The 68,628-nt window shown below is 43.7% G+C and overlaps 9 protein-coding genes across 16 annotated transcripts in view; 3 read left to right on the forward strand and 6 right to left on the reverse strand.

The window, feature by feature from the left end:
* LOC307083367 (mitogen-activated protein kinase kinase kinase 12-like) overlaps positions 1-5,974 on the forward strand; it is a gene marked incomplete at both ends in the record, with an annotated part of 17,106 nt that extends 11,132 nt beyond the window's left edge. The window contains 7 exons of the mRNA XM_079747228.1: positions 914-1,023; positions 1,887-2,003; positions 2,446-2,586; positions 2,923-3,745; positions 4,204-4,271; positions 4,929-5,223; positions 5,885-5,974. Of these exons, the coding sequence (XP_079603354.1) occupies positions 914-1,023; positions 1,887-2,003; positions 2,446-2,586; positions 2,923-3,745; positions 4,204-4,271; positions 4,929-5,223; positions 5,885-5,974 (1,644 nt within the window). The remainder of the gene's footprint in view (positions 1-913; positions 1,024-1,886; positions 2,004-2,445; positions 2,587-2,922; positions 3,746-4,203; positions 4,272-4,928; positions 5,224-5,884) is intronic.
* Positions 5,975-8,317: 2,343 nt separating this feature from the next.
* On the reverse strand, positions 8,318-17,041 carry LOC307084346 (poly(rC)-binding protein 2-like). 4 transcript variants are annotated; one of them, XM_079748693.1, is made up of 13 exons: positions 16,900-17,041; positions 16,187-16,326; positions 15,788-15,811; positions 15,643-15,675; positions 15,396-15,512; positions 15,069-15,200; positions 14,460-14,588; positions 14,188-14,262; positions 13,853-13,894; positions 12,464-12,536; positions 12,017-12,069; positions 11,520-11,689; positions 8,318-9,657 (listed from the first exon to the last, which is right to left on the reverse strand). In XM_079748693.1, the coding sequence occupies exons 2-13, from the start codon at positions 16,196-16,198 to the stop codon at positions 9,621-9,623; spliced, it is 897 nt and encodes a 298-aa protein (XP_079604819.1). In that variant the 5' UTR covers positions 16,199-16,326; positions 16,900-17,041; the 3' UTR covers positions 8,318-9,620. The 4 variants fall into 4 exon arrangements, with proteins under 4 accessions (XP_079604819.1, XP_079604818.1, XP_079604816.1 ...); XM_079748692.1 differs by having other exon boundaries at positions 14,188-14,265; XM_079748690.1 differs by having other exon boundaries at positions 12,464-12,563; positions 14,188-14,265.
* Positions 17,042-23,359: 6,318 nt separating this feature from the next.
* On the reverse strand, positions 23,360-25,578 carry prr13 (proline rich 13). Its single transcript, XM_079747469.1, has 4 exons — positions 25,446-25,578; positions 25,020-25,067; positions 24,374-24,855; positions 23,360-23,882 (listed from the first exon to the last, which is right to left on the reverse strand). The coding sequence occupies exons 2-4, from the start codon at positions 25,033-25,035 to the stop codon at positions 23,829-23,831; spliced, it is 552 nt and encodes a 183-aa protein (XP_079603595.1). The 5' UTR covers positions 25,036-25,067; positions 25,446-25,578; the 3' UTR covers positions 23,360-23,828.
* Positions 25,579-26,084: 506 nt separating this feature from the next.
* On the reverse strand, positions 26,085-29,799 carry LOC307083550 (anti-Muellerian hormone type-2 receptor-like). Its single transcript, XM_079747468.1, has 9 exons — positions 29,792-29,799; positions 29,294-29,392; positions 28,489-28,592; positions 28,123-28,344; positions 27,661-27,775; positions 27,278-27,432; positions 26,873-27,035; positions 26,334-26,470; positions 26,085-26,223 (listed from the first exon to the last, which is right to left on the reverse strand). Exons 2-9 carry the CDS (start codon positions 29,334-29,336, stop codon positions 26,107-26,109), a joined length of 1,056 nt encoding a protein of 351 aa, XP_079603594.1. The 5' UTR covers positions 29,337-29,392; positions 29,792-29,799; the 3' UTR covers positions 26,085-26,106.
* Positions 29,800-31,987: 2,188 nt separating this feature from the next.
* Positions 31,988-35,045, forward strand: LOC307083681 (cell division cycle-associated protein 7-like; the record flags this gene model as incomplete). Its single annotated transcript, XM_079747633.1, has 9 exons — positions 31,988-31,999; positions 32,120-32,212; positions 32,392-32,760; positions 33,022-33,120; positions 33,351-33,503; positions 33,776-33,916; positions 34,213-34,362; positions 34,557-34,693; positions 34,987-35,045. 9 exons carry the CDS (start codon positions 31,988-31,990, stop codon positions 35,030-35,032), a joined length of 1,200 nt encoding a protein of 399 aa, XP_079603759.1. The 3' UTR covers positions 35,033-35,045.
* Positions 35,046-35,157: 112 nt separating this feature from the next.
* Positions 35,158-42,467, reverse strand: sp1 (sp1 transcription factor). Of its 3 annotated transcripts, none has more exons than XM_079747340.1 (6): positions 41,940-42,116; positions 41,759-41,832; positions 39,531-40,809; positions 38,680-38,818; positions 37,129-37,322; positions 35,158-36,979 (listed from the first exon to the last, which is right to left on the reverse strand). In XM_079747340.1, the coding sequence occupies exons 2-6, from the start codon at positions 41,813-41,815 to the stop codon at positions 36,675-36,677; spliced, it is 1,974 nt and encodes a 657-aa protein (XP_079603466.1). In that variant the 5' UTR covers positions 41,816-41,832; positions 41,940-42,116; the 3' UTR covers positions 35,158-36,674. The 3 variants fall into 3 exon arrangements, with proteins under 3 accessions (XP_079603466.1, XP_079603464.1, XP_079603465.1); XM_079747338.1 differs by lacking the exon at positions 41,940-42,116 and adding an exon at positions 42,385-42,467 and having other exon boundaries at positions 35,159-36,979; XM_079747339.1 differs by lacking the exon at positions 41,940-42,116 and adding an exon at positions 42,268-42,390 and having other exon boundaries at positions 35,159-36,979.
* Positions 42,468-43,643: 1,176 nt separating this feature from the next.
* tespa1 (thymocyte expressed, positive selection associated 1) lies at positions 43,644-50,230 on the forward strand. Its single transcript, XM_079748094.1, has 12 exons — positions 43,644-43,911; positions 44,077-44,282; positions 44,693-44,735; positions 45,016-45,056; positions 45,194-45,244; positions 46,074-46,113; positions 46,463-46,516; positions 46,781-46,870; positions 47,091-47,299; positions 48,261-49,513; positions 49,617-49,692; positions 50,092-50,230. Exons 2-12 carry the CDS (start codon positions 44,120-44,122, stop codon positions 50,184-50,186), a joined length of 2,115 nt encoding a protein of 704 aa, XP_079604220.1. The 5' UTR covers positions 43,644-43,911; positions 44,077-44,119; the 3' UTR covers positions 50,187-50,230.
* A 1,639-nt stretch (positions 50,231-51,869) lies between these two features.
* On the reverse strand, positions 51,870-54,917 carry tarbp2 (TAR (HIV) RNA binding protein 2). 2 transcript variants are annotated; one of them, XM_079748096.1, is made up of 7 exons: positions 54,743-54,917; positions 54,022-54,336; positions 53,749-53,818; positions 53,447-53,564; positions 52,977-53,104; positions 52,474-52,669; positions 51,870-52,042 (listed from the first exon to the last, which is right to left on the reverse strand). In XM_079748096.1, exons 1-7 carry the CDS (start codon positions 54,793-54,795, stop codon positions 51,885-51,887), a joined length of 1,038 nt encoding a protein of 345 aa, XP_079604222.1. In that variant the 5' UTR covers positions 54,796-54,917; the 3' UTR covers positions 51,870-51,884. The 2 variants fall into 2 exon arrangements, with proteins under 2 accessions (XP_079604222.1, XP_079604221.1); XM_079748095.1 differs by having other exon boundaries at positions 52,977-53,122.
* An 8,721-nt stretch (positions 54,918-63,638) lies between these two features.
* sp7 (Sp7 transcription factor) lies at positions 63,639-66,320 on the reverse strand (the record flags this gene model as incomplete). 2 transcript variants are annotated; one of them, XM_079747479.1, is made up of 2 exons in its annotated part: positions 63,639-65,009; positions 66,300-66,320. In XM_079747479.1, 2 exons carry the CDS (start codon positions 66,318-66,320, stop codon positions 63,639-63,641), a joined length of 1,392 nt encoding a protein of 463 aa, XP_079603605.1. The 2 variants fall into 2 exon arrangements, with proteins under 2 accessions (XP_079603605.1, XP_079603604.1); XM_079747478.1 differs by having other exon boundaries at positions 66,285-66,320.
* Between the last annotated feature and the right edge of the window lie 2,308 nt (positions 66,321-68,628).

Here is a 68,628-nt window from a genome sequence, read left to right on the forward strand (position 1 = left end):
TCACACTCGCCAATAGAGCCGACTTTCAAGATTGTCTGTTTGGGTTTATGTTCGTCCGTAGTTGCTGTATCCTTAGTGCTCAAATCCAGATTTATTGCTCAGATCCGATTTCTTTGTTTGGCTGTAGGATCATTTTTAAAATGTGGCAGATATCAGATAACAGTGTGAATTTGTCACAGTCTGAATAGACCTGCAGGCTCAAAAGAACAATAATAAAAAATGCCACACACCGCACACTGCCGTAGGGAAGGCCACATGGAGGTGTGTGTGGGTTCATTGATAAGTGGATGGCCAGCGGGAGCCATGGGAGAGGATAACTCTGCTCCCACTTTTCTGCAGAGCAATGTCAGCACCTTCCGTATGGGAGTGTGTGTGGCTGCGGAGTCAGAGCCAGGAGTGGTGGGGTCGGTAGGGGAATGGCTTCATCCAAAATGGCAGGATGTCAAAGGCTACTTTATGCTGCATCACTACTGTTAACCACTATTCACACTGTCCCTCCAATGAACACCTCCATCGCAGCTGGAGAGTGCCTCCAGCTGCGATGTACTCAGAGAGCCTCCCGCCAGTGCAGAATGGTGATGAATATGAGGGTCACATGGCACAGAATGAGACCTGTGTCTGATTCAGGACAACGTATGATAGTGGCCCAAAGCAGAATTGAAAATATGTGATTCCACTTGATTTGTGCTATTCACACTGTCATGATGAAGCCTGATTTGAGGCACATATGAGCCACCTTTGCTTGCACTGTGAAAGAGGCCTATAAAAAACACACAGACACACACGTGCACTAAGATTACCAAAGTTGTGCATTTTGTATAAACATTTGCGTGCACAAAAACCACGCAGAGGACTCCCAAGGTTTCAGTTCGTGAGTAACGGCTCTGACGGGGTGTGTGGTTCGTGCGTCCAGGCAGAGTGGCGGGAGGAGGTGAGACAACACTTTGAGAAGATCAAGTCAGAGGGGACGTGTCTCCACCGGCTGGACGAGGAGCTGATCATCCGGCGCAGGGAGGAGCTGAGGTGAGGCCCGCCCCCCCTCCTACAGACACTACACGTACGGACTCAATATTAAGTCACATACATCGTAAGCTCATTCATGTTCCAATAGCGGGAAAGCCCAGAGAGCTTATCCCCCCTGTACCACTCTTACCATTAATGATTAGATGTAAGTTACTTTCCTCTGTGATATTATTCGGTTTTATTTATGGAATTAGCTTACATGGTCATATTCTTCAGCGGTGCTGGTAAATAGTTTGTTATTGTAAATGAATGCACATACTAACGTTTTGGACCAATCAGAATCAAGTACCCAACCATGCTTTGGTGAAAATATATACTATATACTGTACAATTCATCATGATATTCATATTCAAACATGGATGAGTGGATAAGGGGATGAGGAGCTGACGGTACAGACGGTACAGATGTGCATAGTCAACCCTGTGTCCACTGCCGCAGTGCTCATATGGACCTCATTCATTGCATAGCAATGATGTCACGCATCCCACACTATACCACTAACACAATGCACATGGACACTCTGGTCCTGTGTGTGATGGTGCTGCGTGGCTCCGTCGTTAGAGGCACGAGCACGGCCCATGAATAGTAACACTGATAGTGGGAGGGCTCGGTTCCAACCGGGGCACCACCATGCAAAGAAATGCTTGCACTCACAATAACATAAAACGCTTCTGCTAACAGCATTCACCAAATGGCCTATATCATTTATATAGCGTAATCCCCATTGATGTTCCAGCCTCAACCCCACACTAGGCACTGATACACAGAGTGCACAGAGCGGGTCCATGGACTCCCAGCGTTAGCGTACGAGCTACACTGTCCCTTATGTGTCTCCCCCTCGGTGCTCTCTGGGGTGCTGCAGGCATGCGCTGGACATCCGGGAGCACTACGAGAGGAAGCTGGAGAGAGCCAACAACCTGTACATGGAGCTCAACGCCGTCATGCTGCAGCTGGAGCTCAAGGAGAAAGAGCTGCTCAAGTAGGGACGCTTGACGTTGATACACAGTGTGCTCAGAGTGGGCCCAGTACCAGCTAGATGAGAAGAGAATCAGTGTATGCAGATAGGCTGGTTGTATTGCTGATGGTTGCGCCAAGCGTCACGATGATGCGTCACACATGGCAGTTTAAGAAATAATATTAGTGATGTTTTTTTTTTTTCAATGGGATTGCAGGATTGCAAATAGTTCTTAAAAAAATCCTAGATACTCATTATTCAATTCATTAAGAATGTAATAATCCCATTTTCGTGGAGGGAAGTTGATTTATGTGCCCTGCTAATTACCAGATTGGGACTGCAATAAGTTGAATAGGGTTAATAGGGGTCAGTAAAATGTCTCGATGAGCTACATCTACTTAACTCGTTGGCCTTTGGGGCCCTAATGACTATTATGTGTGTGTGTGTGTTTGTGTGTGACCTGCAGGAGGGAGCAGTCTCTGGACAAGAAGTACCCTGGCGTCTTCCAGAAGCACCACAGCTCCAGGCAGAGCGGCTCGTCCAACTCCATGGAGAAGCTGATGAAGAAGCGCAACGTCCCCCAGAAACTGCCCATACACAGCAAGAGGTGTGTGTTGATTTAATTCAATTCAATTCAAAAGATCTTTTTGGGCATGGGGAATAAACATGAGAAATTCTTCAGCAGTTTCAAAAAGGAAACAATGGAAAAAATGTCAAAGCCTATGAAGTGGTTTAAAATATATATTTCAGGGATGAGTATTATTCTGTATGATAATAGCAACAATAATAATATAATATAACAATAAAATAACATTATATCATAAAAAGAAAGCAAGAATAAAGCAGATATATCTTTTAGTCTTTCTCTTTCTGGTGCTTCCTCCATGTCGCATAACATCAAAATGATATGATATTCACCGATGTGTCTGCCCCCGTCCTGCAGGCCGGACCTGCTCAAGTCTGAGGTGATCCTGCCCAAGCTGGACTCCTCCATGACCCAGGTCACCATCCCCACCAAGGGCTCCACCTCACCCGGCCGCTCGCGCCGCGCCAAGCCCCGCTACCGCAAGGCGGGCAAGGGCAGCAGCGGCGACCTGGCCCAGCTCAAGGCCACGCTGTCCTCCTCCCTGGGGCTGGTCTCCGCCGCCACCACCACCACCTCCACCTCCACCTCCACCTCGGTGCCCAGCAGCAAGCAGCATCTGGACCCCAGCGCCGCCCTGCGCGGCCTGCAGCACGACCTGCTGCTCAAGAAGATGTCCTCCTCCAGCCCCGACCTCATCTCCTCCACGCTGGAGGTCGAAGGGCGCGGCGGAGGCGGAGGCGGGAAAACGGGAGCGGGCCTGGAGAGAGGGGGGAGCCAGAGCGCCTCTGCCGGCCTGGGAGGGGGAGGGGACGGAGGAGGAGGGGACGGAGGGGAAGACGGGAGGAGGGCGCACCCGGGGGGCCGCCAGGGCGACGTGGGCAGAAGAGGAGGAGCTGAGGAGCAGGCGGAGACGCCCCCCCGCAGCAACACGCCCAGCGAGGACGCGGCGTCCGTCCCCTTCTCCAGCAGCCCCGACTCCCCCTGCGGGAGGGGGGCGGCGGCCGGGCCGGTGACCACGGCCAGCCGGGGGTCCTCGGCCATGGGGAACCCCCGTCTGCCCCAGCACCACCACGACGGGGAGGAGAAGGAGGAGGTGACGGCGGGGATCATGCGCTCGCCCCGGAGTCAGAGGCTCACGCCGTCGGCGCTGCTGTACCGGGCGGCCGTCACCCGCAGTCAGGTGGGCTTAAAACAGAACTATACCCTCACAGAGCTTCAATATATAGAGTTCAAATAGAACTGCATCCTCATAGAGCTTCATTATAAATAGACCTATATTATTTATGGTTTATTATGTTCACAATTCTGCGTTGCACTTTGGACTCCAGGTAATAGAGATTATATTTAAAGGGTTTGGTTCTTAGATCATTTTGTGAATAGTCCCATTCTCCTCGATGAACCAAAACAATGTACTTGTTTTGTTCAGAATCTGAATCACAAATAGATGGAAGGATGTTTTTTGACTGAGAGCCAATTAAATACACCAGACACTTCTAATTGTCCGACGTGTCTGATGGACTTAAAGTGTCATCAGCATCGCATTGTGCCACAGAAGGTCGAGTGGCTGGTCAAGCAGGATGTTTATGCTGAATGATTGAAAAAGCTTTCCACTTCAACATGTCTGATCTAAATTCACAGAGACGTGGATTGTCCTCAGAAGAGGAGGAGGGAGAAGTGGACAGCGAAGTGGAGTTGCCACGGAGACGGTGAGGGTTTGCTAAATGCTTCAACATACACTGGAACTAACTATTGTCTGTACCAAGCTCTATGTCTGCCAATGTACTCTCTCCATTTAGTGGAGAAAAACACCATTACCTTGCCTTGAACATTTACCAACCCCCAAATAAAAGCAGCACTTTCAAGAGAAGCAAGTTACAATGAGATATAAATGCATTACTCATGACTACCTGATGGTTCTTATATTGTGATTTATTCATATTTTAAGATTAAAACAATTATATTCATGCTAAGAAACCTAATTTCTTTCATGTATTTTCCTATGACCTATTGTTCCTATGATAGGAAACAAGTTCAGCAGTTGTGATGACATGTAGAAAGATGTTTTATGCCTACCAGATACAATACCGTGATTCAACCTGAAGCCTAAAGCACACAGAGCACAAATTTCACTTCAAATTTTTCGCACAACCCAAAAAACCAAAAGAATTGTGTTGTTTTAATGCAGCACCGCACAGGGAGCCACTGACATAGCGATGCCTTAGCAATGCCGTATTCCTGCGCTCGCTTCTGTTTCATACACCAAAAAAGCACCCCAAACATAATGTCACGGCACACGGTCAAACCATCAGGATATTGGTGGGGAAAGAAGCCCCCGGTTCACCGTGCTCTCCTCGCTCCCCCAGGCGTCCGGTGAGCATGACCAAGTGCCAGTCGCTGTCCACCTTCAGCTCGGAGAACCTGTCGGTGTCGGACGGCGAGGAGGAGGGCAACACCACGGACCACTCCCACAGCGGCACGCCCGACGTGGTCAGCACCAACACGGACGAGCGGCTGGACGACAAGAGCGATGACCTGCTCTCCCAGGGCTCCGAGATCCCCGCCGACCCCCAGCAGCTGGCCTCCGACGGGCTGTCTGAGAAGGAGGCGGCCCTGCAGCAGGTGAAGACCCAGCTCACCACCGACCACAACAGCTACCAGGTAGGGGGCACGGAGGGAGAGCCCAGGAGGGGGACGCTTATGGATGGATGGATGGATGGCTGGATGGATAGATAGATAGATAGATAAGGATGGATAAGTTAAAAGTTTGATGGGCGGATGAATAGATAAGGCTGGATGAGTTAATAGATGGATGGGTGGATGAATAGATAAGGATGGATGAGTTAATAGATGGATGGGTAGATGAATAGATAAGGATGGATGAGTTAATAAATGGATGGATGGATAGGTGGATGACTAGATAAGGATGAATGAGTTAATAAATGGATGGATGGATGGGTGGATGAATAGATAAGGATGGATGAGTTAATAAATGGATGGATGGATGGGTGGATGAATAGATAAGGATGGATGAGTTAATAGATGGATGGGTGGATGAATAGGTAAGGATGGATGAGTAAATAAATAGATGGACGGATGATTAGATAAGGATGGATAGATAGAAAGATGGATAGATACAGAGAGAAAGATGCAAATTCGATCTCACACTGCCAATAAGGATTGTGTGCAAACAGGACTGTAGTTAAAAAGGTATTCAGTATGACCAAACCATGTGAACCTGCATACACAATGTGAAAGCGACAATGCGCTCCTCTGTCTCCCGGCATGCTAACGAAATGGTCACTGTGATGTGATTGTGCAGCAGGTTCTCTACGACGACTCAGACTGTGACAGCACAGAGCTGGACCACTCAGGCAGCGCAGAGCCCAGCTGCCCCCCCGCTCAATGGTGAACAGACCCCTACCCCCCACCACCGTCCGTCAAAACACCACCAACCCCATCCCAGCGGAGCCCGTCCAAACCTCGGGCTACCTGGCCACAGAACCGATGACGAGGACCCTCTACCACGTTGAAAATACACAGGGTTTACTTGAGGTCCCAGAGGGACGGTTCTCCACAGCCAACAACAAGGTACCAAACTGGACTCCTGAGGCGAGGTACGGGTCGTGGTACTGGACAAGCAGAACAAAAATCCAATGCAAAAGGACAAATGACTAAATAGGACTGCATCCATCACTGTAGACCCCCTGCAGAGAGGAGATAACATTTTGTCGTAGGTAGCAGCAGGCCCCCTCTCGCACACACACAAACACACACACACACACACACACACACACGCACACTCTGTCTCCCTCTCTCTCAACATGGCAGAAATGCAACTCTGAAATCCCCTTTCTGGTAAGGGCCTCCCAGAGTCAACCCGGTTTCCATATTCAGCAATTGGCTAATTTGTTAACGCCGAAAACATTGTCACGTAATTTCACACAATGTTGTATTTTTTTGACATATTTATCGTTGTTTACAATTCCGATTGGGCAGGTAACTGTGTGTTTATGGCCCTCACATTGCTGCTTGCAGTTCAGTTAATTTATTACTGTTTTTGTAGAGACACAGTGTCATATAGCATTTTTACCAAGAACATTATGCACTGAGTTATCAGTTATCTGAGTTGTCATTAGTTTACAATTTATTTATTCCATACTCACTAAATATTTCAATGTTTACATTTGTTGTTGGACGTTATACTTTATTTATATTTGCATATCAGGGATTATTTTGTCATTTTCTACAGTCTGTGTTTTAATATCAGTGTAAATATTTTACATTGTAAAATGAACAAATTTTTTTAAATATAAGAATAATTTAACGGTGCTGATGTTTTTAATTAGAAGGCGCTACTGTACATGAAGGTAAGAGTGTGTGATTCTAGAGCCGAGCTTCTGTTCGTGTGTGGACGTCCACTGGATCAACTAGACTGGAAACGCTTTTTACAGATGAGCAATATGTATTCTCTGTGCTATTTCCTTTAAAAGGTCGAAGCAATGTGATATCAGACTGACTTGTGTAGGTATTGCAGTGTGACTGTATAAAAAAAAAAGGCAATACCTCTTTCCAAACCTCACCTTGTACATCTAGACATGTACATATGACAAAAGCATGCTTGTAGACTAAGAATATGGGTTGCATATCATGTATTTATGACTTCACCTATTGTAATTTATCTTTTTAACTCTTGCGAAAATAACGTTGACCAAACAAAACCGAACAAATTATAGTTCATTAAAAGTGAACTTTTCAACTACATATGAAAAGATTTGTGAAAGCTAACAAATGAGGTCTGGAGCCAATATTATCTTAAGCGTCAACTTCTACACAACTTCTCTTAAAATGGACAGCTATGGGATTGAAAGCTGATCATTTGAATTGGGATTCCTAGAATGTTAATACTATATATGCATCTTGCTTCTTGTAAATCCAATATAAACATCATGGTTTTGAAAAATCCAATCGATCTTTCACAAAAATTGGCAACCATAGGTTTGTTTTATAGACTCTGCAAATATGTAAAACACTGACTTTGAATGTTCAATTGTATTGTTTTATCCTCCTGAACGATGTTAACACAGGTTGATGTGCCCAATGAGGCTCTATACAAAATCACAAATTTCCTTTAGTTTTTTGTAAATTCATATTAAAAATGACCTATAATCCTTTAAATGAACATAGACTTTGACTCAATCTTAATTTTCAAATAATATTGGTGAAATACAACTCAAATTGAAGACTCAAATGTGATGAAGTCCCCTCCCCATACTCACACCAGCATATTATTCGGAAATGGTTTGCAATTGACAATCTGCAAGGGCTCATTCAGACAAAACGTGAACTCGGATGTCTCCCATGTCCTTCAATGAGCAGACTTGTGGCCAACTACTCAATCCGACTTCAGAGCACTGAGCAGGCGAATGACCTGGCAGTATCCCTGAATAAGCTAAATAATGGCAGCTTCTATACTGTATATTAGTACTTTCATTTTGAACTTCTGGTTCTGTCCCTCAACCAAAACCAATTCTCGAACAAAATACAATATTGCCAAAAAGCAAAAATACTGCCCTCTAGTGTCTTTATGTTAGAGGTACTTGTATGTTCCGTTTATGCCGATTTGAACCAAGTTGTAATATTTTTTTTAGTACTGCATTGTGTATTGTAATTGTGTACAAAAAATATATTTAAGAGAACAGTTTAAAATAAAAGTTCACTCAAAACGCAGACTGTGTGAACGTTTTGAATTTATTTCATCAGCAACTAACAAAAAAAAAATCTCACAGCATTTCCATTTTTTTTTTCTGCCATCTTCTTTTTTTAAACATCGTTGGGGCACCCAGGTCTACAGTCTCAAAAACGTGCACAGAAGGTGTTTCTTTCCTGCAAATAATGAAAATAAAAATCTTGACTTGAGCAAAGCAAAGAGCAGGAACCCAGCGTCAAACCGCCCCCGCAACGCCCGTCTACTGCCAGAGCTCAGTGACCCGCTTCAGAGCAGCCTTGCATTCGTAGAGCAACCGCTGCTTCAGGAGTTATTAATCCACTTTGGTAGTTAAAAAAAATATTTCCTCCATTTTTAAAACAAATATTCCAACTTTTTTTTTTGTCGTATATATATATTTATATATCAGTCTCTACAAAAAGAAGCAAAGACCACTCTCTGCTTTTCTCGTCCACCGTAGACAAACCCTGGCCCACACCAACCCCACCCCGTCCCGGCAACGAATGAACACAGGGGCCACTGGGCCGACGACACAAGGTGGGACAAACGGGAATGACAGAACGAGGAAAATAAAAATAAATGATAGAAGCGACATGCACAGTACGACATGAATGAAAATCTGCAGGATTGCAATCCCAAAGTGTTGCGATCAATACTTCTAACCCAATGTTTGTCTGTGACCGTGCAAGCTACATACTCCTCTAGGGTGACAAATGTGACATGGTGGTGGTTTGGGGACTGTAAAATGTCTCTTAATCCATGTGTGTGTTAAGACATTTCAGAAACAGTTCCAAAAAGGTTAGGCCATTGTAAAAGACTGAGGTAAAAAATTAAAATAAATAAAGGGATAAAGAAATATTAAAAGCCACTATTCTTATTTTTGATACTTTTTTATTTTTCCATTTTTTGGTCATTTCCTTTTATAAGGGAAAAAAAACAAAAAGAACAATTCTGGCTGTACAGCACTTAACTTGTATGCCTATTCAGAGTTGCCCAACTCTACTCTTATGGTGGCAAAGACAGAAAGGAGGGAGGGAAACAGAAGAAAATAAGGGGGAAGAAAACAAAAATAAACTAAATCCTTAAAACCTCCAAAATGGACTCCAAAATGCGAATTTAAAAACCAAATATTTTCTTTAGACTAAAAAAAAAACAAAAATAAATAAACACACCAGATCAAATGAATGGCAGATGACGTGTTTCAAACCAAGGGAGAGGCAGGGTAATACATAAGTTTATAAGTTGGATATTTGCATTGACTGGTAGCCATCGGTGTATGTGTGCGTGTATACGTTTCTATACACGTGGAGCTAGTGCAGATGCAGTGTCTTCAATTGGCTGCCAGTCCTGTGGCCTCGGAGGAGAGCCTAGGGAACACCAGAAAGAGCACCAGAGAGAGAGGGAGAGAGAGAGAGAGAGTGAACAGGACATAACAAACACATAGCAAGAAAGCAGGAGTGGGGGTGAGAATTAGGCATGCAAAACCACTCTAGGTACTATTTACATCATCATGTCTTGCACTCCAGAAACATCATTTTGATTCAACTAAATTTAGAGTGGGACACTACATAAATCACGTTGCACTAAAGTGTGCATATTCACCATTATAACCAATTCACCAAAACAATGGTTCCTAGAAGGGGTACAAAACTCCTTTGTAAAACCCTCTGGAGATTTTGCCTATAAACTATTCGAAAGGGGGACATGGAAATCGATTCCTGAGGGTGGATTATCTTGATAATAACAACCTGTATTTAAACAGTGGTTGTACACAGGTACTGGGGAACATGACATCCAAAACCTACCGGCTGTTAAAATCAGTCAAAAACCAAAAGGGAGGGGACATCTTAAGAGCGGTTCTTCCTGAGCAAAGCGTACAACAAATAAGGTCCGTGGAAACACACATTTAGGGGAACCCATCGTTCATGCTGATGTTCAAACTCCCTTCAAGACCTTACTGAGCAATCTTAATAAAATAAAGAGGGCACAAGACACAGCAGACTATTTACAACTAGAAACATGGCTGTTGCCATATTTTGGTGGCTTTAGTAAATGTATTGTTTGCGCGTGCACGTGATGCTTTCATGTGAGTGCGACAAGGCAGTCGGCTTCAAAAGCGATCAAAGCTTTGCAGATAACTTTTAGTAGTAGTAGTAGTAGTAGTAGTAGTAGTAGTAGAAGTAGCATTAGTAGTAGTAGCTGTAGTGCACGCATGTAGTTTCCACCGTTAGTACGGGGACAGCCTTCGCCTCTTGGACTTGGAGCCCAGCTCTGGAGCAATTTTAGGCTCGGGCGGGGCGCCACTCGTGGCCCCGCCCCCCACGTGGAGGGCCAGGAGGGGGAGGGGCTTGAGACTGAGCAAGCTGGACACACGCGCAGGAGAGCTAGGGGGCAGGGAGTCGGTGGAGGAGGAGGAAGAGGAGGAGGTGGGAAGAGGGAGGGACGGTGGCCCGTGGGCCGACGAGGACGGAGGAATGGAGGCTGAGGGGGGCACCACACAGGAGGAGGAGGAAGAGGAGGAAGCAGCAGAGGAGGAGGAGGAGGAGGAGGTGGTGGTGGTATTGGTGGTGGAGGAGGAAGGACACAGGCTGGTCGGTTCGGGGTTCAGGGAGGAGGAGGAGGAAGAGGAGGAGGAGGAAGGAGGAGGTTTAGAGGACTCTACACTGTAGAGAGAAGAGACAAGCAGAAAAAGAGAGGGACACACAGTCGGGATGGGTTACAGGGTAGGCTGGTGCATGTTGGGGCTGAGGATGGGGGGGGCGGGTGTATGGTGAGCGGATCCTCCAAAGGTAAAAATGGGGAGAAAAAAAAAGCGGGAATTGGGGAATTACTTTCATGAGAAGAAAAAGGATGTGGAGGTAATTTAACGTTGGTTCAGAAGGCGGGCAAAACAATTAAGTAACCGATAGTCAAATGTGCCACGTGACCAAATTTGGCATCTGTAGGAAATACCACATTTGTGGGAGCAATTCAAATGATCCGAAGCATATTAGATATTAGTGCATGCTTATAAGTAAGCAGGTTGGCCTGTATGTTGGATGCATGGAAACACTTTCCTTCCCAATTTCTCCGCACAGCAACAGCCTGTAATCTGAAGGTCCTGATAAATACTATTGACCCCGGAAGAGCAAAGAAGTGCAGAATGCCCCCTCTCCATTCTTAACCCCCTGAACTCCAAAGGCGAGCCACGGGCTAGCCGTGTCAGAGAGCGCCTGCTATCTGTGTTTACCTGGCGTTGATGAGGTACTCGGCCAGGCTGATGCTGGCGGGAGAGCCCGTGATGGTCACCTGGCGGTCGGACGAGCCGTCAACCGGGTTGGCAATCTTGATCTGAGCGCCCGACATCTGCCGGATCTCATTGATCTTGGAGCCCTGGCGGCCAATGATGCATCCGATCAGCTGTGGCGAGCGGGAGGGGGAGGGGAGAGAGTCAAGAACAGAGTGTGCTTTCGACATGCAAGTGGAGGGGTCTTTGTACAGCGCTAAAGCCGATGCTATCCCATCGGGTTTCTGATAGGGCACCAGAGAAAACTCTTAATCAACGAGACGCTAAAAAGCAGCTCCAAAGCCGAAACGCAAGTCCCCTTTACTTGTATAAAACTTGCGTAATACTAAACACAGTGCCTGCCAAGTTTACGGTCGAGGTGACTTGAATACCCTCGAGGTGATTGACTCATCCAGGCTCTAAATAAAAGCACTCATAAGTCACTCATCCAATGCCCTTACATCATTTGGAATGGTCATCTCGTGGGAACTTGTTTGGGCAGAAGCATCCATGCCTGAAAAAGAATATGACAACACAAATAGTACCCAAGGACAATACATTTCCCAGAACAAACTACATCATCTCACGGTTTCAATGGTATGTTCAAAGCATCAACAAATGTACTATTCAGGAATATAATCCAAAAGCAAATTCATATGCACTTCAAAATGTTTTATAAGGGCAGTATTATGTAATTGGAAAAATAAGTTTTCATACTGTTTAATAATTTATGCATTCAAATATAGAAGACCTCGATTTAGTTTAAACGTGAACTTATAGCTGGGGAATATCAGCTTGAAGAGCAAAGCTTGAGAGGCTTTGAAACCCCCACACTTCACAGGTGTACCACTGCCACAATAATGGGGGGGGGGGAATGTGAAAGTCAACCGAGATTTTCCAGAACCTACCGGTGAATCCCTGGTTGCTGGGGGCGATGGGGAAGGGGCTCTGCTGCATGGCCAGCTGGTGTAACTTGGTGAGCTGTGGGGATATAGCAGCAGAGGAAGACTGTGAGAGGATAGAGCAGGGACACAGAGAGACACAGAGAGGGGGGAGAACAAAGAAAGGGAGAATCAGACAACAAGAGTCCAGTCAGTATAAGAGGGCCGAGAAGACAGATAATCGCAGGAAACGAGATCCCACGGACATTCTGGCGCTTTAGTGCCTGAATCAGAAAACGCCGCATACATGGCTGTCAATTTGTCTTGCGTTTGCACTCGTCTCAAGGGTAACCGATAGTTATTCTGGGACTCTGTGGCTTGCTCCCATTTGTTTAACTCTTTGCAATGGGCCACAACTCCCAAGGCAGGGTCCAAAAACTACAAGTCCCACTGAACACCTCAGCATGTGGATCCTACCAGGCTGTGAAGTGACCGGGCATCACATAACTATTTTAGCAGATTACGGTCGGGGAGAAGTCCGACTTTCACTGTTAACCAGCCCAAACTACGGGATCAGGTTCCATTTCCATGTTCACAACTGGAATGGGGGCAGACTCTGACTGGCTACAAGGCTTGATTGGGAGGCACATGTTTGAATCCCTAAGCAAGGCACACTACAAGATAACACGTTATCACTGCCAGGCAGAGTGACCTGCTGAATTCATCTCAGACCAATGCTGAGATCTAGAATATCATATATCAGTATTCAGGGACAAATTGGGATTGAACGTTGGGACACTGGCTCTAGATGGAGCAGTACGGTAGCTTACATCTAGCAGACGAGGGAGATTTAAAGAGGTAGGTCAATGCCAGCTTCTAGACAAGTTAGCCAAAAAGTAGGAATAGAAATCTAGAGAAACAGGAAAACCAAGTGGAAGAATGCTTGAAAAATAGAAACAGAACGCAATACATGACAGATAAGGAACAAGAACAAAAGAGGGAGGATTGTTACATGTGAATGAGTGGAAAGCTTCAACTAACAAGAATAAACCAAACTTCAACTTTAAAAGCCATTGACACATGCAAGGATTCGCGTAAGGAAACAAGGCTGCAGTCATACCAGTATTGACTGGCCACTGCATATTGCACCAGTTTTGAAAGGTTTACAATTACATTCCTAATTAGATAGGTTTGTTGAGAAATTATCAACTGGCCTACATCTATGCATATTTACCCAAAATCCTGCATAGATGAACAACATTTGAATTCCAGTTACCATTTCTGGTGTGACTACAGCGTCAATGGTTGCACACACACACAGACAGGGCAGGTGCTTTTTTAAGTGCAGATTAATTGGAGATGATTATTTTATTATTAATAAGGGTTTAGGGTCATGCAGAAGTCTATGACACTTACATCTGGCTGTGGAATCGCATGCTGTCCTTGTACAGCATACGCCTGAAACAAACAAGAACAAACGTTCATGCCTCACGACTTGTTAGGTCCACTTTTTTACAAGCCTCTTGAACACACCAATACAAGAGTTATTAAGTGGTGTTAAGGTTGCTGCTCATTGAAAAGGTGCATTGTGCAAAGTGTCGACAAAATTGTTAAAGTTTAAGGCCATCAGGTAAGTCGGTGAACAGCTGTTCCGCTAAATTACTTTTCCTTCCCATTGCTTGTTAACATTACTTGAAGGACCCAAAGGGCCATATTTTTGGTGGCCAATATTAGTGGAAAAGGTAGCGTACCTGTCCACCGGAGAAGATGACAGGGGATCCTGAAGGCTTGGGTCTGTACGGGATGGTGACTCCCTTAGGGGGAGACTGCTCAACACACAAAAAACAAAACAAACGTAAACACATGGGTATAATTCTCAGGGTGTAAACACAACCTTGACGACTATTGATATAGATACTTGAGAACGACCCAAGTAGTAAATTATAATTTAAACGATCATTTTACAATTATCTGCATTAGACTTACAAATGGAAAATATTTTTTGTTGCGGAGCGCAACTTACCTCAAGCATAATGACGCAGATCTGCTTCACACACTCTATAATGGACTGTGTGGTGCCGGCGATAGTGATGGCACGCTCCGTAGAGTTAGGAAGCATGTCTCCTGCCACTTGTACCTGAGCTCCTGTTGACTAAATGAATAAACAAACATCCTGTAAAACTGGATGTTCCCTTCTGCCACTGGGACGTAGCTAACCAAATAGAATACAGGCACGCAGCACAGCGATTGATTTCATAAATGGATCAACTATATTAATAAGAACACAAACCATGATTTCACTATACTTTGCTGAGCTGGGAGTTTTTTCACACTATAACCTTAAAGAAAAAAGGTGCTGTAGATAAGAGTTAAGAGCTATAATTGGTTGTAATTTGTTAATTTGTGACGATTTAAGACCGCAGCAGGCTTACTACAGACCAATAAGGCATCACTCCCTGAATGCAACACATCTCAATTGTGGAGAAAAGTAGGGAGGGAGCAGGGAGTGGAGAGACCTTTATTTGGAGTGCCTATTTTCAATCTTATCTCTTCAGCTCATTCTTTACAACTATCAAACCTTAACTAGAATAACTTTAATGTATAATGGACATCCAACGAAAGAGGCACGTACCTCTCGAATTTCCTTGATCTTGCAGCCACCTTTTCCGATGAGGGAGCCGCACTGACTAGCAGGCACCACAATGCGCAGAGTCACTGGTGGCTTACTGGTTGCTGTGCTGTTGGTCATGGAACTGCTTATATCCTGAAGAGAAATTCCAGAATTGACAGTGATGCTTCAGGTTCTGTGTGCAACAGATAATGTGACCTGCATAACCAATCAAGGTTGTGTAGGACGACCCTCCAAATGCAATCTCTATTAAAAAAAATGTTAAGACACTAACAGATATTTAAAGCATTTAAAGAAGGCAGGACCCATCAAGTCATCTCAGGAGCTTACCTCTTCCAGCTTTTCGATGATCATGGAGAATGCTTTGAAGATGGCGGTGGTTGGACCGGCCAAAGTGATGATCCTCTCCGGACAGTTGCCCTCAGAGATGTTGATGCGAGCCCCACTCTACAGACACACGAGTGCAGGACAGTCGGTGTTACAGCAATGTAACAAATAATAACCTGACTGCTACGGGGGGTTCAATAATCATGAGCTTTCTAGCATGCTGAAAAGGGACGAGGGAGAAGAAACTCACCTCTTCTCTCATCTTCTTCACAGATTCACCTTTCTACAAACAGAGGGCATGGTGTGTTAAATGCCATTGTCGTTCAAATACAGAAAATATAATCCTAAATGTAATAAACAGTGAATACAAACAAAAAAATGTACGCCGTTATTACCTTGCCGATGATGCTTCCAACTTCCTAAATTATGGAGAAGAAGAGGGGGAATGTTGACATTATGTTTAAGGCGCATTCATGCACTTTCTAAGATTACATGAAACGACCACGTCTCCTATGGCTCCAAGGAACTTTGCAGAAACTTGGAGCCTCAGGTAAATGTATATATTGATCTCTTGAGCACAACTCAATTACATTAAACTATGGTTATTCCATTAGGACCTTGGAAAGCAAATACAAGTATAATCTTTACATACAATTTCCTTACAATGGTTCAATTACAATTACAGAGTGAACGTTTAACACCAAGATAATGCCCATGACCGGTCACTAGAGCCATAAGGCTTAAGACTTGAGGGCATTACGGAGGATAGACAGGTAGACCATTGATTTCTTTACCTTGCCATGCATGAGCAGCCGGATTGTAAGAGTGACATTAAGTCCTCCTTCAATCACACCGGAGTCCAAGTCAGCCAGCTTGCCGGTCTTTGTTGCTCCTTTTATAGTAGAATCGGGGTTCTTTGGACACGGAGATGGATCTTGGGGAAGGGACGGATTTTAAAAAGGCTTCGTTAAGTGGGGTAAAGCCGAATCTCGCATGAAACGGAAGTTTATCTTATTGTATGATTAAGGTTATCACTTGTATCGTATACATCGTATACAATTTGATAAGCCTAAACGGCATCGAATGTGATCAGTACGTCAATAATAGAGGAGGTAATAGTTGATGGTCATAACTAGGCTAACCGGCTACAGTTTAGCACCCAGTGATGGGAGAAGGAAATGAATGGAGCATGTGTGCGCTGGTTAGCGCGCTAACTGGTTAGCCTAAATATGTACGGTGTCATTCTGAAACAACTTAATCTCCAACCGTATATCGGAAATAAAGACAAACCTCTAAACCTGTAAAGCAGGTTACATTTTAAATCAAATGGTGTCCTCATTTTTATATTATAACGTTTGGAGCAGTGTACATTTGCTGTAGGCATGCTCTTCTAGCGGCCTAGCTCCCTCACGTGAAGCCTGTTAGCAAAGCGGCTAAACTCGTTAGCTGCGGCGCGAAAATTCTTTCGGCAAATTTTGATCACAAAAATAACAATTAACCACCTTACCTGATGCCTGCGCTTCGACGTGATCGGGGGGAGGGTGGGGTTATAAGGGTAGAAGGGGAGAGGTTCGGGAGGGTAGGAACCCGGGGGAGAGTTTAGAAAGGATTCGGGGAAGAGGGAAGAGTGATGTGAGATCGAGCTCCACTCCTTTACACAAAGACAACACAATTATAACCTCTGAACTTTCCACTTTGCACTATCCCGCCCCCTCTCCCCAGGCAGCTCTCGCTCTCAGTGGGATTTGTAGCTTCGTCAACTAATGTAACATGAATAGAACAGAAAATACTGAATAGTCTACCTTTTGAAGGCAAAAGGTCGGTTTTAATCTTTGCTTGCATGTTAGGCGGTCTGCGACCAAAAATGGGGTACATTAAAAGCACAATACATTCAGACAGGACACATTATTCAATTATTAAATGGAATTTACATAACACATGAAAGGTACATATATATATATATATATATATATATATATATATATATATATATATATATAAAAATGATTTGTGCTCGGGTACCAGGTGGCTCTTACCATTGAGATTTTTAATGGCTAAGGTGATAAACACATTTTTATAGATGTTTTTCATTTCGCATGGGACTCTGTGCCCTCTCTCTGAGGGCAGTAGCTGAAAGTGGTGGTTTAAGGCATGGTTGCGGTTGTGTATGATCATTCCCATGGTGAAAGGACACATGTAACATTGTTATTTAAAGTCTGTAATGTGCTGCCAAGTTGAACTAGTCTGGAAAGCTAACCAGGACTCATGGTTTAAATTGAGTATACTTTCAATTAGATATTGATAAACTATATTTAAACTGCATTACTGACCTCAATATTCCTTAAGTTTATGCAGCAGGAATAATCGTTGTGCTTTAAAATAAAATGTATGCTGCCTACATGTTCTGTTAACCCATTTGTACCGGCTGCTGCACGGCGCAACATTGTATCTAGTAGATACAATGTTGCGCCGTGCAGCAGCCGGTACAAATGGGATAAGGTAAAAGATTGGTCCAACATAGTCTCCAGTTACTCTAAGGAGCTCACTTGCTCCACCTCCTGGCTCTTAACCGTAATTAGACGAGTGCTGCATGTAGCGCTCAACTATTGTTCTTCATAAGTTTTATTCTAAATTTCTTTCTTTCCTCTTCATTATTCTCTACAAACTTTGGAACCTATCTCCTTCCACAATTTTTCACCTAGAGACTCCATTTTCACTCCATTCAAGCTTTAAAATGTTCAAAATAGCTTGTAATTGTGCGCTTCTTTTCATATTTTTTAAATATTTGATACTTTTTAAGATATTCTACTTTTAAAATACTGTGGCAACCCCTACGCGGTCACGCGAGGGATCCGGGGAATCAGTGTTGTCTGTTTGAGCTAAGGGGCTTTGTCGTCCTTTAGGTAATTGTTAGGTTAAGTGGGGTTAACGGGTTTGGGGTCTTTATTGGTTGCGTGTAGTTGTGTGTTGTTTAATGTTAACGTGTGTGTGTGTGTGTGTGTGTGTGTGTGTGTGTGTGTGTGTGTGTGTGTGTGTGTGTGTGTGTGTGTGTGTGTCGTAGCCGCCACCGTCACCGAAAATGACATGTTTGTTTGTTGGGTGTGCTGGTGTTTTCCCTATACGAGTTTTGGTGATAAATAAAGGCAGTCCGTAGTCGTGCGGTGTATGGGGCGCTGACTGCCTGATTGGTTGAACCTGGGCATCCTTCCCGTGCTGCTCGCCAAAATACTATCTTTTTTTTTAACATGGGAGTAAATGGGAGGACCCCCACTCATCGCATTTTCTACAGGAAATGCATTTTCTAGTTTGTTTATAAAGGGGGGCTGACAGGTTTTTCTTGTTACCAAGTAGAGCCGGGGTAGGCAACAGTTACACAGGGCCAGGGCCCCGTTTCCCGATAACGATGGATCCACGCTCGTACGATCATTCTCACGATGGATCTTGTGATCCATCGTACAATTCTTTGGAGCGTTTCCTGAAACTCCTCTTAACGTGAACGCGCGTTCACTGCGCTCATGACGTTCGTCTGACTGTAACTGTCTACTGACATGGTGCTGAAATGGGCTCCGTAGGAGGGGGAGACGCAGGAATGTCGCAGGAAAATGGGGTTAAAAAGCGTTAAAATATCTCCCCATTAAGGCCAACAGCAGAGTAGCCTACGAAAAAGAATAGACTGCAATAATATGAATGCTAAAGATATTTAAACACAACTGATTAGGCCTAGGCCGACATATGCAATATCAGAAATCCTGAACGCGCGTGCGTACATTTTCCCCACTGAAATAATTCCCTATTACAAAAATCAAAAATAGCTTGAGTAACAACTACATTTATTTTAATGTGCCGATTTCTGAAACATGCTTTGCACAACAAAGAGAGCCGACTTTATCTGATTCCGCATAAGGTGCTAAAGATATTTAAACACAACTGATTAGGCCTAGGCCGACATATGCAATATCAGTAATCCTGAAGGCGCGTGCGTACATTTTCCCCACTGAAATAATTCCCTATTACAAAAATCAAAAATAGCTTGAGTAACAACTACATTTATTTTAATGTGCCGACTTCTGTAACATGCTTTGCACAACAAAGAGAGCCGACTTTATCTGATTCCGCATAAGGTTTCATTGATTGGCGCGCACTTGGTTTAGATCCTGCCCATACTGTTGGGCAGGATTATGTATAGGCCTTTTTACACTGCCAAGCCGGTTCGGTCGCATTGGCACGCCCGGCGATTTCACCGTCTTAACTCAAATTTCCTGTGTAAAACCGAGGGGGTCAAATCCCCCGTTCGTCACGGCGCGGGCTTTTCTTGGTTCACTGGAGAAGGCGGGGCTGCGCACGGAGTCTAGACCTCTTTAGAATAATTTGCATACTGCTGAATGTTTTTATTTTTTTATGAATGAAGGCCCCCAGCATGCAAGAATGACTTCACGTCTGATTGTAGGCTACAAACGATTAACTATTAACAAGTGCAAAAAGGCCAACATATTCTTTATTTTGCTGAGCACTTGTTTTTTATCCCGACAAAAGCCTCGTAAGGAAAGTTCATCTGCGTCTCTCTCGTAGATCGCACCATCTTTCAAGGTCTCTTTTTAATGCGACTGCATAACCTTCTCTCACATGATCAGCAGCTCACGGATTTCACTTTCTCTCCAGTTAGAACTGCTCATGATGATATCGCTGCGTTGTCTCTGTAGAGACAGAGCAGCAACACCTCTATCCAAGCACCTCCCTGGAACCGCGGAGCCGTCGCATTTACATCAGATTCAAAATGAAACCCAATAAACCGCAAATGTGTGTAGGGTCCGGAGGGTAAATCGGGGTGCTAGCCCAAGCAGGCAATTTACCTCGGGCAGTGTAAACGCGCGGACCGTGCCGCGAAAAAGGCGTGCATACGATGACATATTTGCCAGTGTAAAAACGCCTTATGATGGTGCTGTAAGCGTGCGGCGTTCAGGCAAGCATTGCAGCACATTTTCCCGCAGCAGTCTACGTTCACTGCAGAAACCACCCTCTCACCTTGGCGATTGTGCACTGTCAGAGATGTTTCTAACTGTCTAGACACGGTCCAATAAATAATGAACTTCATCGCAGCCTCACCAAAGCAACTACAGTGCTTTATGGCAAACAATCGCAACAAAAAACGCCTGCAGAAATTCTCCGACACCCGCTGGTCTCAGCATGATTCGTGTACAATATGTCTTCTGTCATTGATCAATATGTGGACATTTTAACCACAATGGTTGAATTAAAATAAGAAGGGAGACAGCAAGTGCAGCTCGAAAGCGACCTCCCACACAAGAGCAATGGAATCATTTGAGTTTATTAAATGCCTTGTGAGAGGGTTGCCTTGTGAGCTGGCGTTTGATCGTACATTTCGGCTGCGCATGTATTTTTGGAATTTTAAATTGCTGCAATAAATTATGTTGTTGTTGACTTCTAACATGTCTCTGTCTTTTCTGTTTCAATCTAACAGTAGTTTATGAGTACTATATATGGGCGGTAACCACTGTTTTGGGGGTATTGCGAAATTGCGCCAGCTGGACATGACGTGGTTTTGGATGTGTTTTATAAAACGCAGCCAATACACGGAATGTCCGCTGGTGACGCCACTGAGGCTATAGTAGGCTAACGATGCTCTTAGCGAGAACCCCTGGAGTCCTCGTTATCTACGAGCGTTAGCTTTCACGACGTTCGTTACCAACGATGCTTTTGGGAAACGAAGGGCTACACTGTGGACGATTGCAATTAAAAGTTACACGATTAAATGGTACAAATTAATTCAATGCAAATTATGTATTAGGCTACTTTACAGTTTATTTGTACTTATTCTCCCCCCCGCAGACAAAATCACGGCATAATTAGCATGTTTTGTATTGAGTGAATAATTTATTCCAGACTCAAAGTTCCATATAAAAGACAATACAAATCAAGGTCAACATAGATAAAAATACAAGGTCAACAATGATTAAATACATGCATAGATTCCAGTGTTTCCACAGCCCAGAGGAGTAACTTGCATCACTCTTGCATCACAAGTGTCAGTGAGTGCAATTATTCATTAGGGGTCCTTCGAAATCCGTATGAACCCTATTGTTATCGTCATAATAATATTAATAATTATTATTATTATTATTATTATTATGTATTAATAATCTCCAAAACCATGTCTCAAATACTACACGGTCAAAAGTTCAAAAGGCTTGTAGAACTCGAGTTAGGGATTAAAAGGATGGGCCAGAATTAACTACAGGTGGCGCTATAACCAGCCTTTGAAGTGCAACATACTCAACAGGCTGCCATTTCCACGAGGCAAGTGCAATATGGATGAAACTTGTAATACATGCTCATAGCAATGAGATCGAAGACGGCAGAGATATACATTTTAAAGTGTAATACATGCATACCTCCGATGTTTAAACAGCTCTAACATTGCGTAAGACAGCTTGGTTGTTAAATACCGATACAATGGTTAGATTCCATAGTATACCCATGCCAAATTTCAAGTCGAAAAATTGGAAGAATTTGTTTGAAGTTGTCTTTCTGAACCGCGGCCTCTCTACAATGCAGGCTGGGCCTTAAAGCGGTACACACGTAATTTCGCAAACATCCGTTTGACAGTGGATTTTGACACAGTATGCTTTAGAAACATGGTTGGTGTTTGTTTTGACATGTTAACTTCCGGTATACCAGTTTTTAAGGCATACCAATGCCATGTTACCATACCGACCAAGCTCACCATACCTTCACGTACAGAAGACTTCTAGGTCGTTCATACAGTCATATTGTCGGTCATATGGTCAAACTGTCCGTCATACGCTCAGACAGTAGGACCCCGCCATGGTTGCTTGCAAATATATTTTATTTTTTATATTTTTTATATATTTCATTGCATAAAATTGCATAAATATGCCGCATATTTCATCGCATTGTTTAAGAAAACATGCCGCATAATCAAGGATTTTTGGACGCAACAATCACAAAAAACGTTTTTCTGGAGGGACTGATTATATATATCACGAGCAAAAGCTGAGTGCTCTTCCGGATGATATTATGAATCTTAATGACTGCGTCGGGATCTCCGACGTCTCTGGTTCTTCCACTCCCACATCAATCTGAAGCACAGATTAAACTGCGACATGGAGGAGAAAGGGATTGTTGCCGTTTGAGGACTCTCCGAGGTTCCACCGGAGCTCCTCCGCCGGGAGTCCGGGAGCTCAGCTCCGGGGGCCAGCGGCAGCTCCTCGGGTGTCCGGAGGTCCCCACCGGCAACAATCTCTTTCTCCTCCATGTCGCGGTTCATTCTGGACTTCAGGGAGACAAAGCCAAAGTTCCTTTTAATATCAGAATTGCTGGTCGGATGCTGGTAAGGCTTGACACTAAAATACCAGTATTAACATAATTTAATTCGGAGAAGATTACATCATAACATAAATAACATCTGCGTCCTGGCTTTTGACTTATCCAGATGTTCAGTACCTGCTTGTATTGGTGTCAGGCTGGCATGGTCCTTTTTACGCCCTGTTACGCCCCACCTCTAGTTGGCTCTACTGGGGCTAACAACAAACCACCCTTGACCCCAAATATCAGAGGACACCTTTTACAAAAACCCAACCAGTGGGATTTATTTACATAAACATATGAAAAGGACATGACATTAAGATATGCAACAAAGTCCAAAACATAAAGACAAGACAAATCCCAGAGAGGCGGCACGACCAGCCAGCAGTCTCAAGACCAAACGCATCCCATTATGCAGAGGATTAAAAAAACCTCTGCATAATATCTAACAAGGAGGTTATTCCTCTTAAAAGGTAATACATTCATAATGTTACTTTTATTAAAATAATGATTCCTTTATATTTCATTGATTAAAAGTTGTAATTGTTGTCACATGATTTATCTACAGTGTAGTAAAACAACTTACATCTAGTTTGGTAATAAACAGGCAGGTGAATACAAAATCTTTATTATCTGTTTATTATGAAATTAATGTGTATTATCAATAAAAAACTTTAGCATCATTAATCATTATTAATAGTATGGTCCCACAATTTAGCCCCTCACACAATTACCCTTTAACTTAATATATATAAATTCAACATATTTTTTTAACAAATAAAATATCCTTTCTGCTGTCTAATTAAATTAAGGTTATATTCACAGCAGATGGTTACTTGCAAGTAATGCTCAAACACTTATTTCTGCACATAAATCTTATGCTTTAATATAATTGGTATTGAATTAACATATTTATGATTATCCTTGCGTTATAAATAGCATGATATTCTTATATAACATAATACATGATTGTTGGCTCAAACAGACCCTTAACAATATTAACTACCATAGCTGGGTACTGCTACCGGTCACTGCCATTTGGTAATAACAAAGTCCATCACTTTGGAAGGAATCTTTCAGGAGACAGCTCCCTCAGTCGCTGCTGCTGCTGCTGCTGCTGCTGCTGCTGCTGCTGCTGCTGCCGGACTGTAGAGAGGATTACAATTGAATAATCATATCTTTAATAAGCAAGGAAAATCTTCCAAAGGTTGTTTTCAATAGTTCAAAGGAGAACTGTGCAAGTTATGCCAAATGTGTAACATATTATATCTTGACTACACCAAGGAAAGTCCTAGCAGATAATAACTTAGAAAACGGGCTTGGCTTCTTTGAGAGAAAATAATGATTCATTGATGTGTTGAACGGCCAAAAGGTTACGTGAGTACACTCCTTACACAGAAGTAGGAAGTCATTATACATACATACATACATACATACATACATACATACATACATACATACATACATACATACATACATACATACATACATACAGACAGACAGACAGACAGACAGACAGACAGACAGACAGACAGAGAGACAGACAGACAGACAGACAGACAGACATACATGGAACAGCTTAGTGAAAGGAAGGCCATCATCAGTAGAAACCTCTTAACACACTGGCTGAAACTCACCTTCCCGCCATGTTTATGGGACTTATGACCCTTAGCCTTCTTCATCTTCTTCTTCATCTTTTTGCCCATTTTGTGTCCAGCCATGCCCATACCCATGCCCATGCCCATACCGCCTACACCTCCACTGGGGTATTGACCCTTGTGACCGCTCTTGTGGCCGCTCTTATGGTCACCCTTATGATGGCCTGCTTTGGGAGATTTGGGGTAGGGTCCTGGGTGAGCACCACCCGAAGGGTATCCTGGAAAAGCACCAGGGGCCCCGGGATAGGGGTGCTGTCCTGGGACTCCAAAGGGCGTGGCCCCCGGGTACATGGGTGGGGGAATGACGCCCCCCGGGTGCAAGGGTGGGTGGACCCCCGCAGGATATGCAGGAAACTGGCCAGGTGGGAAGGCTGGATTTGGGGCCTGAGGGAATGCCCCATGGGGGGGTGCAGCAGGGAAGGCAGGGTTGTAGCCCGGGGGGAAGGCTGGATTAGGAGGTCCTACAGGAGGAGCAGGACCCACAATTTAAATACAAACTGTTTACGCACACGCACGCACGCACACACACACACACACACACACACACACACACACACACACACACACACACACACACACACACACACAGTTATATAATTTGTTGATGTTACAAAAGATAACATACCTTGGTTTGGCCACATAGTTATTCTGAAGAGTAGAAAGGTAACAGATGCTGCAGTTGGGAGTAGTGTGGAAAGTAGAAACATTATATACCTTTTTTTTGCCTAATCAGAAACCTTTTATTTGTCATTTGTTGTTCTTTGAATGGTTATATTGCTCGGATGCTTGTTATGTCAGGCATACACATACTAACCACTTGGTGTCAATATGTGTCGCTGACTGAGCTGAACTTCTGTTAATACTTAAGGCCAACTAATACATTAATAATAGCGTTTTAGCAACTCCAAAACATTTAGGACTTTGAATTTGGTTTTCTGCTTTAGATGCTTAGAGTCAAAAAATATTGCTAAAACAAATAGCAAAACAAATACACGGTATAAAGATATTATGTTATTCTATTCGACGAAACATGATCAACATTTATGCTTACCTTATCTGCTTCTCCTCGATCTGGGAGTGGATCGAGAACTGCGTTGGAGTGAAACGTCTTCCGCATTGTGGTGTAAAAGTAAACAGGCCCCGCCCGTGATTAATAGTTATGCGTACAATACATTGATTAGCCTACAAGACTATATATATAATATATAACTTAATAACTTATTTATTTAAGCGAAACACCACGACACAACAGAGTATTAATCGATTAATTCAAAATTAAAATACATAATAAGGGGTGAGGTAGGAATGTTTTACAACGTGACGAACACACCTGAGGGACGAACGGAACATTTATTGTTTCACGTACAGCATGGGTGGGTCATTGCTCACATAAAACATAATTAGTAGCCTTCATAATCTTCAGGTAATTGAATGATTCAATCAGTGCAGTGACATTGTATCAACAAAATGTATACTAGTATAATACCTATGTGATATAAAAAAGAGTAGCCTAGTTATATGTATAATCCATCCAATGGAGCAGACCGAAAAGTTGTGAAGAAAATGTAGGACTTTAAATGTCGAATCAACAAAAAAAGTGTACAGTTTGAAATAATTCATATTATAACAAGTCAAAACAGATACATCGTTAAAGGTGTTTTTGGATTACAAAAAGAATAATTTCAAAATCAAAAAGAATACGCCATTACAAATCACACCGAGCGAATAGTTTGAAGGGCGTGTAATCTGCCGACAACACACTGAGCTGTTAGCCGAGCATCCGGGTCATGGTCCCAGCAGTCCGTCACCAGTTCCTGGAGTAACGCTCCCTGCAACGGATATGCACTAAATAAAAACCTGTTCTACATTGACAGCACACGTATATATTACATTTCTAATCTTCAATGGAGGTGAACGATACTTGGATGGTATCGCCTACCTGAGTTCCCCGTTCCCATCGTTCGGGTATGAAAGGCCTCATGCTCATCTGAGACACATAGAACAGGAGTCTTTCCAGAGTCACGCTGGATCCCAGCTCGGTTTCATACGGCAGGGTGTGCTTATGCACCATGCCATCTGCAGAGGGAGACATTTTCACAATAAAATAACAATACAAATCTCCCAATAGAAAGACCTAAATAAATTCACAAAAATGATATGTTAAACATTGCCATGTGGCTAATGAAGTTATATATATATATAAATATATATATATATATATATAATAGCGATACCCCCCCAAAAATTAGTTTTTTTAAACGTGTGATCATGTTGCCAAGATTTGACTTTCAAGAGAATGCGTCCCCATAAACCAATGAAGAATCTACACCTCTAGACAAGTACCCCTGTAGCACAGCATTGACCTAACCCAGAATAACTAACTCCTCTACTCATCACTGCCATTATCACAGGCATGTATACACATCACGGAGTGACGACCTCACCCGATAACCTGATCAGATCCCGGGTCTCCGTTACCTTCAAAGAGCGCCGAGCAGCGCATCCAGATCTCCCAGAGCAGCAGTCCCAGGGAGTAGACGTCGGCTTGCACCAGAGACCGGCCGTGATCCACGCAGCCCTCCAGGATCTCAGGGGACATGTAGCGCAGGGAGCCAACCTTCCCGGGATCCTGCCCGGGATCCTGCCAAGGACGTAATATTTACTGATGTGTATTGCATCCATATATGGGGCAGGGTAGTCGGGAACGGGAGTTTCACACCACAATTGAAAGGGTTTTGGGTTTCAAACCCCAATGTCCACAGTTCTACATTTCTAGGCATTCTTGAGGAAGATTCATAACCCACCTTCAGCACAGCAATTGGGAAAAACAATTTTCTTAAACTTTGAATTAAATGATTAAAGTAATCACACAAAAGTCTTCACCTCCATGATCTGAAGACACTCCCAGCCGGGACGTCCCGAACAGGAACACAGGATGGTGGAGCATCCGAAGTCGCTCAGGGCACACGTCCCATCTGCTCTTACAAGCACGTTGCCACTGCTGAGGTCTCCGTGGGCCACTACAGGTTTGTGCATACCTTTTGGACAGTGTGCATAAAGAGGTGCACACACACACACACACACACACACACACACACACACACACACACACACACACACACACACACACACACACACACACACACACACACACACATTATGTTTACATTGACAGCTTCAAAATTCACATAAAAGAACACTCAAACATACACGCATCCCATATGATAAAGTTAGACAGTGCAGGACAGTGCAGTGCACAGACTCACCATGTCTGTGAAGGTCAGAGTGGAGGTATGCCAGCCCCTGTGATAGAGACTGAGACAGCTTCATGGATGCCATCCAGCTGCCACTCTTATCACACAATAAGTGTTGGAGGGAACCCTAAAATACAATGTTGCCACAGTCATTGTTTTATTTTAGTACATTTTTAAAGAGATATAAAAAATAAACAATCCTGAGCTGAAGGGCTGGACAATTTGGGATAATTTATTATTAGAATAACCATAATATTTTAGAACTTATATGGGACATTATCATGGCTTATTTTCAATCTTATATCGTACAATACCACCCTACGCTTGGAGCTGATATAGTCTATGTGCCTATATTTAATGCCATGCATGTATACACTTAAAGGGTATATTAGCTCTCTGATGTTCCTCTCTGTATTCTGCATATATTCAAAATAAAATATTATAGGTTTCCTTTGTAAAACGCTGGCCACTCACACATGTCGCTAGTTCCAGAACTAAGAGCCAACTGCCACCGTCTAGGCTCTTCCCGGCGCCAAAGAAGCGGGCGATCCCTGAGTGTTCCATCAGTGGCAGTTCATAGATGTCTCTCTCTGAGGAGAACTCGTGCTTGCAGCCTTCAGGAAACACTTTGACTGCCACCACAGAGCCCTGGTATTTCCCTTGCCATACTGTTGCAAAGTGACCCCGGCCAATAGCCTAGGGGGGTGTCAAATGCACAATTTCAACGTCAGAAAGCGAACTCAACTGCCCTCATAGTTTGATGTTTCTGATTGAAATTATATGTTATAATTATCCAATTTTTTGCCTTGCAATGTAAGTGTTATGGTTTGATAATTGTACTTGTTGTATTTCCACGTCAGCACTGTTAATAGGGCGCGGTGTAGCTGTTCGGCAGGAACACAATGGTAAGACTGCATCGCCATGGACAGAGGACAGAGTCTCTTCTGAGATAAATGGGGAACATAAGATAGCAAAGTGGTCACAATTGAATGGCTGGCCACTGCATCTATGCTTTTTGGCCTAGCTATGGCGTGAATGGATTCTTCCACCGTTGTGGGTTGTTTTAGTTCTGGATGTGTGAATAAAGAGGAACCTGGAAATGTGTTTGACCGGAACAAAGAAGGGAGGAAATAAAAAAGGGAGTATCGAGAACACAAATAAAGCCAAGGCCAGCCCCATAAGCAGAAAAAAGGGTAAACAGCTACTACCAAGGTCAAACAGCAATTGTCTTTGAATTTAAAAGAAAGCTGCAAATGTTTATTCAATAGAATTATTTCCCACAAATTCCTGTGTCCCTTTTCCCCTGCGGTATTTATCAGAGAAATCAATGTTGGTTTATTAAATAACTTTATTTTGTAATATAACTCAATCTGTTGAAATGCAAATGCAATTGAGAATGGAGAGGATCTGTCCGTGGATTGAAGACGTTTTTCTCTTTCCAAAAGTTTATAGTATAATCGCAATTAAAAGTATTAAGATCTTCGTTCTCTGTATGTCATATCAAAGCCCTACTAACTCACACTTGTGACCTTGTATAAGATATTGTTATTATGGACAATGATATCACAACATAATTGAATCCTTTGAAGTAGCAGCGTGTAAAAAAAAAAAAAGAGAGCAAAGATGTAATAAACAATAACCTCACCATGCTCCTTGAACAGGTGTCGGTGTCCAACAGCAATGAGCATGATAAACACGAACAGGACAGTTCCAGCAATGAAAATGGTAGGTAAGATAACTTTATCTGCAGGAAAAATACATAGTTAACATGTTTTCCTCAATATTATATATATATATATATATTTTTTTTATTTTATTTTATTGTATTTTTTTTATGCCAATGTCCTCAGATATTTTTTGCCATTACTAAACTTAGTGCTTAAGGGCTAAGACAGTGGTTTAGGATGTCCCATGAAAAAGAGTGTGAGCAAGATTCCAGAGGGACTCACAGGATGAACAATGAATAGTATTTTGTGAGATCCATATCTCAAGTCATAACTTGTTACTATATATGTTAGATCGCGTTGCTTCGTTCGTACCTACAATATGAAAGGTGGTTTGCAGGTGACTTGATCAATTCATAGTTCTTACCTACAGTAGAAGAGATGGGTTGCTTATGACTTGATAAATGCTAAGTTCCTACCTACAGTATGAGCGGAGGGTTGCATCTGGGTTGGCTGTGGCCCCGACGTAGGGCTGGGTGATATTGAAAAATGTATTATCACAAAGATCATGGTGAATATACACTATATTGATGAAAATCACAATATGCTTATACATTCAAAATAACATTGTTAACAGTGTAACTGACCTGACATTGATGTATATGGACATTTTAAGTGGTATCAGTCTGAAACTAGTTTTCCAAAGCAGTTTAAGGGCATATCTTCCTATAATGAATTAAGACTATAAAACGTTTATCACAATAAGTCAATATCTTGATTAATTGACGATACAATACCATTCAAAGACAATAAATGATAATATTGAATTATTGTCCTACCTCCAGGTGTTCGTGTTGCACATGTCCTCATCACACACACACTTGATGATGTTGTTGTTGTTGTTGTTGTTGTAAGGCTTACAGAAGAATGTGGGACAAATTTCAATCACAGCACAAGCTGCAAATGAATTCACACTGGACTGGTTTCATTTTTAAAGCAATATTATATTAACGTTGATAGTATATCCAATATCCAAAGGGTATAATAACATAGTTTTTCTTTCAACTATATAATAATGTTTACAGGTGTTTAACATGAAATGATTGCAGGCTATCAAGGTTATAGAGGGACTGTTCAGACATGCTATGATTTTTTTGTTTTGACGGTTACTCACCCTGCAGAATCACCTTTGTCTGGTTGCCGACGAGCCGAAAATAACCCACACAACATTTCGCGGATGAGCAGAGTTGCACTGAATCAGTCACATTGCCAGCATGCATATATTCTATATTTGATTCGATATTGTTTGTTTCGTTTCTCAAATGGTAAATACATTGCCTCTGTTGAGTGACCAACTGCCCAGATATACACAGGAATAGGCATTCTAAAGTAGAAAGAAAGACGCATATCATAGATTTAGAAATAATAGGGAAACCACACAATGTAAAAAGAAACAGGAGCCCCGAAATTCTAACTCAGATTTTACTCTAAATGAATATACTTCACAACAACACAGTACAACACAGAAAAATCCAATCAAATCATCCAATCAAATTACACCTAACAAAGAGATTAGCAATACATAATAATAAAAAAGCCTTTTGACTTACCCACAACTGCAATAAGCAGCCACTGTGGCTGCCTCATGGTCACCTATACACCAAGCTGTCCGAACAGGCACATTCATTTATCAGTCATGGGAACGAGAAGGGAGTTCCTTTAGATTCCCACCGTTACTCCCACTATCACACAGCTGCACATGGCTCTATCTGTAGCCACATACCTGGCAACTAATGATCATACAGTTGGAATAGCTTGTCCCAGTCCAAAACCAAAACCAAAACACACACACACACACACACACACACACACACACACACACACACACACACACACACACACACACACACACACACACACACACACACACACACACACACACACACACACACACACTCAGGGCCGCTGCTGGCCGTTTCGGTGCCCTACGCGAGCAAAAAACATATAATTGCCGAAATTGAGTGATAGGTTATGCAATTAAGAAAAAACAACGGTGGGCCTCTTCATAACTAATTTATATATTTTTTTAATTCAATAATGCAATAATTATTTTTATTTTTTTTACAAACCATAATTTTTGGTGCCCCCCCAGGTACTTGGTGCCCTACGCACTCTGCGTATTCTGCGTATAGGGAGCGGCGGGCCTGCACACACCCACACCCACCCACACACACACACACACACACACACACACACACACACACACACACACACACACACACACACACACACACACACACACACACACACACACACACACACACACATAATTTACAATGTTTGTTTGATTCTTCAAAATCAACAATTTAACATTGATTCTTAACACGAAATTGTTCATTTTAAATGTTCCAACATTTTGTAGAAATTACAAACAATGAAAAGATCAGCAAAGTCTGCTCGTTTATGTGGCCTAGCTTGTCTACGCAGGGGTGAACCAGGCGGGCGGGGTTGTTTATTAACAATGAAAGTCACGTCCGCCTGTGCGTAGTCAGTAAACAAAACATGCACACCCAATTCTGATTTTTGCTAATTGTAACAGCTACCTGTAGAAAGACAGTACTTTTAAATCAGGAGTTCGGCACTCCTGCGGATATAACACGGAATTGAAAATTGCGATGGCCAAAACGGTAATGTTTGCCAAATCTACCCGTCTCTAAATAAATCCGGCTGGAGCAAATGCAATTAAATGATAGAACTAAACGTGGAATTCAATGGGCTGCTCGTATAACGTATTTCACTAATTTTAGGAAGGTCTTTCGACAATACCCTCCCTCCCAAAAGAGCTCACAGATATATTTGCAGAGGAGTCTGAAAATGAACCAGGCTACCGGTACAAACAGGTAAACCACGTGGGTGACGCCTACTTCGATATATTTAACATATGTCTTCATATTCTATTCAGTTTAATCAATTCCAACACTTACTCAAACAAAACACATTTCTAGGAAAGAAGCAATGGCCTTAGGTTAACGTGAGTTGCATCAAAATGTTTTGTAAAACCTACCTCTGTGGCCACCAGAATGCAGGCTTTGATGATGGGCTGGAGGCCATTCCTCATCAATCCCTCAACAAGAACAACATTACCTCTAAACGGTTTGGTGGTGCTCAGCCATTCGCTGTGAGGGTGTCCCTCTGCCTGCGTTCCCACACATCTCATTCGAATCAAGAGGATGGCAAGGTGAGCAGGGATGAAGAAACAGGGGTTAAAGAAGAACTAGTTGTTAAGAAGAAAATGGCTAATCCAAAGAAGAAGAGGCGTGTGAAGAATGAAGAGGAAGAGCAGGCCATGGCCCCTTTACCTGTTAAATGTGGTTCCGATTCAGAGGGTGACGAAAAGGAAACCTTCCTATCCAAGAGAGCCCGGACCATCAAGGAAAACAAAGCGATGGTGAATGCATCCATATAGACCCCCCCACCCCCTCCACACACACACACACACACACACACACACACACACACACACACACACACACACACACACTGTAGAAAAAAACATTTGCATAAAGCATTTTGTTTTGCATAATGCATTTTAGGAAAACAGACGTGAAAAGACTTTCAGAACTGAAGACATCCCTGAATTTTGTGTTGTGTTCATGGTTACTCTAAATCATTCTCTATGCTGAGCTTGCCATGTTTTCTTCTTTTACAGTTGGCTCAGCTGATGGCAGGCCTGAAGGAGATACCCGGAGGCGCAGGGATTCTGACAACACACACACCAAACGCCAAAAAAGCCAAAGAGAAAGGAGCTGTGCGTACAAACACATTAAGAACCAACACAGACCTACAACGTTCCCCAATTTATGATTAAGTGAACACAAATATTCTGCCCCAAACAACAACACTTTCAGCAGTATGATACACCCCAGAACCCCTCCCTTCCTCTCACGAATGTCATTGTACTTTCCTCCACAAGTGTGTGACTCTGTTCCTCGCTCGATAGACCAGGTCGATGCTGATCTTGTTACTTTTTTCTTACAGAAGACACCTCGGTCCGGTAATGCCGTCGGGGAGTCGAGGAGGAACCCAGAGCGAGCCACCCGGAGGCACACCCGCTCCATGGGGGTCTGTGAGGACCCCTCGGGCCCCCGGGACCCCAAGCTGGAGCCCAGCCTGGAGGACGAGCTGCTGGAAGTCAGCAACACTTATCTCAACTTTACCTTTTTTATAGTACACTTGGCTCTCAAAGTTAGGGTTCGGGTTAGGGTTGATAATAATAGTTAGTACTACTACTAATAATAATAATATCAGAAAACAATACAAATATATTATATTCACTACTCTGTGGGATGGGTAAGTGCAGCCACTACTGATGTCTTGTTTTTCGCATCCACATAAATTTTATTCTGCCATTGCACTATTCAGCTCTTCATAAACAGGGTTTGTTTTGTTGTGCCCGTCCATAGGTACGCCACGCCCCGCGCCGCCGCATGCTGCGGCCCAGCCAGGCCAGACCCCACGTGGTGCGGCCGGTGGAGGACATCACTGAGGGGGAACTCCAGCTGGTGGCGGACCAAATGAAGGAGAAGGTCTACGACAGTGTCAATGTAAAAATGTTAAAAAAAAAAACGAATTTCATGAAATGAACTCAACAACTAGAGCTAAATAAGGGTCACTTCATGAGGATTAAGAAACCTAATCCCATGTAGTCACTTGCGTATAGCTCTAGTTGTGGAGTAGAATTTGATGTTGACTTTGAGATCATGTCCCATACCTCTGGGATTCAACTATATAATTCACTAAAGGAAATGTTATGTCTTCCAGATCCTATCTGTACTCTGTCTGTCTTATTTTGTCACATGATCATAGAGCACTTGAACTGACAATAAAGGTGCTTTTCCAGGGCACTACCTGTCACCAGTGTCGGCAGAAGACCATTGACACAAAGACATGTTGCCGCAATGAGGCGTGTCGCGGGATTCACGGGCAGTTCTGTGGGCCATGTCTGAAAAACCGATATGGAGAAGAAGTCAAAAAGGCTCTGCTTGATCCGGTGATATGCAAACATTATGATTGCACTTGTTTTTACACTTTTCTCCATACTTTTCTTTTGACGATAATGGATGTCATTTTAGTTGTATGTGTGCTGTAAAAAAATGTGGGATGCAGCCACAATGTAGACTTAAGCAATTAACAGTCATGTTGTGAGTTGACCTTGAACAACGTCCTGATGTCCGTATCCTGTAGGAGTGGCATTGTCCAATGTGTCGGGGTATCTGCAACTGCAGCTTCTGCCGACAGAGGGAGGGCCGGTGTCCCACAGGCATCCTCCTCCCCCTGGCGAAGTACCAAGGCTTCTCAGATGTCCACACCTACCTCAGCAGGTGGGTGTTTTGCCTTACAGACCCTGTTCATCGACGCACCGGTTGGTAGTTATACATGACCTTACTTGTGTTGTAATTTATCTAAATTCAATACTATTTTATTCAGATTCCACATAGGACTGTCTTCTTGATGATGTTAGGTGTCCAGAGTTGAAGCCTTTGATAAACCTCAGGGGCTTGGGGTTAGGAAGGGATCATGTATGCAACACGTGTGTGCTTAACGTTAAGCTAGTGTAGGAAATAAAACCATTTGCTCAAAGATCTTTTTTTATTAAACTTTTCCTCCTACCTAGCCTCACTGACAAACTGAAGAATGGGGAGGAAGATGACGATTTGTGATTTGGTGTTAATTACAAAAGAATAACTAGCCTTTTAATATTGTTCTCGTTTGAATTGAATGTGATTGTTTAATTTGTAATAAACTTGTTTTAATTAAACTTCTTGGTCTTTTTTTCTAATGTGGTGAATTTGACAGGTGACAATGTGACTTAAGTCATAATTTTAATCCAGCTCTTGGCATTTGTAGAAGTATACACAATATAAAAACCCTCCCCCATTAAAACAAAACATGATGCATAAGGGCACTTTTCCATCAACTTAGTAAAAAGAGTTTGAGGTTACAAATTATAATTACATTTGACAAAGTACTCATTCTTAACATAGACAATTCATTTAAACATTGTGAGTAAAGTCACCCTAGACCCCTGAATTAAATTTGACAAGAAAATGTGCATCCGCCTAATGCTGAGCTTTCCAGTTCTGAGTCTGCATTTATAAGAGCCAACATTGTTTCAAACCCTCACAAACCAAGGACAACATAAATCATTCCGCTCATGGACAAGTAAGATGAACCTTTGGTTTGAGCTTACAGTTACACCATCTGGACCACATGGACACAGAAATCCTCAAATTGAGATTAAACTAAACAATGAACTTTTCAGGGGAGGGAGGGGGGTGGGGTATGACTTGTCATATCTTCAGCCTAATCAAGAACCAAGGTGATAACGACGCTTCAGAACAAACTGAATGTACTTGGAAGATATATACTTTATAGAATAAAGAACATGGTCGTATAATAGAAGGCCTAGGAGTTCCAAAACAAAATCTAGAATTGTAATGCAACAGTAACATAAGATTGTATGGTAGCCTCATAAAGAATCTCTTGCAACTAAATATAATCCTCTCCAAGTCAAGAGGCCTTTATATTATTTGAAAATACAATACACAAAAAATGGTTGCAATTGCTATGGACATATCAAAGAATGATGGCTTTAAGTGTACCACAGGGTCTCACAAGGATTTCAGTATTCTTAAATGCTCACACAAATCCTCAAGTCATTGATCATCATCCAATGTGTTGTACAGGTTGTAATTTTTAAGCATGACTCTAGGCAATTGGCGAACCCTGACAACCAAATATTGCTTCAATTATGGCTCCAACAAGTCATTCCCTAGGAAGATTATTTTACACAAGCTGTGGGTCGGTCACCGACTAGAAAACACCTGAGATCAATGGGTTGCTGAAAAGGCCTCAAAGTCTAAACATGTTAAGCCTGACATAGAACCATAGTGTTACCTTTTCGCAAACAAGGCTGTAAAGGCTGGTCGCATGATACCTTCTGAATACATCAAATGTGTATGTTTTATTGCAATCTCTAAAGAAGTGAATTTGGCTGTTGCGTGGGCTTTGTAGTGCCATTTCCCTTTATGACAACGATAGTTTGACTTTAAAAGAGAACAATGTCATTAAAGCCACAACATTGACGAACCCCTCCACTCTACTCACCCAGACCTGATAAATGCCATAGATACTTAAAATAGTGACCGTCCGCTCTTCCCGCCTTAGCGCCAAGAGAAACGGGGTCCATTTTGCGGTGTGGATTCACAACCCCGTCCTCTTTCGCCCTGAAGCCCCTCTGATGCGGGCCTCAAGTCAGATCCTCTCTGGAGCCCCAACCAACGTCTCCTTTTCCCGCTCCTCTCAGAAGCTGGTGCCGTTCATCTGGTGAAGGTCCACCTGCAGCACGCTGACGCCGCTGCTGGCCAAACGCGCTATGCTCTCGGCCGACAGGGTTTCCATGGTGACGAGGGTGTGCTGCTCGTTGGCCGACACCGAGTCGGCACCGGCATCTGAGCCGGCTGCTGGCGAACCGCCGTCGACCGAGACCGCGGTGCCAGTGGCCGCCGACGCCGCTTTCTTGTTGATGTGGGTCTTGATGTGCTTGGAGAGGTGATCACTGCGCATAAAGCGCTTCGGACACTCGGTGCAAAGGAACTTCTTCTCACCTGCATGGCAAAACAAACGCACTTGTTAGCACCGCGATAGTCCAAGGCGTTAGAAGTAGAAACTCCATTGCTACCTTTTGACCCAAGACAAATACAAGCCAGGACTTAAAAGGTTTCCCCTACAATGCCGTCGTGGTGTAAAAGCTGACCTGTGTGCGTTCTCTTGTGGCGCTGGAGCTCGTCGGAGCGCGTGAAGCGCTTGCCACAGAAGGACCAGCTGCAGATGAACGGCCGCTCCCCCGTGTGCCAGCGCAGGTGGGCTCTGAGGTGGGACGTCTTGCCGTAGATCTTGTTGCAGCCCGGGATGTGGCAGATGTGCTGTTTCTTCTTGGAGGGGTCGTTGCTGTGGAGAGGACAAGAAAGGGCGTCACTCGGTGACCGCACCACATTGGGAGGAGGAACGACTAGGCAACCTGTAGTACTTTAATGCAAGAGCTGACTAAGAGCCAGGTATATCAGGAACTTGTCTTGTGGTTCTCTGAACTGTACTCAATTATATTGACAGTGTAGGAAGAATCAAGTTTGTGGATAATTGGAAGTACCCTCATTATTTCAATGCCTTAGGGTCACTGCAAGCTTTTACGCCAAAGCTCTTTTGTAAACAAACTCAAATCAAAACTTGAGTTTGACGCTGCTTTGTACATCAAGTAATTACTCGGGGCTGCCGCTCTGTTGTTGAAGTTTTTTACAAGTAAAAGACCAAAAAAAAAAAAAGATTTTGATTAACGGCGCAACGTTGTTGATCAGTCCGACAAATTCTGGAAGCAATTGGAAAACGACTAATTCAGTTTACCCCCTGCTAGACTGGTCCCGCAAGTGTCACATAACCTTCCCGCACAATCAATGAGAGCTGCTACACTGACATGTAGCAAAATGCTCAAATAGGCTTGAGGTAATCCATTTCCATACACGTTGACATGTCGTTCTATGAATAAACTGTCTTCGAAGGAAGAACACGTTTGTGTGTCAATTAATTAAATAATGCATCGATTACTACTTGTAGTTGCATATTGCAGCGGGAAACATGCTCTTTTAAAATCTGTTCATAAATATCTTCACCCGTCGTCATATTTTGCACTCTTGCAACCTGCAAATAATGGCATGCTAGTCCGCCTTCACTGCATCATGATTTCACCATAGGGATCAAATGGCGCCCATATACCAAATACAATGAAATAAGTAGTTATATAGGCCCCTCTTATAACTTCTACCCTGTGTCCCTCCACAGACTATGAACCTCTTGTTTACTTTGCATCTTCTCGTAAGTTTCAATTTGCAATCATGGATAAGGTAGAGAAACACAGCGAGTTGTACGACCCCAAACATTGTTTATACAAGGACAATTTAAAGTAATGAAACATATGGAGGACAATTGGTGCGGTCATTGGAGCTTCAGGTGAGTTTGGTTGGAAGTTTAAATGACTAATGATGTACTGTATGCACGATCCACTTGCGATTGTTCGACACAACAAGGACAAACCCTATAAGGCTGAGCACTCCTAGTTATTTATTCTATATTGGCCTATATGCTCCTGACTCGACGCTGCGACGCTCCGGTGGAGCGGGTCCTAAGTAAACGCCATGCAACACTTTCATGCTCAGCATAGCTCCTGGGTTAGATCGAACCATTGTATCATCTTTCATAAAAGAGGCCAGTGCTGGTGTCAAATTAAGATGAACAGGTAAGGCTGGTGACGTACCGGCCCTCCCCGTCTTTGCAGAAAGGACAGGTGCACGCCTCCCTGCGGTTGCGTCTTCCTTGAGGAGGTGGGCTGACGTCTTCCTCGTCCATGGCGGTGCTGTCATCAAGACTCTCTCCCCCCGTCTGCGCATTATCGCCTGTATCCATGGAGACATAACCAGAAAAATTCAATGGGGGAAAAACAGTCTTCAGAACATTACTGTTTAAACTTTTTTTTATTGATTTCATGTATTTTCAATAGTTGCATTGGACATTTGCACATAGTGAAAGTAAAAAACTTTGTGGCCAAGGTTAGCCACAAGATTTCATGATGAGGACAAAAGAAAAAAGGATGCATAGAACTAGTCATGGTGAAGTCATATGATAACAGCTGAATACTATTAATGTTCAATCAGATGAGGCATATATGGTTCATTAGAAATGAACTGGAGTAAGAAGTTGGCAGACAGCGGGCAAATGGGCAGGGCCAGATTTATAAACCAATTACTGGAGATGGCTTCGGACCTGATAAGAACTACTGTACGATGGGCGTGAACCAGTTACACCCCTTAGAGCACAGATAGCTGTAGCTAAAACGTACTGTAATTGAAAATAATACCTACTCTATAACCTGCTCTCTTAGTCCAACTGTCACGTTCAGATCAAACTGTCAAATGTGGATACCAGCACAGGAGGCCTAACTGGTTAAACCAGTCATGCCACTGACATACAATGAAGATATCAAATGTGGCCAATCAGCATTATTGGCCAAGATGGACTGGACTAAAGCAGTACAATTTCATTTTAGTTTGTTTTGCCATCTAGGAAAACTAGCCATGGCTCAAGACCCAGCCCAGTGGACACACTGACCTGACGGGTTGGCGATGGTGATGGGAAGTCCCTGCAGCTGGTGCATCTGCAGCCCCGAGCTGCCGAGCGTGTTGAGGTTGATGGTCTGCAGGCCGGGGATCTGCACGGTGTTGACCGTGGCTCCCTGGGCCTGGCCCAGCTGAGGCAGGGACTGCACCGGGGCCAGCGTGATCTGCCCCCCCATCGGGCTCTGCAGCTGGATGGTCTGCCAGCTCACCTGGCCGTTGGCGCCCACGGTGCGCAGGAAGATGGGGCCCGTGTTGGGCATGATCTGCACATTCTGAAGACCGTCCTGAGTGGCGAACACCTGTCCCCCGACGGTGCTGGCTTGGATGGTCTGGAGCGAATTCCCGCCCTGGATGAGAATCTGCTGAGGCTGTTGCTGTCCGTCCCTGTTGTCCGGCTGGACACCCATCGACGCCACATTGTGCTGAAACGACGACACCACTCCGTTGCTGTTCTGTACCTGGGCCATGCCATAGGAATTGGCGGTCTGCGTGGTCACGGTGGTTGTGCCCGAGAGGTATCCTGTGCCGCTGTTGGTGGACACGGGTTGGTGTTGCTGCAGCAGCTGATTAATGCCTGCATCCCCGCCGCCATCCGCACCACCTGCTCCGGTGCTGACGGGCAGCAGAGTGATATTTCCATTGAGGGACATGGGCATGTTAGCCAACTGAAACTGAGGCTGGTTTTGCAATAGGCCCCCACCTAAGCCTAGGTTTTGGATGGGGATGGCGCCCTGTAGGAGACCGGGCATGGTGAGGATATTGCCTCCTCCGCCGGCTCTGTTGGTGGTTGTTATGATCTGCTGGCCATTAGCAGTCGACACAAGCTGGAACTGCTGCCCTCCGCCCAAATTGGGATCTTGCTGGGCCTGGGCAAACTGCAACTGCTGTCCATCCACAGTCTGGAACTGGGGGATGACCTGGTACTGGATGTTGGGCATGACACTGGACAGAGTGGTGAGCACCTGCTGGCCCTGCATCGTCGGCGCCTGGGCCACCACATACTGCTGCTGTCCCTGGACCCCCACCGTGGACGTCGAGATCACCTGCCTGTTCTTTAGTGAGTTGGCCGAGGAGTCGGTGGAAACGGTGGAGCCGCTGGAGGAAGCCTGGAGGCTGACGGGGATGACCTGCCAGCCGTTGGACGTCATGACCCCGTGGCTCAAGTCCAGCTGCTGGTTGGACTGTTGGTCTGAGGGAGAATCGCCCTCCCCAGGGGTGTCCATCCTACTGCAGGTGGCAGCCAACAGAGCAAGAGAAGATGGCTGGGAGTCCTTGGAAAGAAACCATGAGAAAATAGGAAACAATTATTGCAGACAACTCTTTTACAATTTACAATAAAATACAAAAAAAATATCTCAATAAGAATGGCTTATGACCAGGGTAAATCTTGTCAGCTGTTCCTGTAAATTGTTACGGGATCCATTTAAAATACAAAAATGTACGGGGAATTGCCATGTTAATGGACTAATAAATTGTACTACAATAATACCTAAACCTGCATTCAATAATGTCACTAAAATGGAGCACAGCCTTTTCCTTATGCAATCCCTAATTCAAAAGATATGCAAGGAAAACCTGATTAACAATCCATTACATTTTTTAATCATTACATTTTTACAAATGATAGTTGATACAACACTATGCACATTATCCTTCAACAATGTCAAGCGATTCATTTAACTCATTTAAGCAGCCAGCAACACAGGTTGTGGGGACAGAATGAGAGGGTGTGTGTGTGTGTGTGTGTGTGTGTGGCAGCAGAGGGGGAGAATGGGTGGGACCACATTTTTTCGAGAGCAGCGGCGGGACTCTGCATCCCCTCCCCCATCCCACCCAGCTCCCTCCCACACTTTATTTTGCCCTATAAACTGACTCACTCCGCTAAGGCCACCCCCTCCAAGGACAGCCAAATGGGCTGAGCAAAACGCACATGAAGAGCGGGGCCTGACGGGAACACCCAGTGTGGGCGAATTTACCTGCCTTTTCCCCACCCCGGTGACATGTGCTTCTCGAAATCAACAACACACACTCAAATTGTAACGTTTCTATAAAACCAAACCGATTAACGCATAACCGTGCTAACACCAACACGCCCGACTAATCAGTCTAACTACATCGACCATAAACTGGCCATCGAAGAAGCCGAAAGGGAATCATTGAGACCAACGATACACATCGAAGGCTCCGCTATATAACAACTTAGGTGGACCGTGTACATACTTGTAGAGTTGTGTTTCTCTTTTGGTTGAAGTCTCCCCCGCTCTCCATAGCGGCCATTTCATCTGGCTGCGGGTCTACGGAAGAAGAGTTGATGAGGGGATTGCTCTTGCATACGAAATACGTGCCATCCAGACTATTTAGGCTATGTTTGAATTGAACATTCACTTAAAAAAAAAGACACCGTAGTGGTCAAGGGTCAGTAGCTCCAGGACGGCAGGTATAAGTCCGAAAAGTGGACGAGGGAAGACCTGGTTTGATACGCAGATAGCTGGTTAGCTCATCTCATATGGAGATACATTTACCAAAACTGTTTAAATTGAGCTATCGCAGCAGCTACTGCTAACATAAGCCAGGTATGTCCGACTGCAAGTGAAACCCATTAAGCATCAAAAGTTGCAAAATCTCACAGTTAGCTACTAGCTAGTTGGCTAAAAAATTGTTAGCCAACTGGCGAAAAGTAAGTGGGTGACTACTTGTAAACTAGTTTAAATGGTGGCTTTAAAACTTACAATTTCATATTGAACGCCCCCCGGGAGGAGTTAAACGACATACGACTGCTTCAATCCTAATAGTTTACTAATAGCTCCTCTCACTGCTACAGACTACTGTTTAAAAAGTTAACTTACTGTTCATATTTTCAAGACGGGAGGAGTTTCTCCAGCTCCTTTTTAGGTTGACAACTTTTCACAACTTCACACAAACTTGATAGGCTTCCCGGTGAAGAAGAAACAGGGGAGCGCTTGATTTGTGAATACCGTGGCCCGTCTTTACGACACAACAAAAACAACAACCACAACGATGTAGTAATAATAACCAATTGATAATTACCATATCTTATTTGTCCATCCACGTTTAGGCAGTTTAGCCACCGACATGTTTCTTGTAATTAGCATACGTTTGTAGAAGATCACCTACAATATTTATCATTTTTATAGTCCAGCTCAAATATATCCTACTACTTTAATTCGTTCTGCAGCTCACTAATTCGGATGTGACACTTAGCAATGCATTGACTGAGCATCAATCCGAATAAGCGACACAAATACACTTTGAACAGCTTATTTCTGCCGCCTGGTATAATGTTGCGTATTTTCTGATTTTATAAATGCATCAAAAGAAGCGCACACGTTTGAACGGCCTTCAAGATTGACTGTTGGTTCAATCCAATGGGAATTGTTATTGTCGTGAACGCCTTGTGTCAACCAATGGAATTCAAACACGGGCGGAGAATTGGGTTGGGCGTATTCAATGGTAGGTTGTGCCTCATTTCTGATTGACGTTGACAAGAATACCTGTTTTCCAATTCCATGGCGCCATAATTAATTTCAACACGTTAGTAATACAGCATTCGTATTCATTCTACTTTCGCTGTACTTGTGTCCCAAATCCACGGACAGGAAACATTAGACGATGCTGTATACATCACACATCATTGGAAATTCAGGGGCGGGAAGAAAAGCAAAGTAAAGTCCAAGCGTTGCCTTCCTGGTCACTCCCTTGAAGCTTTTAGTGGGTTGGAAGAGGGAGAGGGGGAGGAATCAGGGTGGAGATGAAGGCACTGACTGTAACCATATGGCTTTAACCGCGCTGGGAGGAGAAAATCGTTCACGGGTGGGAGGATTTCTTATGCAGTGGGCTGTCTGTCTCAGCCCATCTATGTAAACAGGATTCCCCTCAGTGGGAGGTGTCCTTAAACCGGCACAAATAAATAACATTAAATATACACGCATACGTGTTATACATGCTCACACAACATAAATGTGCAGGCCTGGTTTACCGAATGGCCATTTTTGTAGCACATGAGTTAGATTCATTTTTTGTCAACCTACAAATGTGCATAGCATGAAGATGTTCCTCCCACGTATTAACTTAATAATAGACAAACAGTTAGACAAAAGTTGACTTCTCAGTGCTTTACCACAATTTAGTGGCGTCAATTTAACCAGGCATGCATATGTAATTTAAACTGAATATCATCGGAAGAATACATTGCAGAACAGTGGTGGCGAGATCTATGTTGTTGAAACAGGAAACGACAAACTGCAGTTTCAAAGTGAAACAGCCAGTTGGTTGAGATAACGTTGGCTAGTCTCATAGGAAGATCTATAGGTGTGTTAATGTGTAGACACATTCAGCGGCAACAATCCAGAAAGGTAAGTCAAGTTTTGTATAACAGCTCTGGTACCAGAAGAGGGCATTTTAATGATTAATGTTGTATCAATTATTACAATTAAGTAGGACTAAGGGTTTTCTGTGAATTAAAACCCCTTAATGTATAGATAAGTATTTTCCTTATATTAATATTATAATCTTTCTAGAAGGAACAGGCACACAGCAGGAGATTGTTTGTGAACCAGGCAGATGGATAGCCCCTCTTCTAAAGTTAGGCATCAAACCTGGGTCCAGAGCAGCAAAGATTCATGGCACAACCAGAACGTCCAAGACCTACCTGGACCACAGTGTGACCCATCCTCCAACCTCCACTCATCCACAGCCAGATCATTTAATAGCGTCATCAAAGATGGTCGGTTTGCTACACATCTAAGCTAAAGCATTTTTAGATTATAGAATGCTTCTTATCCCATTGCATGCAGGCCGTGATGTAAAGTAAAGTGCTTTGGTAAATCGTATAGATTATTTAAGGGAATAGAGTAAAAACGTTGATTGCAGAGTTCAACAACATATGGATTGTTTTTCCTGAGAATGAATAAGTTAATTTATTGTGTTCTTTATTTTCTTCATTAAGCTCAGTGCAGATGACTTAACATTTCATGGTGATTAAAGATGGAGCATGAAGGGTTTATCCAGAACTCTAGATTCTTGAACTCATCCATCCATCCAATTGTTTTTAAATAAAGGCTGTAGCATTTATTATATGTGTCAATTGTATACGGCCATTGCTCACTAAGCCCTCACGTGCATGATTTTGCACAGGATGCAGTGATGGAAAGATTGAGAGCTGGCTTCTTGGTTGTGGGTGAGTGTGTGACATTGCTATTGATTAAAGAACCGTCTTACAGAGGAACTAGGACCAGCGTTCAGTGGAAAACACCTTGATAGATGAATGGAAATACTGACAAGATCAAGTATATTCCAGAAAGTATAACCTGTATAGCCCATGATAACATTCAACAATATCTATTTTTAGAATAATAAATAAATTCTGCCTGTGTGACCTAACTGAACTTTTAGTGAGTAAGGAATAGCATATATACTCTGAATGGTTGAGATTGATATCGTTATGCTATCTCTCACAGGATTGAGACAGGATCAGAGAACGTTGGTGGCCTGAATGCTGGTAGGTTGAAAGTGCAAAATGTCAATTAAACAATATAATATGTGAAAATAAACGCTGGAATGAATAACATGTATATTCTGTAAAGATTTGGAAGTGCTTTAGCCTGCATTATTCTTAAAATAAATACTTTTCTTCAGAGCATACATGGAAAATTAGCTGTGATGATGACCTTAGCCTTGGTGCTGATGGTGAGTGCTCACATCTTAAGTTCCCCTCCACACACACGCACGCACGCGCACACACACACACACACACACACACACACACACACTTTATACAAGGTATAAAATTAGGTAAATCATGAAAATCACTCACTCACACACCATAATTATCTTACAGGGCATTGCACACAAAAATGAATGACTTATATTTAATTACCTTTGCTTATGCTATGAATGTGATGTGTTGTTTTGCGTGCTTGATTCCATACATTGTTTATTTAGAACAACAGATAAACATACACTAAAATAATCTTATTGTCATGCAACTCAAATTGCCCAAATTAAATGTTCCATCTCCATTTGTCTACATCCTATACGCAGGCCAACATTCTTACAGATAAAAAGACCATATTTACATGTACAGGATGTTGGGTGAGGTTCTGCATTCAGGGAAATTCTTTTTTTTTTGTTGAATTGAGAGATATTGTGTTAGATTCTGCATGACCACATCAGGCTGTTAAAGGAACAGGAAGTAAGTTTATTCTTCCGCTGTTCAAATACGACTTTTTTCTTTCATGTTATAATTGGTCCTTTGTCAAGTTATGTCACATTAGTGAAGAAGTTGAGCTTAATAAAAAGTTTGTAAATCGAATACATGCAAACAGTTTACACTTCCAAGCCTAGTGATGTACATGCATAACAATAAGATGCAACTATCCCATAAAGATAATCAGAAAAGCCTGTAACACGAGTAATAGATATTGTAGCATGTAATATATAAACTGTGCTTATGTGTATGATGTAGTTGAGGTCTTACTAAGGTAAACCCAATGAGATTTGTTTTACTCTGTTATAGCATCTGCAATCAATCATGGAGACAGTAAATCACTAGTAGGGTGAGTTGCATTCATTTTTCTATTTTAATTTACAAGAGGTTGACAATTCCAGCTTTAGAAAATGAACATCATTTCAGAATTTAGTGCATGCAGGGAGCTTGCCCCCCCCCCCCCCCCCCCAGAAAGGGAGGTAATGACAGCTTGTTAAGCTATAGTAAATCTTAAATGTCCCCAAGGGGAAAAGTGGTCTGTTTGAACACATACACATACAGAGTATGAGGAATTTGTTGGCCAAATGTAGGTTGATTGTATAAAAAGAAGCGTCAACTTTAAACACATTGATCTTATTGAACTGCTATCCTTTTTGTAATGTTTTTTGTTTCCATCTTTGTTGTGGACTGAACTGAAGCCTCTCACTGTTGCCACCTCCTGGCAACTCATTGAACGGCAGTCCCAGCACGAGGTCAGTGTCTGGACAACCAGTCCTTATGTTATGTCTCTCACATGACTACTACAATAATAGAATTATATATATAAACCATAGTTTACATTTCAGAAGTCTGTAAGGATTGTTGTATCTGTGGACTGTGGGTACACCAATGAACAGATTAAGAGTTCCACTACTGATGTGGAAATATTTTTCAAAAGCCTATACATGAAGTCACCTGCTGTGTGTGCGGGTTCATTAAAAGCTCTCCATCGTCATTGGTTGGTTTGCTATTCGCAGCACTCCACGGCAGAAGCCACCTTCTCTGGACCTCGGAAACAGTATGGCTTCCAGCTGTCCGTCCTTCTCGAGCGTTAAATCTGTTTCAAGGTGAGGCCGTAACCAGATGGAGGCGGGCTAACTCCACTGTTTTAGCCTGAAGTGCATCAAGCCGTAAAAGCACACGTGCAAGCATAAAGAGCGCCAAAAGTCCATACGTTCTGCTTCCATTTTACTGTATTTTCCTCCATGTCATAACTTTTCTTATTGTGTGTGTGTGTGTGTGTGTGTGTGTGTGTGTGTGTGTGTGTGTGTGTGTGTGTCCCACCAGTGTGTCAGAGGTCTTGCAGTCTTGCTCGGAGGACGCGGAGGAGACGCTCTTCCAGCTGGGCTTCGGCCGTGACATGCCACAGCCCCCCGCCCGGGTGCCCCCCAGGTTCTTCACGTTCCCCTCCCAGCTCCAGGGCATCAACTTCCGCCTCTTCCTCCAGTCCCAGCTGCAGAGGATACAAGAGGAGGACCCCAACCTCTCCATCGCCAGTAAGACCACCGTTGTAAACTGTGCTGTGAAACTATGCTGCTGAAACTGTGCATCAAAGGAAGTTTTGAAGTGGATACACCATGGCATTCTATAATACTGTATGGATTGTTTTATCAAATACATTGTTGGGAGAAAGGGTTTACACAACCAACTTCTGCAGGATCAAACTTGCAACCTCTGGATTAGCAGTCAAATTATATTAAAGGGGCCCTATTTTACCAACGGGTTTGAGTGATTAGCCATTACAGGCAGTTAAAAAAGAGGTCCTCTCTTGTGTCCCCCTAGATGACTGATGTATAGACCTGTCCACCAATCTACCCGTGGACAGTAGTTACTAGTCATCTGGCTCGATGCGGCTGGGATTTGCATCTCCAACCAAGCCGGGATACTCGCTTTAAGGTGTCACTTTAACTGATGACACGCTTGTCTTGAGTTTATGACACATCCACACACTTTAATTGCCGGTTAATTTTTTTATTATATGTCAATTTTATGAGGAAAACAGTTTGGCCTTCAATGTTACCCCTCTTTTGCTCCCATATCTCAATTGGCATTGAACGCAGATTTATTTCATATTATTCCTGTTTACACATTGGAGAATGTTTCATACATATTTCCAGAGGGAAACTCTATGTTCTTGATATTAGGAAAAAACACGTTGAATATCAATATCAGTGATCTAATAGTGAAATATTTTCGTAGTGATTCTATATACTCATTTGGCTTTGCCGTTATTAATGTGTTAATGGTCCTTCCAAATCGAAAGGAAGACATCCAGCACTTCTCAGCAGTCAGACTGCAACCCAATGCGAGCTCATGAATTGGCGGATTCGTGATCATACGAATCCGATCATTACCTTTCGAGCTCACACTGGTTGCATCACCATAAATACTGATGCATCCACTGTTCCCCATGCATGTCGGCAAGTTTGACACAATCAGCCATTTTCTTTCCTGCAGGCCGTTTCAGACAAGTGGAAGCCCTCACGGCCACGGCAAACGCGTTCTACTCGCTCTTCTCCCACGTGTCCCGCACGCCTCTGACCAAGCTGGCCCCCCTGGAGCCCAACCTCGCCCTGTCCCCCGTGGAGAAGCTGGACCGCTTCCGTAGCGCCGTTAGCATTCTCCGTAGCGAGCCGCGCTCGCCGGTGGAGAGGCTGAAGGACACCGTCTCCAAGATGTGCCTGTACACCGGCGGCGCCCGGCGGGCCTCCGACGGCGCCTGCTCCCCTCTGGCCTCGCCCAGGAGGAGGCGCCCCGGGATGCCCGAGGTGGTGGACATCGTCTTGGAGAACGCCAAGCTCAGAGCTCCCAAGAAGCTGGATTTCTTGGAGCCGTCTCTGGATGTCCATCCACACATGGACCAAGAGGAGGAAGAAGAAGAGGAGCCTGTGCAGCAGGTCACTGGGACTGACGTACAGGAGCAGAAGATAGGCAACACGGGGTGTCACAAAGGAGTGGGGACCGGCGAGCCATTAGATATGGTCGACTCCGACCGAACTGGAGTGGAGTCATCAGACCTTGACAAGAGCAGGTCGGTGAACTCAGTCAGCATGTGGCCCGTATCAGGGGAAACTGCTTCTCAAAGAAAGTGGCGGCGTATTTCCAATGAGGAGGATCGCAACCGTGACGCGACGGAACGCTCGGTTGGTGACACAGCTGCAAATTCCCCCCGGGGAATCAGGGTCAGCCACGACATCATATTCCCAGCGATAGTTGAGAACTTACAACACCACGCCCTCGTCTGCTGTTCACCGAAAGACTACGGCGACGCAAACCATTTACCTCAAGTCTTTTCGGTGAGGGAGACCAGTCTTGTGAGGACATGTTTAGGGCCGTACCGATCCAATAAGACCTGTGAACCATCACCAAGCAGAAGCAGAGGATGGTCTATGAACTACTCCAACGCTGAGAAGGTCTGTCGATTGGATTCGGCCGATCCCCGTTTAAATAAATATGCCAGTCGAGGAGGCCCGACGTTAAGCCATCAACTGGTGCCTGGCAGCATTCCCCCACCTTGTTGCATCACGGTCACAGGCAGGGAAGAGGACCATGTCATAGCCTTAGCGGCACAAGGCCTCGATCCCAGTTCAAATCGTCCCAAGGAGGCTCTCCGCAGAGGGACAGGGCAGCCACTCAGTCCATTGAAACATCCGAAACTGAAGCACATCTCAAATAAATTAAACCAGGCCAACTCTTTTGAAATCGAGGAGGTACGGTTTGTTTAATGTTAATAATAGGGCTCCACTGCCTTAGATTCGCCATTCATTAATTCATCGCAGTTCTTATCTACTTGTCATTTTTTTTCTCCATCAGGTGAGCAGGGCCGGAGAAGAGGATTTTGGACAGTCGGAAAGTACACAAATAACTATAACAAAAAGTCAGTGCAAAGGTAGGTCAATGCAAACAGTGTTGGAAACAGTAGCAGCAGCTCAGAGGCAGAATCCTAACATTCATGTGCCAAAGCATAATGGTTAAGAGATAACCCCTTATCAATTATTGATGAAGAGAAGACCAACCGCAAAGTGTTGAAGAACACTTAGTATGTCACTGAACTACCAGACACTCAGGTCACTCACAACAGAATGTATTGCATCGCATGTAGGATTTTCAGCTGTGGTTGTGATCCATGTCACGAAGTGGTTACTGTCCACACACATTAAATCCATGGGTGATAATTATATATATTAAGGTGTATACCCTTAAAAGGTTATACAGTGCAAAATCATAGGATGCAGGGAGTGTGTTTTCAGTGGCTGACTGTGGATGTACTGTATGTGTCTCGGTGCAGCAGCGGCGTTGGTGCGTGGAGACAGCGTGCAGTCAGACAGCAGCGGCTTCGCCGAGGAGGACGTCCGCTCCTCTTCAGAGAGGCATGGGAGTTGACAGGGCTGCTAAACAGAGTGGACCCTTGGATGGCATCTTTGGTTTAAGATTCACTATTTATTTGAATAAAATGTAAAAAGTATTATTAACTAAACAAATTACAGCATGTTTCAATTATTTCATCCTCAATTAAACCCAGTGCTTTTATGTGACGAAAAATAAAATGTCATTTTGACATTTTGGCTGTATTGCTACATTTTGCAATATGGTACAGAATGTTTCAAGGGAAACAGAATTTAGCTCACATAATTGAGTCAACACTCCGAAATTAGAAAAACAAAAACAGGAATTAATTACATTGTCAAAGACTGCACGGTAGTGGTGCCAACGTCTCTGCTAACATTAAGAGGTAGATTCAGAAACACTTGGTTGCTAGATGCTGTGCAAAAGGCAGTGACTCACTAAGGTGCACCGCCTGTACTGTTGTTTGCCCATGAAGTACAGGACATTGCATCAGAATAGGTGTTAATCTACACACATTGAGGTCTGCTGTTAAAAAAAAATAGATTTCATGACCAAAAGGAAATGCAGTACATTTTGTAAATGTAGCTCCATCACAATAGGGACTTTCTAAAAAGGTTTAGAGCAAGTGCATACATGGTCATAGACATACGTAGGTCCTTGACAGAATGAATTTGTCCATGCCACATTGGTATTTAGGAGACAATTAGGAAAGTCCACTGACTACTCCATACTAACTAATGGCCAAATTGTTCTTAATGGAGGTAAGAAAAAATAGCCTTTGTTAGATTGTATGCAGAGATTTGAAAGGATTCCAATAAATAGATGGCTACCATTAACTGCTAAAACTTAAACCATTCCAGATTCAATTGGGAAGTTTGTCAGAGTATGAAATGCAATATTAGTGACCTTCAGTGTAGATGCAATCATACATCCTGAAATCCTTTAAACAAAAGGTTTTAAAATATACACTATACTGCACAAGGAGCCAGCAATACCTACTTTTATCTAAAAACGGTTTTGAATGTAAAAACAATCCAACATTGAGGTAACAATGAAAATGTATATCTATGCAAGCTAACCGCTGTTTTAAGTTAGTGTCAAATAAATACAGATCAAATACAAATTTTAACTAAACCGTTCAAAGAGGAGACCCTTAAAGGAAAAAGGTATCAGAATTCTTCATTTTACATCTTTAAAATAAAAGGGGAACAGTAGATGACTAAAAATGGATGAATTTAAAATAACGGTCTGCTTGAAAAAGTCTTAGCAGCTTGAAAAGTCTCTTAGCAACAAGGCTGGTGATTTGGATGTCATCCGACTATAGAAGTTGAGATAAGGAAGGAAGCACAATTTTTCCAAGAGTTCATTATTTTCAAATCTATGACCCCTGCTCCTTTCTGAATGGCGGACAACTGTTGATTGAACATTTTAGAATACGTGTTTTCACATGGGGATGGGATATTTTTGGAGACATCTGGGCAACAGTGTCAACATTCCGTACAGCCATAGGTCCATTGGCTAAAAATGTTAAGAGATCGATTGGACAGACTCCAATGGGGGAATTTGGCGAATTGAGTTCCATCTCTAATAACTGAAGTTCAAAAGTTCAAAAGAGGCAATATCCGCATGGTGAAGTGCTTTCATTGGGGGGATTTCAACATGGCTCTGTTGCTGTTGACTATAAGTTTCAGAATATAATAGAAAGAAAGAAGAAAGCACAAGGTGGTGGTCGTATCACTTTCCTCCGGCCATTATCTTGAGGTACTGCAGTGCATTGTGGGCCGCGTTGGCCCGCGCAGCGTCCGTGTTGGGAGCGAAACCATGGCACACCGTGATTGGTTGGGTGGACAGTTCCACCAGACATTGGCAGAAGCCGCTCCGACTGCGCTCCTCTGAAAGAACGAGACGAACACATGACAAAATTGAACGAGATCAGCACTAGCATCAGCTTTAACCAATTCATGTTTGGTACGCGGCTGCTGGGCTGCATACACACTTCCAGTGTTGTAGTTAATATACCATTATTAATAAAGTTCATCTTATTTTATAAATTATATTATTTTTAATAATAGGTACTAATCTTTAATCAGCATACACTTCCTTGATTATCGTTGATCTTACTTCTCAAAATTATTATATGTTCAAGTTTGGAGGTAAACATTAATAAAAAAACATTATGTTCAGCTAATGCCTAAAGGGAAACTATTCAGAAACTTAGTGGGTCAACAGCACCGATTCTATTTTAAAATAAGACCAATATACTGTTGAGTGGAACACCGAGCTATAACGACCGCCACGGCCCCTGTGCCGACAGCATTCTCACCTAGATCCAGGTAGCTGACGTCGAAGCGCTGCTCCACCGACAGGTCAGTCAGCAGGGAGCAGGAGGTGCAGTCTGGGGCCGTGCCCAGCGGGTGGCTCCGCAGCTGCAGGATCTTCTCCCCCGCCGAGTTCCGCAGCGAGTCCCACGTGCAGCCCAGGCCTTTGCACTTCCCCGACTCCGCCCGGCTGCCCATGTTCTGCGGATTGAGACGAGGAAATGCTCACTTTGGAAAATACTGAGGTTTTTCTTCAACTGCAGTCAAGGCCAATTATAGCAATGTACAATAATGGCAAAACAAAACACAATGTCAGAAAAGGCTAATAGACGTAACACGAAAACATAAAAGTTTACCCAACAATGCCACTACATTTTCAGCATGCTCTTCCATTCCCGATATGCCAAATTGAATCTCAAAATCGCATTTGTACGACTGTTTGAATGGAGCGTTCATAAGAGGGATCATATGTGTTGTTACTGGGGGGGGGGGGTCTCCGGTCGCTCACCATGGTGAAGGTGTCGTCCTCAGGGTCCGCCTCGTTGGGGGTCCTCAGGTCCACCGGCACGTCGTGGATGCGGGCCAGCATCTTGGCCGCCGCGTTCCTCTTGGCCAGCTTCTTGGACGTGCCACTTCCTGCCGAGGGACAGGAGCCTTAGGTCACACAGCCACACCAGAGGAGGATTGTATTGTATGCTGTCCTGCATTGGGCTGAGCCAAGTTTATCCTCTTATGGTTCACTGAGAGAACAGACGATCGATGGATAGCAGTTATGATTGTTTATTCAAATCTCTGCATTTGTTAACAAATGTTCAATATCTGATCACAAGGCATTTCAACTAGCGCTGTTGTTTCACTATCGCAGAAAAGGCACAGCTTAAAATATTTCTAGGCATACATTTACATACACAGTATTCACGTTCACCTAGATCAGGATAGACAAACAAATGTTGCGTGTCTCATAGAAATCATTCTTACCTATTTCTACAAATCGTTCCACTCTGCACGTCATGGTGAACTCTTTGCGGTGTGCTGGGCCGGACTCCTGGGTGACGGTGTACTCGGGAAGGCGCCAGCCTTTCTGCACCACCAGCTCCTGGGGGAGCATTTGTACGTGTGAAAATATTTGTACGCACAAATGCATACGTATGTACGGGCACATGACAGCACACAGAGATAGAAAGCTCCATGTACAATTAAATGTTGCTTTCATGAGAAAGATCTATAATCTATAGTGTTCACATTTATATGAATAAATTGGATTTGTGATCATAATTTACCTGCAGAGCTCCCACTGGGTTGCATTCTGACTGCTGTGAAGTGCTGGATGTCTTCATTTCGATTTGGGTGCTGCAAAAGAGGTCCAGTTAACATATTTCATATCAGCAAAGCCAAATCAGTATGCAGAAACACTATGCTCACTTGGATTTTAACATAATGATATTGCTTCTAATACTGGCGTAAAAGTCTGAGACATATACAATATACACTGCAGTGCACAATACACATTTCCTCAAACCGAAAGAGGGAGGAACTTTAGATGCTCTGCTAACCTGTCTTCTTCAACAGCTTCCTCAACACTTATAAACCCCTCTTCTCCGACGCTAACTCCAATGAGACCTCCCAGGCCTCCTTTTAGCATCTTCAGGGCAGCCTCAGCTGCTTTGTGTTTGGCCGCTTTCTTGCTGGGGCCCTGGCCGGTGCAGCTGATCTCACCAACGGAGACTCGGAAGGTGAAGTTGGGCTGGTGGGCCTGTCCCTCCGCCTTCAGCAGGTCGTACACTGGGGTTTTGCCTATCCGCGTTCCATACTCCTGCAGCAGACTGATCGGCGTCTTTCCGGGATTCACAGCCAGCATTTGCTCAATACTAGAGGAAATTAAACAGCCTTCAATGGCATGCATTACTTTGAACCATTGAAGTAGCACGTAGCCTCAAGTCTGCACCGATGTGCTATGCACTGCAATACAACTTTCCATTCATTCAATGAATGTTATACGTAGTTTACTGAATGTGCGATGCATACATTATGTCATATTAATATAGTAGTATTTTAACACACGTGTGCTAATCAGCTAAAATACATTTTGATGATATCGTATTAACCAAGATAGCGTTACATAGAAGATTGTATCGTCCGTTCGCAAAGGTCAATAGCCATGTGGCATGTGCAATTACAAATGTAATAGCTCATGCACATCTGCTATGATTAGCTGTTATATTATGCTAGGACATTAGCTCAGGCACAGTAGCTAGCAGTGCGTTAACTTCTTACCTGGAGCACCCAGAGTTTTTCGTGCAGCTGTCCGGTGCTGACTCGTCGTTCATTACCTATTTTACAAAGATAGAGCCGATCGGTTTCGGATGGCAGAACCCCCCCACCAGAAGAGACACTTGCTTTCATTAGATGAGATTTTCTGATAAAGAGCCGAGGGATCGACATGAGAGGAAACGACACCCTCCTCCGGCAGGCAGACCCAAGTTGCAGTTGTTTTATAAAATCTGACGTCCACAGAGCTGTCGTGATCCCGGCTTCTCATTGGTCCGTCCGAAAATGGAGCCACCTGTTTTATTATCCGGAGCCTACCGGTTCTATGGCAGGCGGGTGGGGTTCGCCGAAAACGACCAAACACTACATCGTATGTATGTTTGTATGTATGTATGTATGTATGTATGTATGTATGTATGTATGTATGTATGTATGTATGTATGTATGTATGTATGTATGTGTGTATTTGTGTAAGTGTGCGTGTGTGTGCGTGTGCGTGTGCGTGAGTGTGTGTGTGTGTGTGTATGTGTGTGTGTGTTTATGTATGTATGTATGTATGTATGTATGTATGTATGTATGTATGTATGTATGTATGTATGTATGTATGTATGTATGTAAATTGTATAAATATTACGGTTTCACGCATACATATCTGATGTCTAGGAATGATTTAATGACTCATTATTTTCATATATTAAGCCTTTAAGGTTGTAATCGGTGCCACTTTTGCACAAAGCAGGCATACATTTTAGGAAGCATTTTAGAAAAATGCAGAACATTAGATCATTTTTTAAATATTTAGTATTGTTGCTCCCTATTTGCAATGGCTAGATTATTCCTCAAGAGGGGGACAGACAATCAACGATCCGCTGTAAAATCCGGCCACTGAGTGAAGGTCCTCGTTTAGGTCTTCAGGTCTTCATTTCCACCAGGGCCTCATCGATGTCCAGCTGTAATTGGTGATTTCTCCGTCCATTCTATATGTCATCATATTTTAGAGATAAATGTAAATTATATATAAATGTAAATACAACCTTATAGATACATTTATTTGCGTAAATTAGATAAATATATAATGTTGCTATTGTTGCTTTTGTTTTTAACAACTAATCGAGCCAAGTTCATCAAAGATATTGAGATCTTTATTTCATGAGAAAACCTAGGACTTTTTCCCGCCTGTGAAAGCTGAACTGTTTGACCCCATAACATTGTACCCATTGTAGCCCATCGTAGCCCTCAACATCTTAATTATCTTCAGCACTAATTTTCCATGCTTTCCAAACCCCTACTTGCTGGTCCAACACCACAATTGAATGACCATCATTGACTAGTGTTTCTACAATATGCAGTTATTTTACAGTGTATCGTAAATACGTGTGGCGGAATATACATAATAATGCCATGACTGTACTCATATGTGCTCACATACATGAAAGTCTGTACATATTCTTATTTATTCACTCTCTCACTCCTCACTCTCACCCCTTTCTTTCTCTCTTTCCCTTTGTAAGACATTTACCCGCAGACATTGACAAACACACACACACATGCACGCACACACTTGCGCACACTCACACACACACACACACACACACACACACACACACACACACACACACACACACACACACACACACACTCACGCACAACCCCCATAAATTTCCCCTTCCTTCCCCCCACTCCTGGCCCAGGGCATTAGTATATGTGGTCCCTTGGTTGCCAAAATCATCAGTAAATATCGTCAAGCGTGGAGCTATATGAACGCTCTTTTTTCCCCTCCCTCCACAATATGATGTGTTTCCTTTTTTGTGTGTGTTTTGATCCCTCTCTTGCGGCCAGGCAGCTCTGTGGCCAGGCGCGGGTTCGAGTGGCGCTCCCGTGTTATTTTTGGCAGGAACAGTGGTTGGTGGCTGTTGAGGAGAGAGGAGACAGGGGGGGGGGGATAGCATGAAGTCCAAAAACCAAAGGCTGTTTAAAGGATTTCTGTCTGAAGGAATTGCTTTTTAACGATCAACAGCGTCAATTGTGGACGTGTATGTATGTGTGTGTGTGTGTGTGTGTGTGTGTGTGCGTGTGTGTGTGTGTGTATTCATTCACACGCACACACGTGTTTGCATATAGTACAATTTCACACTTCAAACATCTGGATGCATTAGCACACTCAAACCTAATTTGTACATGGATCACAATTAATTTATCAACGCTTGGTTCTTTATTTATATCCATTGAAACAATGGTTTGACTCTTGCCTTATTTCCAAGTGCTGCCTCATAACAAAGATAATGTCATTAAGCAAATAGGAGTCTTTACATCAATGCATTTGGCATCAACATTAATGCAGACCATACGTTGGACATATGGTCTGTATAGTATACTTTGGATGTTCGATTCAGGGATTGGTTACTGGTTGTTAGCTTTGACTCTCTTCTATGGAAGTGAGAGCGCCATGCTGCATGCTATGGCTCCATGTAGCATCCGCCACGAACACACCTCCCACTTTGCTGCTCCCTCTTTTTTTTTTTAACAAACGCCATTCTCAAAAAGAAATAAAGACAGAAAGAAAGAAAGAAAAAGATTTGCTCTCTCTCCCACTACTCTTGGCCCTCGGTCAAGAGAATGTTATTATTCCACTTTATTTATTTTTATTTGGCGTGTGCTTCATTTGTGTGTGTGTGCGTGTGTGTGTGTGCGCGCAATGTCATTGTGCATGTATGCGTGTTGAAACCACAAAGATATTTCAATTTCTTTCTGCGTATTAAATAAACATGCAGCAGCAGCAGCGGCGGCAGCAGCAGCAGCAGCAGCAGCAGTAGTGGTGGCGGCAGCAGCTCCTCCAATGGAGCGATTCTGCTGCCTGCCAGTGGGCTTTGGGGTTGGATGGGTGGCGGTGCGGGTGGTGCTGGGTGGGGGTGGGGGGGGGGGGGGGGGGGGGGGGGGGGATGGGGGGGTGGTTGTGGCCGTGGCTCTCGGGGGGTGAGGCAGCTCATGGTCAGGGCCCCCAGCCGGACACACTGGCGCCTCGTGCTGGAGGACTCTTGAACCGCCAAGCAGCTCCGCCGAAACCCTGCCAGCCCCAGCTCCCTTTTCCCTCGCTTCCAACCCAAGCTCGCTCTCCCTCTCGCCCTCCCTCTCTCTCTCCATCTCCATCCCTCTCTCTCTCTCTCTCGCTCTCTCTCTCTCTCTCTCTCTCTCTCGCTCTCTCTCTCCCTCTTGCCCACACTCTATCTCTCTTTCCCCTTCTATCTCTGTCTGTGGGAGAGAGAGAGACAGACAGAGAGAAAGGTCTCTCTCTCTATATCTTTGTCTGTCTCTCCCTCTCTCGTTCGCTTTTTCCTCTCCTTTTTTTTCCCTCCTCATTTTTTTCTTGTTAACTTTAAATCTGGCTCCATTATTTGTTTTGTTTGGTCTCCCTTATATAAACCACCACCATGTTTTTTTTTCTTTAAGCCAAGGGACTCCTTTATTTATTTAGTTTCTTTTCACCTTTATTCCGAGCGTTTACATTTTATTGTTTTTAGGTCATTTACCGAGCTTGTGTCACCGTGTCGTTGCCTAAACTGCCTCACTTTGAATGTTCCAAGGAAGTATTTAGTGGCTTCATGTTGAGAAAAAATAAAAAACCGGGATGGTTTGGGCCGCATGTCAGTCAGAATTCCATTAGAGTCGTAAGCGTTTCTGAAAGGAGAGAACAGTTTACGCTCGCTTCATGTATTTGTTAGGGTATTAGCTTGTAATGGACACCCGTTTTCTAAGTGTTTTTCCTACCATCTCCATGAGCTATTTGTTCTGGGCTGTCATAGTGCATCGAGCGGCTTCTCTTGTCAATGAACAAGACTTTCCGTTGAGGTTGAAATTAAATAAACCACACAAAGAGCTTATGTAGTCTTAGTATGGATACCCTGATGCAACCCTGCTCCCTTAATCCATGTCGACCGAGCAGGATAAGGAAATAGTGTCGCCGCTGCAGCATCAGCATGTTTTTTCATTGCATCTATGTTGTTTACTATTCATTTTTTAACCAAAATCCGACGGGTGAACATTGGGTTCATGTACCAAGTTTCAGTGGGCATTTAAGAGTTAAAAATCTTTAATGTAAAGTTGATGTGTAATCTCCATTTTGGTGCGGCAATTTTCTAAACTTAATTTACCCCTTTTTTCTCCCAATTTGTCATCCGGAGGCGATTAAATGGGGAGGATATTATCCTTTTTAAAGGGGCACATAGTCACCCACAACCCTGCCACAGTAGCTATAAACAAAATGGCCTCGTTTAGAAGGGCACTTAGTGCATCTTGCTGCAGCGAGGGCGGAAGCCCTCGACATAACATTGCATTAGAAGCTGCCATAACAAAATATTGTATCACAGTGTTTTTATAGAAAAACAAATTAGGCTTTTATAGAATTAAAATGAGTTACACTGAGCGAAGATTAGTCCATGGTTGTTCTTTAACAGTTAAAAGTCTAAACTGTGGAAAAACTAGGCGGGAGGACAAGAGGGATAAGGGAATAGGAATAAACATCTAATCCATATGGAGTCAGTAAATGTAGTACATTGACTAACATAAAAACACTGATCCAGGATACAACCTTGTGTTTTTACTTTTAGTTTGCCCTACACTCACCATGCAACATGAAGGCCTTCAAGCCTGCAGCTGAGTCTTGACGGTTCCTTACCAAACAAGCGTGAAGACGTTGAGGGAGGAAGGCTGATAGGCATCTTGACCAAAGCTTGACCCTCTTGTCCTCTTATCTGTCTTCCTCCTCAATCTGTCTTCCTCCTCATCCCTTGTTTCATTCCATCCGACCTGTGATCCTGGCGGGGGTAATGTTGTGGTTCACCTGGGTTGTTGAGCTTTCATCCCCTGCTCGGGACTTTACGGTTCTTGTTTTCCACCGACGGCCACGCTACAGAGCCCCGGGCCCCCCAAACACACACACACACACACACACACACACACACACACACACACACACTCACACACACAGAAACACACACACACAGAAACACACACACACACACACACAGAGACACACACACAGACACACACACACACACAGAAACACACACACTCACACACACACACACAAACACACATACACACAAACACACACCTTCCTACCCCTCATCCGGCCATACAGGCTGGATCATACCTGCAGCCACCTGTGTCTTTGTGAATACCACCCACCCACCCACGCGCACACACACACAGCGGCCCAAGGGTCCCTGATGGAGGAAGCCACCCTCTCAACAAACACACTCCCCACCCGTGCCTCAGGGCTGCGTTGGGGTGTTGGGCCATTGTCTTTTCTTGACTATTCAGTTAGTGATAGATAATGACAGGAAAGAGAGGCACATTAGCATTGACTCAGCATCCTCATGATGCTATTTTTCTTTCTGTGTTTCAAAATGGTTGTGCTGGAGAATTGTGGCCTCTTCTAAAATTCACAAACACATGTACGCACACATAAACATGCATAAACATAGATGCCCATACACACAAACCTTGGCATTAGGTTTTTAAGTACTTCGACTAAGCAAATCATTTTAATTGATTAAATGTTTCCCAAGAGACTTTGCGCATTTGCCTGGCTGTGTGGCTATTGCCTGTGTGATGGTATTTATAGCTGTCATTGTGTTCTGTTACACTTTGAGTTCTTTAAAAAGCTCTCTGTGAAGTGTCGCGTTGTGCTTTACCAAACCATACGGAACACACTGTCCAGATTCTGGCAACACATGGGTCATCACATGCATGCATTTATCCCTTTACAATCCTATTTGAAGCGACATTTAATGTTCCCAACTTCCTAAATAAAATAAAAAACTTAAAAATAGAACGAAGGCTACCCCATTACCACTGCTGGAAGCGGGTATAAAAAGAGCAGGAGAGAGAAAATTCCAGTAGCAACAGTGGAAAAGCCACTGGCCATCCGTCTTTACCCCCCAAACCCTCAGTCGTTGACACACCCTAATCCCCCACCCAACCACCGCCCTCGCCCGGCCCCACCCGGCCCCGTTTATTTTTTTTGTTGTGTCTTTTATGTTGCGGACTCGACCACGCGGCCCACTTCAGACCACCATAAACAAGGCGGCCCCTGATGACAGAGTCAGTCCCGGGACGTTTCATATAAATTGACCTCAACTACAGCTCATTAGGAGAGTTAAATTGGAACCATGCAGCCTGGGAGGTGTAAGTGTCCCGGCAGGAGCATCGGTAGCTGCAACCATGTGATGTCTGTCTGTCTGTCTGTAACTAGCTCTCTGTCTCTGTCTATCTCTCTGTCTCTCTCTCTGTCTCTCTCTCTCTCTCTCTCTCTCTCTCTCTCTCTCTCATTACTCTTCCTACTTCTATATTCTGCAAACATTTATTTAATCTATTATGTCATATTTAAGTATGATTGAGGGTTTTCTGAAAAGTTTCTAAAATTGTCATCACTGGTGAATTATTTTGTATACTTCTCTACAAAGCTGTACTATACGGTATCATTATAAAAAATGTGTGGAGAATAGTTTTATCAACTTAGTGTTGTATGCTTCCATGTACTATTATTAGACATGATTAAACAGATGTACTGCTTTCCTCGTCTTCGTCCTCTTGTTTGAAAGAAGGTTTGTGCATCCTTCTCAAGCATGTTAACAAGCTTTCGCTTTTATGAACTCAGTAAAGGGGAATCAACACAAACAGCACCTGTTGCAAGGCTGCGATTCAAAAGTCTTGTTTTTATGATGTGCATGAGTTGCACTAGCATGCAGAAGGTGAAGGGCCCCTCGGGAGCCCAGTTTCAGTCTCAACGTAAAACACAGCTGGTGGTGGCCCTGCCTGCCCCTAACCCGTCTTATGTGTGTGTGTGTGTTTGTCTTTACGTGTGTGTGTGTGTGTGTGTGTGTGTGTGGGCATATTTGGGGGACCTTTGTTTGACCGCCTCCCTCAATAAACAATACAACCACAACTCCCCTCCTCCTCTAATCCCCCCTCCCCCCGCCCCCCCCGTAGTACTTACTGTGCTGCTGGAACATCTCGCGTGGTAATTACCCCTCCTGGAGCCGGAGACAGAAGTAATTGAGCGCGAGTGTATAAGCACAGTGAGCTCCCTGAAAGGAGATCATTGTGTTGGAGGCAAGGGTTCACCTTGGGATGGCTTTGTTTGCTTGGGGAAGAAGACAATGAAAGTGCTTGGTTGGCCGGGCGCGAGGTGGAAATATGGCGAGATATGAAAAGATGATGAGGAGATGGTCTTACAACCGAGCATTACGTTTTGGGGCGGTCGGGAAGAAGAAAAAAAAGTGTGTTGTCATATAATGTACACTCTTTGCGGATAGGCTACGTTCAAAACAGTTTAATATCAAAATAGCACCAGTGAGGAAGAATCAGTTCAGTTGTTTTAGGTTTTCAAAAAAAGGTCCACAGAAAGTCACGACTGAATATCATGTGTTGTTTAAAAAGACAAGAGTTCATGTTTTATCTTCAATGACAGTATTGACATACACACACATTTCACAATCCGAGACAAACGCACAACTCATACTTAGTTTGAATAATACAATAAAATCAACATCAGTTATTACACATACGTGATATTTTATAACCTGAAGCTACTCAGCCATCTCCTCTTTAAGGAAAGTTTCAACCTTCTCCAAGTATAGAAAATACATAGAAAAATAAGATACTTTATAATGCATTTTTCTTATTCTTATACATCTGTAATTTTGTTGGAAATGCATAGTATATAAAAATAATGAAAAGCCCCTATTCAAAGTTACTTTTATGTAACATGTGTGGTAAACTTCACAATAAAAAGGCGTAAGGAGATAGTTTTCTACCTTCTAGATTTATAAATAAAACGTCAAACACCATAGCACTGTCTCCCCCTTAAAATCAATAAATAGAACAAAAGGCTTAATTAAATCAAAACATTTTTTGGCCAGCTTGAACTATCTTGCAGTTTTCAGGCCATTATATTTCCTGTGTGCTGCAAGAGAATCTTCCATGTGTATAATTTAAGACATAAATTAATTATTTTATGTAAATATGAAATTAAATTAGACAAAGCATGAAGCAAACAGGCAAACATATGACATATACAATGTTTAAATCAAATTTTCTTTGGCAAAAAGAGGCAGTGTGTTAGGAATCTTTGGATGATTTGGATAATGCTGAGTAAGTGAGGCCTTAATTCTCTCTCGGAATGCAATCTTTCAACAATTGCGTCTCCCAATAATTCTCTAGAATCACTGCTTTGGTTTGTGGCCTTAGCTATTTTCTTTACTATCCTGTAGATTCAATTTCCTCATATTCTCATTCTAAATTCAAACATTTATATGGGCCTCCCACTACTTAGATGCCTTTAGTTTAGCTTTGTGTGCGTGTGTGTGTGTGTGTGTGTGTGTGTGCGTGCGTGCGTGTCGGTATGTGTGCGAGTGTGTGTGTGGCCTGTCCGTGTGCTCACTGCTCATGTGTACGGCCAACTCTTACTCTCTGAAAACTCATTCCCTGCATTTTTTGTGTATGTTTGTGTATTTATTTATGCTGTCTGTACATGTTTGTGTCTGCACTTTGCAAATGTTTATGTTTGAGTTGCTCCGTTTGTGTCTTTTTGTGTGTATGTGCGTGTGTGTGTGTGTGTGTGTACGTGTGCGCATGTTTATTGACGTACATATGTGTGGAAACACCCATTTAAACAGGCATGCCAATGTGAGAGGGCTCACGTGTGTGGTCCACGGCAGGTGAAGCGGAACCTGTGACATGCTGAGTCCGTTTTTATTTTGCAAAGTCTGTCAAAACATTGTCCGTCTGACCCTCACACTGCTGAGGGGTTTGATACCCTTTACCGGTGACCTCAACTCATCACCAAACCCGACCAAAGGCGAAACCAACCCCCGACTGAACCGCGCCTCACGCGGCCGCGTCAGATCTCCAGCAGGCCGCTGCTGTTCTCCACCCCGTTGGGGGGGCCGTTCTTCTCCTCTCCGTTGCTTATCGCCTCGGCGCCTGTGTTGCCCGCCACGGCTCCGTTGTTCATCTCCGCGCCCTCCTCTCCCCGAGGGTCCGCCTCCCCCTCTCCCCCCGGGCCCTTCCCCTGCAGGGCGGTCTCGGCGTGGGTCTTCTGGTGCTTGGAGAGGTGGTCGCTGCGCGTGAAGCGCTTGTTGCACAGCAGGCACGTGAACTTCTTCTCCCGCGTGTGCGTGCGCACGTGCCTCTCCAGCTCGTCCGAGCGCGTGAAACGCTTGCCGCAGAACAGCCAGTTGCACACGAAGGGCCGCTCGCCCGTGTGCCAGCGGAGGTGGGCCTTGAGGTGGGAGGCCTTGCCGTACACCTTCCCGCAGCCCGGGATGTGGCAGCTGTGGACGGGCTTCTTCCGCAGGGAGGCGGCCGACGCCCCCAGGCGCTCCAGCTCCTGGCAGTTGGGGCAGTCGCAGGAGGACCGGCTCTGGGTTCCTCCGCCGCCCCCACCGCCGCCGCCGCCGCCGCCGCCGCCGTAGGCCCCGGACCCCCGGGCGGGCTTCAGGCCCATCTGGCTCTCCATCAGCCCCGTGCCGGGGACGGGCTTGGGCTTGTACATGTCCTGGGGCAGCATGTGCTGTGTGGGCTGCAGGAGGTGGGAGGAGGAGCCAAGGCCCACGGAGGAGTACTGGGCGGGGTTCAGCGGGGTGAAGTCGGTGCTGTAGCTGGGCAGCTGGGGGCTGAGCGAGGCCTGGGGGGCAACGGGCTGCAGGGAACCCTGAAGGCCCCCGGAGTCCTGCGGCTGGGCGGCCGACAGCCAGTTGGAGTTGGGGTGGACGTCCCACCAGGAGGAGGTGCTGTTGGCCGGGGCGGCACTGATGCCCGGGTGGATGCCCGTCTTGTACCAGGATCCGTAGGGGTGCGTCATGTCCAGGGAGGTGTAGACGCTGGCCAGGCAGTCCGCCGCGCCGTGGCCCTTGGAGACCAGCAGGGACGGGTCCTGGGAGCCCGAGGTCTGGAAGGAGTGGGAGAAAGGGTTGTACTCGGAGGCATAGCCGCCGCCCGACGGAGGGGGGCTCCCTGAGGAGGGGAGGAGTCCTCCTCCTCCCCCGCCTCCGGCCGCCGCGAAGGAGCCAGTGTAGGAGTCCGTGAGGCCGCTGGCGTCGCGGCCGTTCTTGGCGTGCAGGTCGGAGGTCATCCCGTAGGCTTTCTTCAGCGGTGCGGTGTTTCCTTGCTTGCCGGGCGTGGCGGTGTCCCTGATGGGGCTGGTGCTTCCAAACTTGTTACAGGTGGCGGTTAGCATAGCCAGAGGACTGGAGCCATAGCGTGCTTCTTCCTGGGGAGAGGAGATACAGAACATGAGACAGGAAGTGGCTCTGCGGCCACCGCCTCCAGTGTCAGCGCCGGGGCTAATAAAAAGCTGATGCCTGACTGCCACCGCTGGCTTTTCCTGCCTCGGCTGCCACACTTTTTTTTCTCTTTAGTGGTCAGGGAATTTATAGCCCAAGTAGTTTGTGTTTAGCTTTTCTGCAAACATTGCACTCTGCCAAACAAAGGGACGCAAGGAGGTCTTTTGTGTCGCGAAAACCGCAGTAAAAAAATCCCTCCCTCTCCCTTTGTATAAATGTATTTCAGATCCCATGTATATTACATTTTGTTGTCCTGATGGCAGTTCCCACGTGTCCTAAAGAACCCTATGTGATCATGTAAGATGGTCTGAGATCGTCTGAGAAAAGGCCTGTTGTCACTCACCACTCATTTAACATTGTTCCATCTCTTTTTCCCCTTGACTGGTCTTACAGATTGAGTACTTTCCTACTACGTCAACATCAAAAGAATGACCAGCCTTTTTTTGTAAAATTGTTTAAGCTACTGTACTTTTTTTAGTTACCTCACATCATCATCATTCCTCATCCCCACCAGTGCTTTGCTCTTAGTTGATAGGCAGACCATGGGGGATAATTGAGGCACAGGCTACAATACAGGGCATGGGGAATGTAGTAATATCATGGAGTAGAACTTCTTACATTTACTTCATTACATTTATTACTTCTTACATTTTAATTGGCCTGTGCCATAAAGATCTAGAATCACTTCTCATTCAGGGTCAATTTGAGTAATTAATACAATGAAACCTTTTTTCTTTACGGTTAGCCCAATAACTATTGTGTCTCCTTGTTTAGTTGGAGCTCTCACTTATGACAATCATGATCGTTAAACAAAAAAGGTGCATAAAAGTAATTTGAACCAAGTTTCCTAAAACACAGCAGCCTAATTTATGGTAACCAAAGAAACGCACCACTGAACGTCAGCGCACACATAATGGCTCTTAAAATGTTTGCTAAGGTGTCCGCGATTTTTTATCGTAGATTTCGTTTTCCATCAATGTCGGATTCTTCATACTATTTGATTAATCTGAGCCAACCTAACGGCAACATGATGTTGTCCAGTGTCAAGCTTTTACATTCAGAAATATAAAAAGCACCACAGTATGCAATACTTTGTTCAAGTGACAAACATAACTATCAAGCACAATCATAACAAATGCGCAACGGGTATATTAGTGATGTGTGAAGCAAATGTGCGCAAATGAAAATAAATATATACTTACAATGATATTCCCTACCTCCAGAATAGATGCGGCCATCCCTGAGAAACTAGATCCTGAAGGAGCTGAGGGGAGCGGGAGAGGAGCAGAGTGTGGTCCCACGACAACAGTTTGGGGGAACTTGGGCACGAGCGCGGGGAAGTGTTTTGAGAGACATAGAACACGCCCCCTAATTATGGGGCTGGGGCTCTTTGAAGATTTGCTAAGAAGCAATAAAAATTGAATGAGGGGGGGGGGGACCGGGGGTGGAAGGAGATTGGTGGAGACAAGAGGACATCCCCCTTCCAGAATTGCGAGAGTTGAATCGTTTCTTTTTTTTTTGGAGTGAAAATGTATGAATGGGTTACTCATCAATCACCATGCAGCCATTATCTCCGTTTTCAGATGGCGAATTTCCACCGGGATTTTCTCAGTCTTGGCGGGGAGAATTTAAGACGTTGAACATTGTCCACAAAGTATACATTAATGTAGGCCTAGCCAGCCGGCTCATTATCTCTTCATTAAAATACGTAAAGGCATAGATTGTGATAATAAATCAATGGAAATATGGGAAGGAAATTATGGTGTGGTAGAAGTTGTGTCGGCATAATGATTTGACTGTATGAGCAATCACTGTCTCTGTATTCGCTAAGCAGACAATATATATATATATATATATATATATATAAAACATTGACTTAAATACAAAATGTAGATGACCAAGTATGTGGTTTCATTTAAGATTTTATTGTTCTGGTTACAAACCTCTTTCTGGTTTCAATATTCTTAAACGCAATTAAACTGCCTTTTTAGGCATTAGCTGATGGTTACAAGTCTCAGCTCCAGAGAGAAGCTAAACATTAAGGATAAAGTAATCACATAAAATCAAGAAAGGATTATCACATCAAATAAAATGAATTTTAGAAAAGACTCAGGATTATTGCCTTCCTTTAAAGGATAGGATCAAGATGATAATTACAAACACACAATCAAACTAACTAACTGACGGACTATCTATCTAACTATGCCTAACTCACTACAAATTAATAAGCATTAGGTCCTTTAAATGTTACAATTTATTGTAACAATCTGTTGTATCTAAAATGTTAGGCAAAATATGCTGAAAGGTATTATGACAAATTTAGGTAACACATTTGATTTCTTTTTTATTCCAAACGGTGATATTCCACTGTAGCTACTGATTTTAAAGGACACTCTATACGAGTTTTCAGTGAAACCGATTCTCAGCCACTTTAATGGGCGTCTCTTTTTTCTGAAGGACAGCGCAGAAGATTAAAATTGTTGTCAAAAATAAACATATAATTTCTGTCCTTATTTTCTCCTCAATTACAGGGCACGGTCAGAGCTGGGCTTGTCGTCGGGCAGAGTCTGGCCCTCACATGAACACACAGACTATTTTTGGCAGTCTGCTCTCTCACTGACCTTCATTGCTTTATGTTTTGTTTGTTTTTTTATTCCAAGGGGTGCGAGGAGAAGAAGAAGAACAAAGATGGTTACATGAACAGAGAATTTTACCCTCCAAAGGAATGGTAGTCCCGTTCCTACACACTTGACTTTCAACATAATCTATCTATAGTCTAGAGGCTGTCTTTGAATATGTCTGTCTGTCTACTATATCTGTACTATATCTATCTGTGTGTCTATATCTCTTTATCAATATATCTATTGATATGTTTGTATCTATCAGGAATGGCTGCCTTGTTGTCTACTTTGTCTGTTTGTGTATCTGTCTGTCTGTCTGACGTTCTATATGTCTCTCTTTGTACGCTATCTGTCCGTCTGTATGTTTGTCTGTCTATCAATCTGTATATCTCCATCTTTTTGTCTATCTATCTATCTATCTATCTATCTATCTATCTATCTATCTATCTATCTATCTATCTATCTATCTATCTATCTATCTATCTATCCATCTATCTATCTATCTGTCTGTCTGTCTGTCTGTCTATCTATCTGTCTATCCATCCATCCATCTATCTATCTATCTATTTACATATACCAGTATTCTCATAATAGTGATTAGGTAGCTTCCTTTTAAGCTACCGCTTAATGCTTCATAACAGTACAAGGAAAAACAATCTTGAGTGGAAAAACAGTGCCTAAATTCTTACACATTCAAGTGTGTATCTCTCACACGTGGCAAACTTTTGACACATTTTGGGGCGTTTCCTTTCCTCCTCTTTCATTTGGCACACGGTTTCTCATTGATGTCAGGAACATTTTAATATCCTCCTTAGCTAGGTTCATTAATGTAAATGTGTTTTTTTTTAACTTGACAGTGAAATGAGAGGGAAGGCAGTGCTCTTGTGCCAGCTTTAACTGTTACTAAATAGTCCACATGGGCCAC

Source organism: Pollachius pollachius (genome assembly GCF_949987615.1).
Source record: "Pollachius pollachius genome assembly, chromosome: 12".
Classification (NCBI taxonomy): domain Eukaryota; kingdom Metazoa; phylum Chordata; class Actinopteri; order Gadiformes; family Gadidae; genus Pollachius; species Pollachius pollachius.

What these genes read in the sequence shown, in the direction of transcription:
- LOC307084346 (XM_079748690.1), bottom strand. An exon ending in CAGCAACCAGGGATTCACCG is followed by an intron (nt 12,070 to 12,463) that starts GTAGGTTCTGGA and finishes ATTCTTTTTCAG; the next exon opens with GCATGGATGCTTCTGCCCAA. An exon ending in GAGTACCTCATCAACGCCAG is followed by an intron (nt 9,658 to 11,519) that starts GTAAACACAGAT and finishes GGTGTTCCCTAG; the next exon opens with GCTCTCCTCCGAGGCCACAG.
- sp1 (XM_079747338.1), bottom strand. An exon ending in AGAGAAACACAACTCTACAA is followed by an intron (nt 40,810 to 41,758) that starts GTATGTACACGG and finishes TTTCTTTCCAAG; the next exon opens with GACTCCCAGCCATCTTCTCT. An exon ending in CCACAAGAGAACGCACACAG is followed by an intron (nt 36,980 to 37,128) that starts GTCAGCTTTTAC and finishes TTTGCCATGCAG; the next exon opens with GTGAGAAGAAGTTCCTTTGC.
- tarbp2 (XM_079748095.1), bottom strand. Translation starts at nt 54,795, where the DNA reads ATGAACGACGAGTCAGCACCGGACAGCTGCACGAAAAACTCTGGGTGC. An exon ending in ACCCAGTGGGAGCTCTGCAG is followed by an intron (nt 53,565 to 53,748) that starts GTAAATTATGAT and finishes ATGCTCCCCCAG; the next exon opens with GAGCTGGTGGTGCAGAAAGG. An exon ending in GGAACGATTTGTAGAAATAG is followed by an intron (nt 53,123 to 53,446) that starts GTAAGAATGATT and finishes GTGTGACCTAAG; the next exon opens with GCTCCTGTCCCTCGGCAGGA.
- LOC307083550 (XM_079747468.1), bottom strand. Translation starts at nt 29,336, where the DNA reads ATGCTCATTGCTGTTGGACACCGACACCTGTTCAAGGAGCATG. An exon ending in CTCTGACCTTCACAGACATG is followed by an intron (nt 27,433 to 27,660) that starts GTGAGTCTGTGC and finishes ACTGTCCAAAAG; the next exon opens with GTATGCACAAACCTGTAGTG. An exon ending in GATGGGAACGGGGAACTCAG is followed by an intron (nt 26,224 to 26,333) that starts GTAGGCGATACC and finishes TATCCGTTGCAG; the next exon opens with GGAGCGTTACTCCAGGAACT.
- tespa1 (XM_079748094.1), top strand. Translation starts at nt 44,120, where the DNA reads ATGGATAGCCCCTCTTCTAAAGTTAGGCATCAAACCTGGGTCCAGAGC. An exon ending in AGCGTTAAATCTGTTTCAAG is followed by an intron (nt 46,871 to 47,090) that starts GTGAGGCCGTAA and finishes GTGTCCCACCAG; the next exon opens with TGTGTCAGAGGTCTTGCAGT. An exon ending in AACAAAAAGTCAGTGCAAAG is followed by an intron (nt 49,693 to 50,091) that starts GTAGGTCAATGC and finishes GTCTCGGTGCAG; the next exon opens with CAGCGGCGTTGGTGCGTGGA.
- prr13 (XM_079747469.1), bottom strand. An exon ending in CCCATAAACATGGCGGGAAG is followed by an intron (nt 23,883 to 24,373) that starts GTGAGTTTCAGC and finishes TCCTCTCTACAG; the next exon opens with TCCGGCAGCAGCAGCAGCAG.